At 31.1% G+C, this 72089-nt stretch overlaps 1 protein-coding gene across 1 annotated transcript; it reads right to left on the minus strand.

The window, feature by feature from the left end:
- Positions 1–5485: 5485 nt before the first annotated feature.
- Positions 5486–43881, minus strand: LOC143051791 (tyrosine-protein kinase SYK-like). The gene is made up of 11 exons (XM_076225048.1): positions 43878–43881; positions 40763–40936; positions 29365–29432; positions 27239–27437; positions 19325–19456; positions 18941–19053; positions 17030–17090; positions 16196–16277; positions 15285–15474; positions 14835–14851; positions 5486–5678 (listed from the first exon to the last, which is right to left on the minus strand). Exons 1-11 carry the CDS (start codon positions 43879–43881, stop codon positions 5486–5488), a joined length of 1233 nt encoding a protein of 410 aa, XP_076081163.1.
- Between the last annotated feature and the right edge of the window lie 28208 nt (positions 43882–72089).

Genomic DNA, 72089 nt, shown 5'->3' on the forward strand with positions numbered 1-72089 from the left:
CCAACACAATATGTAGAATATACGCAAATGACAACCAGTACTGAATTACAAGCTCCTGACTTTGAACAGGTACACACCTCCCTAATGCGGCGGGGTATCAACCATCCCTTCACCTTAGACAGTAGTATAACAGTATATTATGAGAACTTATTATAGAATTCAGTTGAAAAAGATAATTAATCGGATGGATAAAAATAAAATGCTATAAAAACAAGTGGACTTGATCGGGTACATGTACATCCCAACAATTAACCATTTCCTTCAAAATTATCATGAATAAATAAATTAAAAAAAAAAAAACCTTACCTGAACATCGAACCTCTCTGCAATATCATTAAGACGGTCTGGATTAACCATCCTCACCATATCTTGATACTCGCTTACTGTCATGGTGAAGCTTTTCCACCCCGCTCTATTTTTCAAGTGAAGATAGGTGTTACCTCCAAAGCTGTTTATAGAGACAAATTTATTTGTCCCAAAGGTTCCACTTACTCTTAAAATTGCGTCTCCATTTGTTACTGTAGTTAAAACGTTCATGGTTGTTGGTTGGTTGGTTGGTTGGTGGTTTTTTTTCTCTCTTTAAATGCGGTTGAGATTACTAACTTTTGGAGTTGTATTTATATTGGTTTGGGAGCACAACTTTTTTGTTGGAATGATTATAATCATTTTCATTGGTGTACTATTATGAGTATTTGGGTTGTTACTTCCTTTCAGGGTGTTGACTATTCAAATCAGAATTTCATTGGTTGATATCTCTACCCAAGCACTTGTAATATGATTTGCTTCATCACACTCAAACTATCCCTCAACAATTTACTTCCTTATTATTATTTTTTTTTTCTTTTTCATACCAGTAAGAATTCAAAGTTTGTTTTTTTTGTTTTTTTTTTTGTTTTTTTTGTTTTTGTTTTTTTTTTAGGTGTGTTTATAGTAGCTACAATGTTTGAAATGTTTTCCATTCATACACACCGATGGATATTTAACCCTACCAATTTATCATTAATAGAATACTGTCAAACATAAATCAGTTAATTGAATAAGATCTCATCATAGGTCGTATACTGTATATATACATGTAGCTCCAATACATGACAAACATCAACTTCCAAACGATTAGAAATTAAAATAGTTATTCTATTTTACTGTTGGAATTATAAAGAAACGTCGGAAGATACTGGTGTCACCTAACGTTACACACTGGAAGACGTTATCCAAAATAAAAACGTTAGAATGCACGTTTTTCATATGGCTTTCTAAAATTAACGGATATTATGAGCGAAATTTATGAACTTTAGATCAATGTTTTCTTAGATAAATTATACTAAGCTTTTTATTAACAAATAAAAAAATAAAAATTGAATTGAAACTATTTGATTAATAAACATTTTAATTACAAAAGCAATCGATTATTTTTAATAAACTACGCACTGCTAACATGGATAATGCACGCATTTATACACTGCAGAATGTCGAGGCGAATGGTCTACGGTATATATAGTATGACAGTGCCATTAATTTCTGCACAAATATATACAATTAACAAAGGAATCAGCGGGAACAATAGCTGTTTTCTTTTCTATGATTTTGTATTGTAGCGGATCGGCCTGTCGATCATTATAAATTCCGGAAAACACTTCATGAAGTTCCGCGAGGAATTATTGCCCCCTCCCATGGATCGGTATTGAGCTATTACTTAAAACATTTGAAGTTTTCTCAACAAACAACAAAAATTACCTGTATTCTGAAACGTCTGTGAAAACTGCAATAATGACAATTGACGTAAATTTTGTATATTTTGTTACATAACGTCAAAATCGTATGTGGGGACATTGTATCGGACATTATAGTTTTATCCGATATCTCGTATTTTAGATTAAATTTATGAGAATTTACTATCAAAATAGAGATAACTTTTTGTACTTTTTTTCCCTTATATTTTATTTTATGTAGCGAACAGTACTGTATTAAATAAATATCACGAAAAAACAGAAAAACGTAACCCTACGTCAATTTGGTTTGGAAGGGACAAATTGTCGGACATTGATATTCGACTCGAATAAAAAGAATTTGTTATTAAAATCCCTGATTATTGCATGAGAAGAAAGTTTGAGCTTTGTACAAAATACTAGTATAATAATTATTTACTTACGATATGGTGATTGCTCTGGTGTCCCCTTTTAATTGGACACTTTAGAAAAAAGACGGCAATTTTTTGTGCATGGGACACATAATTTGTATCATCTAGATCCTTTTTTCTCGAAATTCCGTCCTTTCAAAGAAAAAACCGACATTACATCATCGACCAATTATGTCGTGCTTGTTCTAGACAGACTTTTGTATCGTTTGGTGGAATCTTTTATATGCTTTTTACAATTTTCCGAATTTCCCAAAACTTAAAGTGTAACGCGGGACAAGGAAATAATATTAAAAATTGAAGGTTTAATTGATTTTTACTTAATGAAAAAAGTCTGTTACATATACAAAATAGCAATATTCTGAAAGTAGAATTTGAAAGCTTTAAAATGATATATAACACTTTAGAAGATTACTTTTAATGTTTATTAATTAATGACTTGAATGTGTCTTGTCCGCGATTCCACTAAAATAACACCAGTATCGTGCGACGTTTCATACCAATATAAATATTTCTTGTGAAATGCTATCTATAACCAAAAACAAAACCATAAAGCTGGGACCAGATGCAGCTGACACAGACAGTGATTGTGATAGTGGATCAGATGCTGATCTAGGATCAGCAAAAACCCCATAATCATCTCTGATGATGATGTATTGTCTCAGGATGGTGGACTTGCTGCCAATAAACCATTGAATATTGGTAATTGTGCGGAAATGGGATCTCCAAATAATCCCATCGTAATTTCGGACCTGGAAAGAGGGGAAAGCTCAAATGATGAATTGCCTTCTCAAAATAGAGATCCCAACATTCAATGGATCTCGGATTCTACAAATCATGATAGCTCACCCGGTAAGTGTTTTTCTCAGTAGATAAGCAAAAACCATAGTCAAAGTTTTATCGTGTACACAATTGTGTCCTTTGTTGATAATTATAAGATAATAGCTCAATGATAAAAACACCAAAAAAAAAACCAAAAAAACCCAAGGATTGGATAACATAAACCTTTAACCAAGAAAAGAAATCACTATGACTTTGGACTTGTTCCATAGACCCATCTTTACAATGTATGTTGTTTCCATTAATTTGTGTGAAATGTTGGTTTATGTGATTTTGATTTTACGATGTTTTCTTTTCTTCAGTGACCACCAATTTGTTTCAAATAAACACTTATGTACATTAAGCAGCTATTTCTCAATAATTAGTTTTTGTCATTTTGGTTGATGATTAATAGTAATGTTTTATTTTCTATTATGTCAACTAATTTTCTTTCCCTTGTAGACTCGACAGTAGATGGATATATTTTAGAAAGCATTGGTGGTCAATGAGTTACTTAAAATAAAAGATTACTTCCAATAGATTTTATTTATTCACTATACTATAGTATACAACAACAAAAAAACCAACAACAACAATTATGTGAAATACTTTAATAAGTGTTTTCAAATAATAACTCTCCCTGAGAAAATATCACAAATAGGTTGATGGAATGTTTGTATTTTTGATGATTTCATATACAATTATGTGAAATACTTTAATAAGTGTTTTCAAATAATAACTCTCCCTGAGAAAATATCACAAATAGATTGATGGAATGTTTGTATTTTTGATGATTTCATATATCTTTCTTTAAAAGGTTTAAAATTAAAATTTTAAAAAAAATAATAAAACGCATATCTCATTAGGGGAAAAAAATGATCTTAAATATGTGCTTTTTTTTTACTATATCATAAAACAGAGACTTTACAACTTAAGCCTTAAAGTATCAACAAAACATACTTTTATGAAGAAAAAAAAAAAAAACCAACAACCTCAAAATCAAAGTAAAATGTGGTATATACATACATAAAAGTTGTTTGTAAAAAGAAAATTTAATGAATATCAATATCAAAAAAGTTTGAGTTATCCTACATTCAAACCGAAAAAAAAATAAATATAAAAAATATGTTGATGGTATGTTTTAAAATATGTAAAAAAAATATTTATGATATGATTTCCTGAGTTATTACAAACATGGACTATAAAACTGTTAACACTGGGAATATCATTAAAAAGGGGTTATACAGTTGTAAACAAAAAGAAATGACAGAAGAATTATCACAAAAAAAAAATACTATATACACATATACATAAGGAATGCTGTTTTCATGTAGAAAAGTTAAGTTGAAAGCATTTAAAATGTTATATTTAAAAAAAAGGGGGGGATTAAAATTTCAGTTCCCTTACAAGTTAGATGTTCTTAAAACATTTAGTTTTACTAATATATTGGTTCTACAATTGTATAAAATAAGACAAAAATAAGAAGCTTTGATAAAAAGAAAATGTACTTTGAAATTAATTATTTCAAGGTTTTCCAAACATATACCATTGAGTGCAAAATTGGTTGTTGATTTTGAACTCTTGACATAAAATATAGAACAGTTGTGGTTAAACTATAACAAACTTATAATGCTGATTGAAAATTACATGGATGTTGTCATGAAATAGGAAGATATATAAGTCCACTCCAAACAACTTACATAATAACATAAATTACAACCACCAAGAGCAAACTTATTATGCTTATAGTAAATTACACGGATGTTGTCAACAAGAAGGAAGGTTTATAAGTCTATCCCAAACAACTTACATAGCAAAATAAATTACAACCACCGAGAGCAAACTTATTATGCTTATAGAAAATTACATGGATGTTGTCATGAAGAAAGAAGGTATATAAATCTATCCCAAACAACTTACATAACAAAATAAATCACAACCACCGAGAGCAAAATAGGATGTTGATTTTAAACTTTTATATATATATACTAGTATAACATAAACAAAGTAGGGGTGATCAAAAGATGGACAAGCTTATGGTAATTTACATAAATGTTGTCGCTGTCGCTAAGTATCAAGGTTCATAAGTCCACTCAAAACAATCCGCATAACAATATAATTTATGGTATACAAAAAAATTTATAAAATACAAAATGTATACAACGACTGCTATTAAATGTTATAACAAAAAGTAAGTTTTAAGTTTCCATCTTCATGAATTATAAAACATAATGTATATTATTGCTAACCATTACTTGAAAGAAGTAAAAATACAATTTTTTCTTAATTATTTCAATGTTTTCTTAATGTTAACCACCTAGAGTAAAAATTTAAAATTGTATAGAGCAGTAGTGAACAAAATACATACATTATTAGAGTAATATATATATAAATGTTGACATGCGGTATGGATTTCTTCATTTAAATTAAAATACAGATTAAAAATATAATGACATAATTTAAGTATTGATCAGACACTACAGCAAACAGCTCTTCTACATCTTAACTGATTAATGATTTTAATGTCTAGCTCTAAGATTGTAGTGGTGTCTTTGGTTTTGCCTCCTTGGTTGTTGTTGTTGAATGGGTTGTTGTTGAATGGGTTGTTGATGAACCTGCTGTTGGTTGGCGGGCTGTTGTGGTAAGACTGGTTGTTACATAAGTGGTGGTTGTATAATCACTTGAGGTAAATGTAGTCTGTTGGCAACAAGCTTTAGTAAATAGGCTTAAAAAAAACACACACACATAATGAAAAAATAAATCATATTTCCACTGAAGACATGGACTCATCAAACTCTTGGCTGGTGACATACCCAAAACCTTGCATAGGGGTTTCCAGTGGAGTCACCTCCTGTTCCTCCCTACATAAAGCACGTGGGCAATTTAAAAGATATCTCCTTCCTTTCGTACTTTTCAAACAGCACCTTATAATGAGAACAATTACTGATAATGGAGCACATACTGCAAAATAAGTTTAGAAAATATATAATTTACTTTTTGAAATAAAAAAAAACAACATTTTATTTCTTCTTGTTTGATATTTATAACTTCAGAGAATGAACAGTCTGTATAAGAATCAATCAATTCACCAAATATTTTTTTTAATGCTTTATTGTGTTGTTTAATACATATGGGTAGTATCTAAAATGGTTTGTAGACCTCGGTTTTCACTAAGAAGATACGGATTCATTTTTTTTTTATGTGTGTGTGAAGAAACAAACAATTTCATTTCTTATCTTCTAAATTGGTGGTAAATATATATGGGTGTATGTAGAATTTTAGCTGTTCTGAATTTTTTATATCTGCTTCTCCCATTTTTATTTCTTTGATGTAATAATAAGCAACAAGGTATACATTAATTCATATTTATTGTTAGCTCAACGTAAAACATACATAAGCAGTACAATGTTTAAGAAAGACTTTGAAAGAGTTCTACGTCTAGGAAATAGCTATCACATATTCTGCAGTGGTTTTTGTTTTGTACACACATGTTGGATTTCGTGAAATAGTGAATCATGGTATTTGAATCGTTTGGACTCTTCATCAAGCAAAATATTCAAATATCTACAAAGAGACGAGTTCACTATGTTGGTGGTAGTACCGTTTGTGATTATTTTAATTCCATCTGATGATATGTTTCTGAATTTTCCCTCTTCATAGAGTATTCCTGATAAAATTACAGTCGTACTTGCCATAGAAATAAGAACTATAAACCCAATTAGTTTAACTCTCTGTATAGTAATTTCGGTTGTTGGTACATCTTCCAGTCCAATAGTAGAATTTTGTATTGTTATGGGGATGAAAGTGTTATCAAGTTCATCAACGGATGTTTGCTTAGACGTGAACATTTCTTATTTAGTCATGTGAAAAGAATAAAATATATGTTGATTGTTTGTTGTTTTAAATGCTATTTCTGAATTGATTGATCACATGATATACAACATTTTAAGAAAATGAAATGATTTGGAGTTATCCTTCTTTATACATAATGTGCGGATGACAAGTTCTACTTCATCCGTCATCCCTGGAGGCAATAAACTGTTCAAGCGTGTCGTCCGTTGGAATGTGTGGATGGCATACCAAACATATTTTTGTAAACAGTGTAAAACGATAGGGGGAAATCACATGACATGGGCCAGAGACATCCATTTTCCACTACTCCAATATTTCGTATTGAAATATCTACTTAACTTTCCAGTTAGTACAATTTTTGACATGTTTTTTATAGTTTAAGGTATAAAATAGCATAACGACAATTACTTATTAGTTCATTTCTTTTTAAATATTTGCTTCCCCCTTATAGGTTAGACTTTATGAATAAGTTGTTACACCAACCACGCCTCTTTTGGGGAAATACTCAATACTGTATTTCTAAATTTTTAGTTTTGTTAATGTACTGGTTCCCAAATATGATTTCCACGTTTCATTTCATGGAGACACACATTTGGAAATATATCAATTTAAATAAAGTTGGAATCCGGTCAAATTTTATTTTCAGGAAGAATTAAGCATGGCAAAGGAGGGGTAGTACATAATAGTAATATATGTTTGAACTCTTAGAAGTTCGAGGCATATGCATGTTGAAAATATGCCGCACGGACCTCTGCTTTGACATATGCAAAAAGTAGTGCATGTAAATTAACATTCCAGGATATAATTTTTCACGGAACCTCATTGTGAAAGCATGTTTTAGTACTTTTTTTCATGAGAAATGATTGTTTCTCTGACAAAGTAGGATTATCTAGTTATCGAACCGAATTAAAGCCACAGAGCATTGTCACTCCGTTTTTTTTTATTCATGGTCGTCAAATCTCCAGACAATATAATTATCCTGGAAGTCAAGGTATTAAGAAAAGGATTCGGATGACCAAGACTTATTGTACACTTACCGAATTCAGTTGTTTTTTTTTTTTTATATCTCTGCTAGATCAATTTGTGTGTTAGGATTGCATCCCTGTCATTGTCTTTCTTATATATTTTATATGACACAAAAATAGACTTAAACATGTTAAACGAATTTGATGAAATGCTTAAAAAACTATGTACTGAGGATTTTTTAGAATGACTCTTGATATCATTTAAATAAAATCTTGGATATTTGGGAAAATCGAATTGGAAAAAATGTATTGATTGATAAAGAAATAAGCATTCAATGCTAAGCAATTGGTTAATCAATAAAATGTATCCAGTATGCAGTTATTTGTCTCAATTGAATTGTTTTATATTATCAAGTCAAAACCTCTTATAGCCGACTATACGATATAGGTTTTCTAGTTGTTGAAAGCCATATGCTTGACTATTATTGCCATCATCTAATTTCTCTGAACTGTTCGTGGATAGTTGACTCATTTGCAATCATACCACATCTCTTTATTTTTATATTGAAGATAGAAATAAGCATTGATAAAATGATGTCCTGTTACGAGTAAACTGCGTGTCGTTCATTCGTCTGACGTTATTTTTATGATTGAAAAGTTTTGAAGACTTTTGTTTTGAAAAAAATAGACTTTAGGATTTTGGGTTTTCTCTGTCTATTAGATAACAACTAAGACTCCGCCACTTCATACATTTTTTTGCATGGGAGTTTTGCACAACCAGTAGCTACAGATCTGTACATGTATACTATATCTTGCCGAAAACAAATATACCATGTTGACGTTTTATTTTATTATCACCATTCCACTTTCGAATGTCTGTACCAAGCTGGAATATCCCGCTCTTTCGATGAAACATTCTTTGTTGGATTGTTTATATACCTTTAAGTACATTACAAGTTTTTTTAATTATAATTCGTTGTTTTTGTCTAACATCAATTTTGCGCCATTCTGAAATAAACTCCAATTCACAATGAAATGCAAAATTAATGTAAAGAAAAGACCCTCAACAATAAAGTGCACAGGTAAATGTTAGAAAATCTTGATAGAAATCGTGTACGGAAGCGCTTCATTTAAAAAATGTGCTCATGGTCAACGCTTTTACCTCCTTTAAAATAGCTTAAAGATTCATTCAAATCGTATACCTATATTTATGCTAAGAACAAGAAAATCACAAAAACACAATTTCTATAAAGATTTTCTTTTAATTGCCTTTGTATTATATGGTGGAAGCTCGTGTCTTTATATTAATGATGAATTTCATTGTTAAATGGATGTTAATAGCGCAAGACTGCTGTTATCTAATTAAAATAAAGTATTATAATCAAACATACATGTTATGTTATTATATGAAAGCCACAACAATCCATATGTCTTTCGTCTAGTATGTTTTAGGAAGTAGAACGAACGATGTTAGAAATTCATTTATTATGATGATAATACACAGTTGCATCAAACTCTTAAAACAATTGGTTTGTATTTTATAAATATAAAAATAAATGACTCGCTCCTTTTGAACATATTTTACACAAATATAAAAAAAGTCACACTTGAATCTAATTTACAGGTTGTGTTGTAAAAATATTTCCTTTGGCTCTAAACACTTAAAAAGTCATATTAGCAATTTATATGTTATTATGCACCTCGAACAGTATTTATTATCAAACATGAAAGTGAACTGTTAACATTGCATGAATGACTAATTGTATAGCATCAGCTGTGAACAAAACCTGATTTCACAAGAAAACACAAAAGTACCCAAAATGACAACACAATTGTTACAATAGTTATAAAATTAAACAGATGTATTTTTTTCATCTAAAATGTAACCAATGTTTTTACCATTTATATTTTGACATTTAAACATACACAAAATTAATTGTGGATGAATGGAAAATCAAAAAAGGAATATGATATGCACGGGGTTTCGTTCAATGGTACACATGTGTGTGGTTTACCTCTGTGGTTATATTACCGAAGTTGAGTATTCAACGAAATGTGACAACTAGTATCCAAACATGCCATGACATAGAAAGAACCAAATGTAGTCCGAGTCCGTTCATATCTTTATAAATCAGAGATCACATCAATCACCAGCACATGTTTATAAATATATAGCTAAAGAGAGAATAATACCAATGGTATATAACTCGAATGATTTTCTAATTTTAATTTCTCTTGCAAAGTTGATTTTGTTCGAAAAACATTGTACATCCATGGATAATAACATGTGATCACTAATTTGTATGTTTGGCGAGTTCATTTCAACTCATTAAATTCTACTGAATAAAAAAATATTATAAGATATAAAAAGGTTAGATTTTATATTTTATATAAAATTACCCATTAATCATACAAATATTGGTCAGCTAATACATAGTAATTTTTTATGAACCTTTGAAGCCAGATGCGTAAGATAATATGTACTTTAAGGGTTCATACTCAAATTATGTTTTAAGCAAATATTATTCGATCAGCTTATTTCGGCTAGTTACAAAAAAAATGAATTAAAAAATGTTGTATTAAATATTTGACAAAAATTGTCGGTTATACATGACAAACAGGAAAGAGAAAAATAAATATTTGTCTTTGCAATGAACCGAAAACCAAAATGTCATAAAACATGTCGTCATTATGAAACACGTTTTATTTTATTTTAAACTTCTACATTTTCATGGCTGAAGCACAAACTCAACACTCGATTATTTTTTTTCAGGAAGTGAAATCCACAAATATATACGAACCCGGAACATATTTCTTTTTCCCGAACTACGACAATAAACACCCACGAATGAAAGAACTTTTACAGTACTTATCTTTAATTAAATTATTCGTGAAATATATGTTTTTAAATATCTGCTGTAAAAAGTCAATATAGCAGAAAAATCAGACAATGTATGCATTTTCAAAAATTAAGGTTGGAGTAATCGTTCACATTGCACAAACAATGTTATCTTTTTCCTTCCCTCGAAATTATTTTTACTAAAACAAAAAGGACCAGTTGAAGTGTCCTTTTCTGTTATCTTAAAGCGTTAAAACCCCAACTAATGGTATGCTGCATCTAAGTAAATGGATACTTATCAATTTTCTCATTTTGTACAGATGAGTGCTTTATATATCCTTTCTGATTTTGAATTAAGCTCAACATAAAACTACCAAACTTCACCCCTAACTAGCTCAAAACAATCAAATCTAAAATAACGATATAAAGAGCTATTGTCAATAAGACGTATGGTTCAATAACATTAACGGTACCAATTTTTTCTGCACCAGATGCGCATTTCGACAAATAATGTCTCTTCAGTGATGCTCGTGACCAAAATATGTAAAATCCAAAGCTTATAAAAAGATGTAGAGCTATAATCCAAAAGTTCCAAAAAGTATAGCCAAATCAATAAAAGGGATCAAGTAATTTTATCAAATCACTTACAAAGTTCTAGCAATTGCAGTTAAAAGATAAGCAGCATATTTATATGCATATATTTTAACATTAAAATAATGGAACAATTTTGGTATAATATTATTCCATTATTTTCTAAAACAAATCACTTCTTTAAACTCAAAAGTCTCTGTTGTTGGTATTTCATCTTCTGTACTATTTCTTTAAACGTTGGCCGTTTGGTTTTACTACAAACAAAATAAGAGTACATTTAAAAGTCAACTGTTTCATTTGAGAATCGTCATTCTATTACTCATTATTTTTCGTTCTATATATATTTGAATGAGTTGACAACTGCATTGCTATTTGATGTAGATTTTAAAAATAAGTGCTTGCACCGTCACAACAAAGACTTATTTCATTGACTTAAATTGAAAACACCTACTTTATATACAGTGTACATGGAAATAATGTTCCTGTTGTATAATTTTGTCTATATTATTAATTGATATTTTTTCCAAAAATTAACCATTCAAGAACTTTTCAATTACAATTCAAACGCAATTAAATAGTGCGTCTAATACACACTGATAAGTTACTAAAACCGTGGGAAACAAATCAATTATAACTAGAAAACAAACGAACAACAGGAACACTGACGTGACCACCCTCCCACTAGTATTCATAGAAACGAACTAATTGATAACAACTGTAATATTTTTAACTTGGTACATGACACTTTAAGGAAAAATTGTGGCTTGAACTAATTGGTCTAATAGTTTTATGTATATGTTAAAACATATCGCTGAAGTTCCAAAACTTTTATACATCTTACGTTCAGCATCACATTTTGTTAAGCCTCACCAGTTTTTTTTTTAAACTGTACGATGTGTGCTGTTTGATCTGTCTATTTTAATTAGCAACAACCGTACAAACAAGTATTTTTTAACAGACGACTTATGTAAAACTTATAATGCAATTTTGTTTTGGGTAAGGTTGACCTAAGAAAAAAATAAGCTTGCTAAAAGATCTGATATATTTATACTGTGATATCTAATATACATGTATGACCTCCCAAATAACCTTTCATTATTAAAAGACCATTCTAATTCATACTATTTGATATAAGCTAAATAAGTTTGTTTTTTTAAAGATTGAAGATTACTATTTTTCAATGGCTGCTGGCAAATAATGGTTCTAGTCATAACTCTTCCTTCATCATAAGAATACAACATAAGTACCACACAATTCACTTACTCATATTGCCAGCACTCTAACATAATTTCATAAACTTGTTCATCACAAAACTCTGGCTTCTTCAACCTCATCTTGTCTTCTACCAAAAACTTCATGATCTCATTCCCTTTCAGTGTCTAAGAAAAACAATCAACCAATTTATCTTTGTTTTACTACATTAAAAGAAGTAACCCCTTATTGGAAATTAATATATAATAAAAAAACTGAATTCAAAGATTAATCAAGAACAAAAAAATCTGTTACAAATGACGTTGGAAAACGTTAGTCTATATAAACAGACAAAACGAATGAAAAACAACTGGCAAACTGTTTACTTGGTACTCCGAGCCAGCTTTTATACAGACATTTATAGCATAGATCTACAAAGTATTCATAACAATTCATGTTACAACCTACTCCCCATCTTTCGCCCTTCTTTTATCTCATGATCAGAATGCCTTATATTTTTTAGGTACATACACATCTTTTTGTGCATTGAAACCATCAAACTTTATTTGCCTGACATATATGACAACAGAACTGCGAAAAAAGAAAATTACAGAATCTTCATTGGTGCAGTGGCTGAATTTCAAATGTAGATATGTATCAAAAGAAGCTTATTGTTACGTGAAGTGCAATAATTTACATTTTGCTGACATATTGCTGATAGTTTGGAACACTGACCATGAATTTTACCTACAATTAGTAAAATATAAATCAAGTGGGATCATCTTTAATCTAAGGAACATGGTTAAACTTCATTATGAAGACCAAAATATATCACCTGGGTTGTTTGCCCAATTTTGTCCAAATACTCATCTGACCTTCTAAAATCATAATGATTATTTTTCATTTCCTTGGTTGTATTTGGTTTACCTCCGCTTGTGTTCTGGTTATGCTTTTTCTTTACCAGCTTTACATTTTATTTTAGGTCAGAGTTGAATTTACACGAAAAAGCCACATTCTTTGCATTTGAAAAGGTAGACCAAGTGGCACGGATATGACAGACATGTTGGAAAAGTGGTTCAAAATAATTCAGTACCAAAAGTACACACAAACGTTTATCTTTCAGCAGCTTCAATGACTTTGCTCCATGGAATATTTATAAGGGGTCTTTCTTTTCCACTAATGCATTATATAAGAAAATTTAAGTAAAGATATTCCGTATGACTTAAAATAATACCTTTTGAAATCGAGATGTTGTTTGGTCTGACAGCCAGTCGACAAGGTGACATTTATCATATCGTAGGCCTACATTGTAGTTTGACTTTCTTGCAACTCAGCTTAATATATCATGGCATTAAACGTAACTTTACCACTTACCTTGTAAGGTTTATCTCCATATGAAGTTACTTCCCACAGGGTAACACCATAGCTCCATACATCAGATTTTGCGTCAAACTTCCAAAAATAGACACATTCCGGAGCATACCACTTTAAGGGCCATTTACCAGCTTCCCGATCCTGTACACGATATATAATATCGTAAAATATTAATAGATAGATAAAACGACATAATATTTCAAACTTACAGAAATGAGCCATATGTAGAAAGCGAAACTAAACCATCTTCGTTATCATTTCTCGATAATATAATTATATGTCAACATAGTACATCTAAGCCTCAATGTTACAATTGTATTTAACACTAGAACATACCCGTGATATCGCGGGTCCGTGACTGAATTAAAGTATATAACTATGCGTATTATCTGATAAAGTCATGCCAATTATAAGATGCACAGTTTTCTCTGCTTTCAAAATCTTTCTCTTTGAACCCGTCGACCTGGAACTTTTCAATTATTGGTAAAGGGCCTGGAATGGAGTATTTTCTAACCAACAGCATTGTCCTATACTAGGTATAAATAAAGTTGAATTCCTTGATTCGCTGTTTTACGTCATGCGACTAACAAATTAAAAGCTGTACCTATACGCCTTAACTTAAATCCAGATTTTTAGTCTTCGTGTTGTCATCTTAAAAAGTCATACATTCAAATACTACAATAGGGAACAATGTGACAATGATTGAATTTAGTTGTGTCAACCCTGTGGTTATGATCCGTGTATATAGCAAAATCCTTCTACACCGTATGGTGGTGCGCCTGTCAGATGCGGAACGTACAGATAAGGTAATAGGTGACAGGTGAATATACTTTTGGTACCGGTATCGGATTCGACCAGGAACTTATTGACAATAATAAGCTCCGCTTACTTTTATTTGTAGGCATCTTATTATCCAATAGATCAAATTGTTAAGAAAGAATTATATTATTTGAACTTTTGGTACCTTAAAAATCAATGCAGATAACTCATATAGGGTATAGGTCATTCGAACTTGTGTCCGTGACAGTCTTAGTAGATTTCTACACTATACAGCATCGTTTTTACTCACTATTTATCAACTGGTAACTGAATTCAGAAAGACTTTAAATATCACTGAAGTTTGAAACATTGGTTCAGATTAGTCATCCTTTTAAATCCTATATCAGTTTATATGACTGTATGCCATTTGTTATTTACTAATGAACTGTTAATTTTATATTTAGTAAAATTTGAAATATTTAACATGTGACCATGACGAATATTCAGTCTTAAATTATAATTACATATGCAATATTGGATGGCTCAATGCTAATTTGTTTGACTATCTGTGGATAAAGAAAATAAAAATCGACAAGTTCTTTTCCCGAAAATTATTATATTGGATATGTTTTATCAATTGTGATTATTTTTATTTCAAGGACTTTCCCATAATAACAAATAAATTAAAGAAAATACAAATTGAAATAAGTTAAAAGAATTCCTCAATAATAATTATATGCTATTATAATTTCATATTTACCTTGTAATAATCGTTTCCAATATTGAATGCTTTGGACATACCAAAGTCACTTATTTTGGCTGAGCTTTTGGACACCAATAAAACATTTCTGGCAGCTAAGTCTCGATGAACGTAATTTTTAGAATGAAGATAAGCCATGCCCTGTGCTACCTGCCACATTAAATGGACAACTGCTGACTGTTTCATTTCCCTGTAATTGTTTTACTAGATTTACTAAATAAAGATGTCAGAAATTCACATTATGATCATTTTCATTTTTGATTATTTCTGTCGTTCTGTTTTTCTTTATCTACTAGTTGAACATTTGCATTTATGTGGGTTTTTCTTTCAAATTGATATGCTAATACACGAATGTTTGTTTGGAAATAAATTGAATTGAAATGGTGTTATTAATACTCCTGTAAATTACTGTACTAGGGGGCATAATGTTTTGAAATAGTGGGAACGTCAACTGTCATTCAATGTCAATGTAAAGCAATAAATAAAGGCAACAGTAGTATATCCCTGTTTGAAAAAATAAACATATCCGGGTTACAAACCAAACCTGAGGGAAACGCATCAAGTATAAGAGGAGAACTACGACACAACAGAAACACAACAGTAAAATGTAACATGCACCTGAACTAACTATAATATAACAATGTTGAATAAATCTTTTTACTTTCATTCTATGAAAAGTAATAAATCTTTTTATTTTCATTCAAATCAAAGCAATAAATCCTGTCATTGTAAATCACGCAATAAATCTTTGATTTCTAAAATGCCTCAAATTGACAAGGATTGATCAAAATTTATAAACTTCAAAATTATAAACAACTAAATTATCTCTTGTTTCTTTATCGGCTGGTTTGTCTTGGTTAACTACATATATCTGTCTATGAATAAACAAAACTTCCTTCTACTTTACTTACTTGTTTTTAGCTAAAAATGAATTTAAAGGTCCACAAGGACATAGTTCTAACACTAACATTATACAATCCGCTCTACATAGACCTAAAATGATTAATATATACATTTAATTCCAATATCAAATAATTGTTTCCAATTAGGAAACTTTCTTAGAGGCAGCAAATCAAAAATAGTCAATCGTTGCAAAAAAAAACATCAAATATCTTAGAAATCTTTTTATTTTTAAGTGTAAAAAGCTTCGTACTTTTAAGTAGCAAATGTTTTGTTACAACGATAATTACCCAACGATAAAATAATCACGAAATATATAAGTCTAACTTCAATCCTTGCCTAAGAAGGAGATATCTGTATTGTATTTTAAGCTTGGCCTTCGTTAAACTTAGGTTTTACTGTCGCAAATTGAGTTTACCTAGCGATACAGTTATCTCCATTATAATGTCACAAATAAAAATAAATTCCATTTTATAAAACTTTGATCTTAAAAATGTCAAGAATTGAAAAGTCCGCGAAACTGTTGCGTCTTCTTTAGCATCCTAACTATGTGACGTCATGTGTAAACACTGCATGTCAAACATCGATACTAAACGTATTTTTACTTTTCGTACGCTTCAGAATGGTTTCAATATTAACAAAAAGAAGATTTTAATGCTTAAAATGTCACTTTCTTGCATATCTTTTGCGAAATTACATACTTAACAAAAATTGGTATTCAAAATGGTGGCTTTCTAAGTTACGGAATGGTAGAACGTGAATCTAGCCCTTCAAAAATATTTGTCAACGTACAATTAAAATTATCGTTACGAACGAATTGCATTAGAATTATAATTTCTTCTCACCTATCATTCGGACAATTCTTTGGTGAGATAAATTTTTCATCACATCTGCTTCTTTTAACATCTGCAAAATTGAATTTCCATTCATTTAAGAAAAACAATTAATTTTAAGAGTTCATCAACTTGGGACCCATTATATTTGTTTTGAGTATACAAGGTCAAATGCTAGTTTTATAATCAAAGGGTTTTCTACAGGGATCATACAAACTTAAAATTACTAATTAAACATAAAAATGTAGTAATAGTCGGATGAACCATGCCACACAGTTATGTTAACCTAAAAAAAAAAAGTAACAAAGTTATGAAATGCATCATCTTATGATAATAACAAGCTTTACTAATCATCTTTATACTTGTTTGGCTTTTTAATTATTTTGATCTGAGCGTCACTGATGAATCTTATGTAAACGAGAGTATGTCTGGCGAATCAAACTATAAGCCTGTTTACTTTGGTTTTTCTGGTTTCTGGTACATGAAAATATTTTCACTTTGAATGTTCAAGTAGGAATAGGAACTCACTTCGATATTTTCTGTTCAAGGCTAAAAAAATTGGAATTAATTTACTTGAATGTTCATGTGTTAAACATTGCATTTTAACAATCCTCTAGTCATTAATTTTTCTTAACATAGATATAGTGTTTCCATATTAGACACAGGTGTATGTTTTACAGTAACATTGATACTGGATATCAAGTTGTTCAAATATGCTTTCAATTTATACCGTAGTCCCACTAGGCCACATTCGCACTACGATCTGTGAAAAGGAAATGAAAATTTTGACATCCTGCATATCGCAGTTAGGTCGTAGTACGGTCGTGGTGAAGTCTTCATGATCGTGATGAGCATGGCCAACTTTGAACATGTTCAAAACAATCGTGCTGCGGTCGTTGCGAACTCAGGTCATAGTAGAATCGTAGTGAGAGCGTAGTTAGGTGGTGGTAAGATCGCAAAGGTCGCTGTACCATCGTAGCGACAGCTACTCGAAAGCGCGATTCTAGTCGGGGAGAATGGGATAAGATCCCACAGTGGCTTTACTTCGACCTCATTACGACCATCACGTTATTACTGCGACTAAAACACATTTCCATGACGACAATACATTTTTTTGTACCTCGTGTATACCACGCTTATACTACGCTGTTCAAGACCATAGTACGATTTTTGTACGCCCATGCCGTCCTCATCAAGCTGTTCATTATCCGATCATCATACTCATTTTCATTGTCATATAAAATTTATAAAAGCTCTCTAGCTTTTGTTTGTCTGAATGTATAAGTTGGACCTCTTGTCCTTTATCGCCAACGGCTCAATCATGTGAGTCATTCCTACCATCGTTCACTAACGAAACGTCATTTCATATTGATGGAACAGCAAAAATTTGTGATTCAGGTTGGATTGGTCCTTCCGACATATATATATCTTCTGTATCAAGATTCGTGATTATCATATCTCCCTCTGCCTCTTCCCTTACACTAACGTAGATTTTAAATAGCATGACTGCGTTGTTGACGAAAAACTGTACGTATCAATAAAAAATAGAAGAAATGATACAGTATATATATGAAACATGATACTGACGTTGATGTAAGATCGCGGTATGAACGTGTAATGATCGTTTTATTGTCGTGGTAAGAGATCGTATTTCAATCGGATAAGTCGTGGTATGGTCGAAGTGAGGACGTGATGAACGTAGAAAGATCGTAATGCTCGTAGTAAGATCGCAGAATAAGCGTGGTGAGAACGTAGTTTAATCGTAGTGGGTTCGTTGTAGAAGCGTACTGCGATCTCATCACGATCTGATTTTATTTTAGATTGCGGTAAGCGTGGTGCAATTGTGGTGTAGTGGGAATGGGGCTTTAGATTGTTACATAATTATTCTCTCTCTGATATTAGTTATTTAGATACAAATATTACCTCCTCTTCTGCTGACTTGTCATCTCTTTTCAGTTTCTTTACAGCCACAGGAATTCTTCCTTTTCCTTTTAGTGTACAAGAACCCTTCTGTACAGATCCGAACTGTCCAGATCCTGTTTAGACATTTAAATAGAAATATTTGAAATTCATATATAAGCAGTATAATTGATCTTATCCCTTATGTTATCTTTATAGAAATGTAACGTATCTTTCTTTAACAAATTGTAGCCTTTGTAGCGCATACACCTTTATTTTTGTCTCAATTTGATAATATTTGGCACTAGTCGTTACTGAAGCCAAAATCAAGCAAACAAATGTAAGATTATTGTTTAATATAATTCTTTAACTTCGTCTTATTGTCTTCCATGGTTTCATAATTATTACCAAGTTCTTCGTCCAGTTCAAGCTGCGATTGTCTAATGCTAAAAGTCTTCGCGGTTCTCGGGAGGTTATCATAAATATTTTCTAATTGTGAACTTTCCATATCAATTTCAATTGTTCTATAATGTTGATCATCTACAAAAGAACACATAACTTTAAATGATTGCATTATGATTCATAATTGAAAACATCAAGTACATAAAAATGATTCCAAGAAATCACAATATGTCTTTATGCTCAATGTCAATTTTTTTAAATATAATATTAATCAAAGCTACATTTTGCAAGTAGCTGTTTTACATTATATCATAGTGTGGATCTTATAGCTTAATTTAGGAATCTGTCGTAAATGAAACTAGTGTGAGGTAAATCTAAAAAATTGCTGCACTACAATGGCGCTTTAAAACGTTTAAACCCGATGCATTTGTATGCACCTGTTTTAATTCAGGACACTTTTGTACAGATATTGTTGTTTGTTGGTGAGATTGATTGGTATTTCACGCTTTCCGTTTTTATATAGATTATACCGTTGATTTTTTTATGTTTGAATTGTTTTAGGATAGACATGTTAAGGCCGTTCATTGGCTTGGTGTTAAAATGTATGTGTGAGCCAGGACCCCGTATTGCTGGCCGTACTTTGACCTATAATTATTTACCTTTTTACCTATTGACACTTGGATGGAGAGTTAAATCATTGTTTTTCACTAAAAAGCCGTATTAGTTCATGATTACATTAAATTCATTTATCGTACGCCTGAACTAACCTGACGTATCGTTTAGTATAATAGGCCGGTGACCAAAGTCGGAATTATGAAATTTTAATCGTGAACAATGTATACGGCTATACCATATATCATTGGATTCGGAGATATGTGTACTTTGAGATTCTTCTGGTCGTCAAAAGAAAATATGGTGCAGTTTTTCAAAAATCTTGATCAAAGGAAAAACAAAATGGAATATCTAAATCCAATTTAAATACACCTTTTACAGTAGTATGATTGAAAACTTGAATCTATTTTCTTCCTTTTTCAATTTTTCATAAAAAAATAGTGGAAACCCATCATTAAACATAATTTCCAAACATACGTATGTGACTATATAAAAAGGGGGGTAGTTTGCAGTTTAAAATTATGTATTTTGTCGAGTAATTAGAACAAATTCCGTCAAACCTTTACAAAATTTATAAAAAATTATGAACAAATATGTATTTATTGATATAACCGTTTAGTATACATCAATGAAAGTGAAACCCTAAGTTGTTGGCCTTATACGATGAATTTGGTACATGCACCAAAAACTATTTCAATACATACTTATAATTGAGTTTTTACAATGTCATGACGATTTCTATAAAATAAATTTGTATTAATAGGGTTATAAATCATTTTAAGATAAACTAACAACTTTAAAAGGATATGTTTTTTGATAGAAGAGTCTTTTATTCGTTTGGGAATGGATAAAGTTTCGGGTTTTCAATCCCAAACTAAGTTACGCAAGATAATATTGTTTCTTCTATGCAGGATAGATTAACATATCACTACATATACGTAACTTTAATCAGTAATTCAGACCTCAAAACACTTTTGTAATGTGGGAACGTTATTACGACTTTCTGACCCCTGGCTAGAATACATATGTTCGTAAGTGGAAGGTTTAGCAAACCTCGAATGTCAGTATTGGTCCACAGTGGTTAAAGATCACGACACAATTCTTAAAGACCAAACAGCCTATTGTTTATGCGCATCAAATAACGCAACTTGGTAGTGACATAAAAGCTCTATGATGTTGTTTCTAGCAATGAAAAAAAGTCAAACTATAACGTCCTTTTTCGCGTTTTTCACGGATTCCAACATGGTGTACGCTTAAAAATACGTCTCCCAAGAAAAGAGGAATTAAGCGTCGCGCTAATATCTTGTGGAAATTTAACACAAATGGACACAAAAGATACTACACTATATGTAACCTTCGTTCTAATAAATATAATAAAAAATATTTTTTTATCTCAAATTTTTTCATTTGCGCCGATCTGCATTTAATTTGTTTTTTTATTCTTTAACTTGCATAGGTTTTATTATTTGTTTGCGCCGATTGTGTACAGGTTAATTAGATAGGTGTTAGTTATCTTTATGCCCCGTTTATGGTCATTATGTTTTCTGGTCTGTGCGTCCGTTCGTTCTTCCGTCTGTCCCGCTTCAGGTTAAAGTTTTTGGTCAAGGTAGTTTTTGATGAAGTTGAAGTCCTTTCAACTTAAAACTTAGTACACATGTTCCTTATGATATGATCCTTCTACTTTTAATTTCATATGTTATCCTGTTGGAGAAATCTTACTTTGTAGTTTTAAACGGAAAGTTATTTCTAAATCAATTTTTGAATTGAATTTTTTTTTTGTATTTTATACATATTTACTGTATCGTTTATTCAAAACACGTGAGGTAGTTATAACTGGGATTGTATTTTATGATAGATGTATAACGATTTAGAATCAAAAACTTTAATTCATATATTATACCTATAATTTTAATTTCCTTATATCTTAAATATAATTCAGAAATAATGAATCCATAAACTTGATGGAATGATTTTTAAACGTTCGTCTTAGTCGGGGAAATAATGGTATAAAGAAGTCCGTCCATGCTTTTGTATGTCCGTCTGTCAACCTTAGCGAATGAGTTCGTTACGGCAAACTTCTGAAATTGACGCGAAAAAAAACCACACATCTAATCTGGTATAGTCAAATACTCTGTAAGTTAGCCAGTGCCATCTTTCTTTTCTTTTTTTTTCTTTTCAATATTTTTTCTAATGAGGGGCAGAGGACAAAAACAGACTTTCCTAACAGAAGCGGCATGAAAGGTTATTTCAAACTATTTTCCATTCCGACGGATGGTGTTTATGAAGGTTAATATTGTGTGGCAACAACATCATTATATCTGGTACTGATACATTCATTTAATCTCTTGTATTACCGGATAAAAAAGTAGGTGAATATAGTTGTTAAATTCTTGGAAATTTAATTGTGGGTTTTAAACGTCCAATTTGCGGGGTTTTTTTCTCAGATAGTGCGCCAGCAAGGAAAATATGTTCTATGACGTCAGATGCAATTTCTGAAGAAAGACACTTCTTTTCTTAAAAAACGAAAGAGAAAAAAACATGTACATTACTCATAACTTTTTTGAAAGGTCGGTGACATACACTTTTTTTGTTTTATTTTCAAGAGTACACATGGTACTTACCTTCTTGAATTTTTTATGAAGAAATCACTGGTAGATATTTTTTAATACTGGAAACGTTTTTCATTTTTCAATTTTATTTTTGGCGGGAATGAAATAAAGCATATTTTTAAAGATCAAAACAATATGAGTTTTTAACTCTTTAACTTGTAATTGATAGAGACCAATCTACTGTTTAACGTGAAATAAGAATTAAGCTTGTAGATGTGATATAAAGGATTTTTTGAGACTTTAGATAACAAGCAAATATTATTTTAATATTCGGGAAAACACGAAACTGAGGATGCTATAGTGACAAAACTAAGTCGGTGACCCCCAATTTTTTTCATCATATTTTGTGCCTCAAATCATGAAATACCTTCACACAAAATTTTAAGGAAAAATCACTGGTAGAAATGAATAGGCTGTTTGGTCTTTAAGCCACGAATCCTATAATAATATTGCGAATATGAATGTAAAACTTCGGACATTTAACGTGTTGTGCATTGCAATAGAGTGGTGTTTAAATGTTTGTGTACCACATATAGCGAGCTTTTATACAGCATCATTGGACATCAATTTCAAACATTAAGTCATTGCAAAATACATTTTGGCCATATCAATCTATAAATGGGGCACATAAAACAACTGAAACATCAGTGCACCTCTAGGACAAGTGTCAAAAGACCCCCGTATTGAAAGAAACTTCATGACTATGCTGCTTGCAACTCAAAATATCTTCAAACAAAACATGCAAAAGTAAAAAAAACCCATCTCTGAGCCGCATCGACAGTATACACTAGCCATGATCAAATTACTGTAGTCTGCGGAATGTTTCTGATTGTCGAGGTCGTTATGCTCTAAAGTCGGTTTTGTATAATTGATTTGATATCTGAACTAGGGGTAGCCTTTATATCGCATTGCTGATGGTAAAAACATTCCATGAGTGTTCTTCAGAATACAATTTGAATCCCCGTCAAGGTTTTTAGTGGCTGTATGACAAATTAGAATTAAACAGCCTTTACTTAAATGTTCTGTTTTAGAAAAAGAAATTCCTTGTCTTGGTTGTAGGTTCTTTTACAATAGATGCAACCATATGAAAGAATGTCGAAAGATACTAGAGGGACATGAAAAGTCATAGGTCGAAAATAAACTGACAACGCCATGGCCAAAATAAAGGAAATCAACCAGAGACAAACAATAGTACACATAGCACAACCGTTGATAGTCATATTTTGATTTCTTGACTTGAGCCGTCAGTTATTTTGTCTGTATGTCTCAAAGAAACATCAGAGGTTTGCCGATGTTTATGTTTTTAAACAAAGCTAGTGGAATCAATAAATTTCAAAAAGAGTTAAGTTCAGTTGTGTCAACAACATTTAACCCGTGAAATGCAAATCAAAAGTATTAATATGTTACAAACAGGAATTGAACACAAAACAATTGCAAATTGTCAGATCTGATCTGATACTTGGTATCTAAACATTTTAAACCATAAAAAGATGTTGCTTGCAGTTGGGTCTCGAATGAACTTAAAGGTAACATTATTCGTGATATGGTGATATAACAACTTAGTTTGTGTCTATTTCAGTCGCCAGATCTTCTTCATAATTAAATTCATGTCACCAAATTTAATTTCCACGTTCGAAACTAAGGTGTCACAATCGATAAAGAATCTGCTAAACCTTCCAGGGTCACACTAGATAACCTCTGGTTTTCAGTATGTTTCGTTTTGATCTTTGGTGGTCTATGTAGAGTTTTGCAGAATTGTGTTTGTCATTTACCTCGTTCTTCGACTTTTACCAAGCCGTTTTGATATTACCGTCGACTCATATGTTTGAATATTCCTTTAGAGTCTGCGACCTGTTTTAAGTAGTTAGGGCTACACTCCTGTTCATGAAGTCTGTATTGACTCAACATGAAGGAGCATAAGGTATCATTTGAAATATGTGCACATTTAGCGATGGCGCAGAGGAGTTCAGGCGTATGATAAATGAATTTCCTGTATTCATGAGCTAATACGGCTTTTTAGTGAATAACAATGATTTAACTATCCATCCAAGTGTCAATAGGTTAAAAGGTAAATAATTATAGGTCAAAGTACGGCAAGCAATACGGGCCCTGGCTCACACATACATTTTAACATGGGGAAATTGACAATTGATCAGTTAAAATCTCCCTATAAAGTTTGTCAAAGATTTTTGTTTGTAGTCGTCAATCTGTCTCAATATCAAAGAAAAGGTCAAGACATGAAGCAAAAATTCTAGTTTCTGTAGTTTTCATTTTCACAAGCAACATGGGAAATGTAATTACTGACTGACTGACTGTGTGGGTAAAAGAGCAGTGCGAACTGTTAATACTACTATGTTATGTAGAATTATCCATCATTCGTATCCACTTTTATTATAAACAATTTTCAAGCGAAAAGAATGAACTATAGATGTACATCTATGAATGAAGTAAAGTCATAATCATCCGCGCAATTTCTGGTAAACATCATCATTACAACGATCAACTGTGGCCAAATACATAAATTTACTGTAAGTGGTAAACAAAATCCATTATTCCACTTCCACATTTAAGAAAATTACACTATTTAAGGGTTTAAAATGAATGTTTGTTTCTTTGAAATATTAAAACCAAGTTTCAACGGACTTTCTAGTTTTGTTATCTTTGGTGGGTTTTGTCGAATCCCTCTTTCTTAAATAATCAACTTAAAAACTTATTTTGCCTCTTATATAAATAAAATCATATCAACACAACCTTAAAAAAGAATTACGGACACCCAAATAATTCAACGAAACAATAAAACATCAACAAAAACAAGTGATATCAACTTACAGGAAAACTATGCATTCAGTCCAATCAAGGACGGGACACAACTATCCGGAATTTTTAAAGATAATGATTGAAAAGCAGAGATTTTTGAAAGTTTAAAAAATATCGTTTTAAACTATCTTACCTCATAAAAACATTTGTACATGAAAAGAAAAATTGCAGTTGTATTACTTTATAGTAGATACATGTACGATATAATCCATTCATCAGAGCTTCATTCTATAATGTTGGAATCAGGTAAAACACAAAATGTTTCCGTTAACAATAGTTTTTATCTTCATAATTTGCATACATCATTATGTCTGATGTTTGAGTAAATCAAAAACCGAAAGATATTCGAGGGCAGCTTTTGAATTAATAGCAAAACTTCAAGCCACTAATGATTTGCATTTGAAGTCAAAATTGCTGACTTAAAGCTTAAACAAAAAAAACCTGCACCATACGACTTTTTGACGAATTCAAGTAAAATCATTTTTCTAGAACTGTGCCATTTTTTTTTGCCGTGTACCATGAAGTGAAATTTGAATCTTTCAATAGTCGACTTTTTCCTATTCTGTCACCGCACTATAAAATAACTCTGTACCATAATTTGTAATCTACGATAGCAAAACAAATTAAAGTTCATGTTCCGTGTTTTGTTGCTATTTTGATAAATACCACAGCCTTTCTGAGTTGAACTTTTAATTATTATCTCGTTTGAATATTAGTATCAATTACCAGAACACTGATGATTTTTAAAATTGCAAGAATGGTTTAAATGCAAGATTTCCAAAGTTTTTTATTATTGCTTAACAAAATGAACTACATTAGCACTGATTAAGTATTTGAAGGAGAAATAATGCATTTCATCAATATGGATACAACTCATCTGGACTGAGAACAGAAAAGTTCAAATATGAATGTCTGTACTTCCTTTATGTTTTGGTTTATTCTTAATATAAAAATCATTCAACAAAAGGGTTACAAAACAATGTATAAACTTTCTATTTCTGTTCTGTATTTGAATGCTATAAACAAATAATACATTTTCGTGAAAGAAAAAGTTTTTCGACATTAGCTGTTATGTAAACTTTCAAACTTACTGTCTAGATAATTGATAAATATTGAAAATTTTAACAAATTGAAGACTCTTTCTTTAAAGTATAGATGAATCTGTAAAAAAGCCGTTAACAAGAGATATCCTTGACACAAAATGAGTTTCTAAGCCTAGCTTGATCTTGTTTCTTCGTCCCTTAATGGACTTCTGACCTGGCCGTTGTCATATTTGTATTTGTGCATTTGAGTTAAGAGACGTCTTACATTAAAGGGAATTTACACCTTGAATGACAGGGTTGATCGATGATTATGCGCTACTCGTGCTATTTTTTGGGTTGAAAAACATCGAACTTAAATTATGACACGTTTTTCCTTATTGGCCAGTCAAATAATGTCTATTTAATGTAAGATATAATAATATGGTTTGTATGATTTTACCCTATTCCTTAACTGTGAACTGTTTATCATTTTAATAAACTATTCCCTACTCACAAATGTATTTTTGACTTCAGTTGGTTTATATTATTGTTACACATGTTACACGATTTGAATATTTTAAAATTTCATAACAAAATAGATTTGTTCTATAAATTGTGGCCAAAAAAAATACCATTATTTTGTCAGAATACACTTATTTGTATGTGTTCGCATAAAACAATACTTATCGGTTGTTCAATAATACAACACTTTGCATTTTGCATTTCAAAATTAGTATTATAAATATAAACATATGATAAAAGAATAATTCTTTATATAAACCATTTCTAAAATAACAGATCTTGAAATAATTTTTTTTATCATATATAGTATAAATTCGTTAGCTACTAAATAGCTGTACCTGGTTGTTCCCAGTTTCCACCTGTCCAATTTGCCCTTTCTGCACCAGTAGGTAGTGGAGGTGGGGATCTTCCTTTGATACCGGATGTAGTCCGTGAAGGAGAAGGTTGTGGTGCTGACTCTCCATGAGGAGAAAGGGACAAAGATCGATCTTGATTACTGTTAGACCTAGAGTGCAAGCTATTAGCAGTAGGAGAAGTCTAAAATTAAAGTAAAAGTTTGTATATGTTCTGCAAGACCATCTGAAATTTTTTTAAAGCATAAACTGACTCTTATCATACTTATCAGTCTTGTTAGATGTTGCAAATATCTTAAACAAAACATAACGGTATTTGTTAACACTTTGACATATGTTATGATGATCATTGATCATTAAGTATGCATTGTGGAATTTGATAAAAGAACAGAGTTCCAATGTCCCCCGCGTTGTATTTATTTTATATTTCCAAGGGGCAAATCTCTTTAAAAAAAGTCGATCTTTTACCATTATATAACTTGTCCGAGATACAAATATATTGCTGATGTAAACCTATAGTAGAAATTTTATAAAATTATGGCAAGATTTGTACCAATGGGAGCACAAACGATGCCATTTGTCATACATTTAATATACTCAAGGGTCATATCTCTTTTAAAAAATGTCGATATTCCACCATATTAGAACTTGTTCTAGATAATGCTGATATTAACCTATAGTATAAGTTTTATAAAATTTGGCAAGAATTGTACCCGCGAGAGCGCTAACGAGGCCATTTTCCATAAATGTTATATTTCCAAGGGCATAACATTTTAAAACTAGATGTGTCTAGCGACATGAACGACACCGTTTGAAAAAGTTGAAAAATCTACAATATGATATTTAACTCATTATGGTTAGCCTACATACCGAAAATCAGCCCAATATCTGAAAGCATTTTGAAAAAAGGTCCGTACAATTGTGATTTTCAAAAATTTATCAAAGTCCATAGCCCGTAATTTCGGCAAAAATTAGTCGAGCAGAACAAAACTTAAACTTGATCTGTAACTCATCTTGGTTAACTCACATGCCAAAAATCATCCCAATATCTGAAAGCGTTTAGAAAAAATCCGTATAACGGTGATTTTGAACAATTTATCAAAGTCCAAAGCCGGTAATTTCGGCACAAATTTACGGAGCAGAACTAAACTTAAACTCGATCTGTAACTCATCATGGTTAACTAACATACTAAAATTAGCCCAATATCTGAAGGCGTTTAGAAAAAAATCCGTATAATGGTTTATTGCAGAATATCGGAATGACGGGATTTCGGAATTACAGGTTTACGGACAAGGGTAAAACTATATGGCACAGAAAACTTCGTTGCAGGGCCATAAAAAAAGTCGATCGCCCATCATTATAAAACTTGTCCGAGATAAAGTATAAGGTTTTTTTTAAATCTGGCAAGAATTGTACCCCTGAGAGCTTTAAAAAAAAGACGGACGACGGACTAACGGACGGACGATGGACTAAAGGACGGACGAATGGACAGACGGAAAGACGGACAGATTGACGTACACAATACAGACGGGTAGATGGACGGACGCCCTGTATTTCCAAGTACCCCGCAACGCATTACGCGGGGGACAACAATACTGATATAGAAATACAACATTTGAACAACATCTTTAAACAATTTATTTTCCACCCAGGATTTTATAAGTAAACAACTATTTAAAGACATTTCAGTTTAAGAAAATGACAAATAAAAACAATGTTACTACTTTAATTGTATGTTTTTTGTTTATTAAAAGAAAGAAAGGTCAAGTATCTTTCCAATGCAAATCAGTGTAACCTTACTATTCCAATGCTATATGTTTTTAAGTCTGATTTTTTTCTGAAATATGTTTACCTCCCGTAAAATAGGAAATTTGTGGAATACACCTAAATTTCCCCAACAAATTAAGATGAATTGCGAATTTCCCTATTTGATGACTCTTAATTAATTTATTTGCGAAAATCTCGAATTCCTAAAACGTGATCGTTGAGATAATCCAGAATTAAGCTAAAAAACACTATGAAAAATAATGAAATTGGTTACTGCGTGATACATATCATCATGTTCAGCTATTTGTTTTATTTCGCCTGTGTCTTTAAGGTGATTAGTTACCTCATCTGCATCTGATGTAATGACAGCATATGCATATTCGTCTCCATTAGTAGGCTCACTTTTCTCATCTATTAATAATATTTTAACATTCACATGACTGTTGTTTAGCTAATGTTTCAGTTGTTTTGTATATTGTCTTTCTAATATCATCAAGTCATAACAAAATTGACAAAAGGAATGAAGAATGAAGCAAACTAAGTGAGTCAAAATCTGGAATTAACTTTTGAACAAAATCGAATTGATACTAGTGGTAAAAATACTGGCAGTTTACAAAAATAACAGGATAACTGATATATTAAATTAGTTGCCATACTGCTCGTTTTCAGTTAGAAAAGAGAGTTTTTAGATACTGATGAACAGCTAATATCTGATGAAATTTAAACAAATAATATAACGTCAAATATAAAGTAGTGCTTGTCGACAACCAAACTTTATTAGAATTATAAACCAAATATATGATTATTCCTCAATAAAGATGAACAAAAAAATGTCATGCTCTGTGGGTTATAAAAAGTCAAAAATGAATTAAGTAAGAACTAACAGGCACTACACTAACAAGGTACATACTTATTGCCAGACTAAATACTTATGGTATCATATTTCAGAACAATATATGAATCAAAATATGAATTGACAAATAAATATGATTACAGCTATTTTACTGTGTACATTTTGCATATTATTTTACTTTTTGAATATATTTCTTTGTAGTTTGTGAAAAGAGAAAATAATTTTGTAATATATATCTGAAATCGTTACTTAAACTTACGAAATGTAGTCTTCTGACTTGATTTTGATTTGTTTGAATATTTGTCTCTTGTTGAGTTTGATCTGCGTCTGCCAATACATAATATCACATTTCAACATGTTTATGCATAATTTAAGCACAACACTATTTTTCCTAAAAAGTTTGATATTGTGGTAATTCTGATATATTTGAGTTACGCTGAAATTTTAAAGTTATTCTATTGTTTGAATTGTTCGTTTGAAATACTTATTTAAGAAAATCTAGTCAAAAGCAGTTCGACTTCCTAGATCAATCGGCCACCGAGCCTCCTTAAGTGTATATATAAATGTTTAATAAAAATAATAGTAGTGATTATATTTTCTGCTCATGATATGAAATTAACAAAATAATGTAACCAGTAAAATTTATTTAGGTCTTATGTCTAAAACCTGAAAAAGAAACACGTTTAAAAGCTGATACAGAACCAACAGTATAATCAGAATTGGAAAACTAATCACAGCTATGCATCAGGCATTACTTCTTGTCATACTTATTGTCATATGACATGTATGATGTAATAAAACTTATCATTATTGCAAATTTTATAAACAAACATCGGTAATAGTCCATGTTTTCATTCCATGACCGAAGCACTGAGCAACTAGACTGCTGATACTGCATACTCAAACTTCAACAATATGAATCGTAAGGTATTATGTAAAATTGTCAGTTACAAGAGCCAACCGCAATGATATGTTGTTTTTTGTTCATCTAAAACATATTCTTGCTTTTGTTTGCTTGTTATGAAAAATTATTCGACTTAGAACAGTTGGCCGAGTGATAATATAATATGTATGTATATTTGCAATGCACATTACCTTGACTTTACAATTATTTTGATTTATATTTCACAAATGGGCAGGTTTCCTTGAAGAGGGGTAAAATAAGTATCCAAAGCAATTCTGTTTTAAAAATGGAACTTTCCATGAATAATGAACTTACTTATAAATAACAAACACTGCTATGATTATTAAAATAACTACAATGATAGCACCTATGATTCCACCTGCTACATTAGATTCTTCCTGGTTATCAGATTTTACTGAAACATATTCTGAGATTAAACAATTATGATATGTAGATTAATGCCAAATTTGATATTCATCTTTCGATTCTAATTACTAATGATACTATACACATTTTGGGATTTAAAAAGGTCGTATGTATAATCAATGGTTAAAAGCATATTACTATTATCGTTTTGTCATTAATCAATCATGAACATATTTTCTTTACAATAACAATGTGTTAAATTTGTAAGATTAGTTATCGAAGGTACCAGGCTTATAATGTGATACGCTAGACGGTGCGTTCCGTCTACATAAGACTCATCAGTTACACTTAGATAAAAATAGTTAAACAAGTAGAAAGTTGAAGAGCTTTGACAACCCTAAATAAAAAAATTGCAAAACACGGTTAAGGTAATCTATGCCTGGGGTAAGAAAATTCTCGAAATTTGAAAAGTTATACTTTTACAAACAATAAATTTATGAAAATGACCATAACATTTATATTCTAAATATCTAGATGTATAGTTCTATATACAAAATTATACATAAGCTATTTTCCCACCTTGTGTACAATCGAATCCTTTCCACCCTCTAATACATCCACCAGTGCATTTCCCAGTCGTATGATCACAGGATGGCGTTAGACAATTTGTTGAACAATTTAGAAGACACTCCTTTCCATAAAAACCAGAACTGCAAGCTGTAAAATCAAGGTATTAGTGAAATTACAATATGTTAGTCATCTGTGCTATTTATTTTCTGATATATATACATATTAATGGTATCTCCTTATGTACCAGTTCCTTGAGTGATCTAGGGAACAGAAACATTTCAACTGGATATGAATATACATGGTATATAGGGACATCGTCTGAATGAGATAATATAAAGGTGCATCGTCTGAGTGGGATAATATAAAGGTGCATCGTCTGTGTGAGATAATATAAAGTTGCATCGTCTGAGTAAGATACATGTAAAAGACAAATGTTAATTATTTGTTTTTTACTTTTGCCATATCAATAATTATGTTAAATTTGGTTAATGTAGTGATCACAATATCATTGTTCTCCTATCTACGAACTTATAAAGATTATCTCCCTTCTTGTGACATTGACTAACTTCAGTTAACCTTAACATCTTTTGTATTTTAGTTATCAACTTGTCAAATGGTTGCATAAGTTGATATAAAAAGTAATATATTTGATATTCGATACCCTCTACACATTTTTCACCAATCCAACCATTTGAACAGCCAGATATGCAGCATCCGGTTTCAAGGTCGCACGGTCCATAACATTTTTCTGGACATGACTTTTCACAGAGTTTACCATACTTTTTAGACGGACAACCTTTAAACAAAATACTCCGATATACAATGGTTTTATATGACATCATTATTTTGTTGTTTTTCTTTAAATTTTGCATAATAAGACACCACATTTAGATGAAGACAAATCCAACTACAAAAAGCATAATTACGTTTAGATTAATAAGTGCCGGTAAAACTACTAGAAAAAAAATCATAGTCCTTTATTTTTATTAGGATTACCTTTATATTTTGATAAACTGTATTTTTGATTGAAAAGACTATTTAGTAAAGCTTTAATGTATATAACATATTGGTTAAATTATAGATTACGGCTTTTCATGGGATAGTGCAGTATCTTATTGTTTCTATTGTTTATCAAATTCATAGAGTAGAATTTATAAATATATACAAAAAAATCCAATTTTTCTCACTTATATTTTAACCTACATATTTGATTATTTTTGTAAAGTCTAAGAATGAAATATCAAAAAGTGTTACCGGTGTCTTAAAATTAATGTCATTTAATCGTAGTCACTATCATGTCCTATTTTCCTGATTTTCCTATACTACTGAAGTTTTTACATGTTATGAACCTCTAGTATATAATTTAGTTGTATCATCTCCAAGTATCATGACTAGTTATCAATTATAACGGAATTAATGCTAGTAGATACTAACCTTGTATATGTGAACATTTTTGTTTGGCAAATATTTATCGGTATGTTATTTCTACCTAATTCATTTTAATCATTTGAGATTTATAAACTCCGTTTCGAATTAAATACATGTACTCACCAACGATTCCAATTTCACAAATTTCGAGTTCCACAAATCCACCTTTTATAGATGGCATATATGTCAAGTATCTAAAGGCGGAATTAGTGATGATATTGTTTGGCAAATGTAGTCCTCGATATAAAACATTTCCTTTTTCCGGGTCACGACTAGAGTTCGAAGCGTAAATTGTATGTGCCATGCCTTTAAACGGACTGTTCACTGGAAACATAATATATGCTTTTAACATGAACAAGATTGATATTGATACGTAGCTTTTTTTATTATAGATTATCATGATTATTGAACGTCACTAGGAATATTTTCCAAAATAAAATAAACATTGTATATTTAATATTATCCTATACTTAAGACTAAATAACATATAATTTTTACTGTATGATAAAAGCATTAAATCAACGTAAATTACATATTTTTCGAATTGGTGCTTAGCGGGCTGATATGAAAAGTTTATCACATGCTTCGAGTGTTATCACGTGCCTTTCCGTAACGTTATCGCATGGCATTCCGGTGATACTCGGCAAATTCCGGAATATATACCTCAATGCTAAATTTTCACTAAAAACACTTACAAAGTAGTGTACAATCTCAATTTTATTAACGAAACAATTATTTGGATACTGAAAGAAAATTTTTGTAAGATAATAATAAAAAAAAAAAAATCAAATTATTAAATAAATGCGTTTTTTAAAAGTTTCAAACATAAATTAGAAAGTTACGTTAAAAAAGTTTACCTTTTCAAGCAGTGTTCATTATGTATATTTTTGAATCGTTTCTTTTGTCGTTTCGTCCATTTTAAAATGTTTTTTTTTGTTGAGGCATCTGATAGAAAGATTTCATATCGAATGTACTAAATTTGGGATCCGACGTCCGTGAACTTTTCACTCTCTGAACTTCTATTTGGGAACCACGTAAAAGGATCAATATATGAATCTGTTATTTTTCTCCATGGTTGAAGCATATGATAAAAAGATCATAACATGTCCTTTTTCATATCGCATGTATTATCAGCCCTCGGTCAATTTCAGCCCTCGAGCCATGCGGCTCTTGGGCTGATATTGAACCTAGGGATGATAATACATGCGATATGAAAAATGCAATGTAATAATCTGATATTCTTTCTTTGTGTTAAAATTTCTTATCCGAATCAATAAGAAATAATGCTGGTGATCTTTTACATTTTGCAAATTATGCCGCTGTCTATATATCATTTCTTATTCTTGTACAACTGCCTAACATTATTTGTTTTATTACAAATTAATGTAATGATGCAGTGACAAATCGTAACTTAGCGTTTATTTTGAAACAGCGAATTCGAGATAGGGTCGTTAAACTTAAATGAACATTTTGCTTCCAATTGAATCAAAATACATAGAGATAAGAAGATGTAGTACGATTCCCAACGTGACAAATATAAACCAGAGACAAAATACCGTTCAACCATAGGTTACCGTTTGTTCTTTAATAATAAACACAATTCACACTATAATATAAGCAATTAAAGTTCCCGACATGAAAAATGCAAATCAAACAAGAGAACCACAATCATTTACTTTGTTTTTCTTATTTAAAACTAAGTTTTATTAACATATTTACATTTTTTAATAGATCCATCAAATTCTGGTACGTTATCCCGGCCTCGTTATCATTAGTATAGACCTTTTATTATGGTTGATTATATTAGTATACAAACCTTTTGCACTAGTGCATTATTTAAGGAAATTTTCCAAAACATTTGTTTTGAAAGGATTACAAATATGCAGTTATCTTTTTCTGTTGTGAATATTTGTTTGAAATTCAAATGTGTTTTACAAAATATATCTACAGTAAAATCGGCTGTTTATCAGATCATTCAGTTGAAGGTAATTTTCATTTTCTATGTTTTCTTATTTTATACTAGATTCATTTATCTTGAATAACAATAAACAACAACAAAAATGGACGAATAATATAGTACAAATAATAACCATGATGACACAACAATTATAAAACTACTGTTGACGGTTGTACAGTCAATTCTCTAATCACAATTGATAAACAATTTACGTTTATATACATAAACAGGTAGTCATATATGTGCAATGTTTGAAGAACATTACAGTACATTCAGTTCATTAAATTGCTTTAATAGTCTGCAAATTTTATACCCTAAAAAGTTTCTTATTTCAATAAAATCTCTGATCTCTTGTATTAATATTTTGAATGGTTGTATATCTTTTTTTCATTTGTCAGACATATAGTATACTGTATAGTATATGGTGTAACTGATAATAGTTAAAGGTAAATTGAGTTCATAGTACTCTTAACCATGTATTGTATATCCAAAAGCTGTTGTTATATTACTATGCTTTTCAGATTAATTACATGTTTTCCAATATTTCATTTCTCAAGAATTTGTTGTACTTTTTTCCAGAAAAGTTTGAGAAAGAAATGTTCATAATTCTCTATTTGTTTACAGAGTAAGAAAGTATCTGTTTCTGTTATATGCCATTGTTTTAATAATTTAGTACAGGGAGGTATATAATGAAGTAGTTTCCATATAAATATTTTATATCTATCATCATCTAAAAATGTAAAAATGAAGTTTAATGTTTCATATGCTAGATTAGTATTTTCTAGTGTAAAATATGATTTCCATTTTAGAAAACGGTGTTTGCATTTCCCTTGTTTCAAGTAAGAAATTATAAATGACATGGTTATTTAATTCAATAGGTTTTTCGTTGATGATGTTAATATTTTCTTTTTTATCCTGCAATTGGGTGTTCTACTATACATATACAGCCCTACATATATCGCTATGCTGTATCTGTATACTATACAGATATCGCTTAAAAGCTCCGCCCACTGACGGACTGAGTATTGTATGAACCTGCGTGACCTAAAAATGTGTATTGTATTCCAATTACGTATCAATTGCGAATTAACGATTACTTTTATACGTTCAGTTTGTTTTCAAACATTTCTTTAGAGCAATAAGAATCACACTAATTTTCTGATAACATACACACATAAACAGCAGTCTTTAAAGTTTGCTACGATGACATTTACCGATTTTAAAACTTGAATGTGTATGATTGTGTAACAAAACCAACCCATGTCAATTTCAGCATGCATGTTTAATGAATGCCGAGTCTGAAGCGTAGGACAACTCGTACACTGTTTTGAATTGGACAATGTTTTGTTATTTGTTTTTACTGTTGAAATTAGTTTTTATGTTAAAATAGATAACTAATCACCTTGAGCGATGTATTATTGTTGACCATTCGAGATTCTTTTTTTGCGAACCCTTCTTCAGTTGAATGTGTGATTAATGTATCGTATTACTACACGGGCCTCAAGGGATATCAAATCCAAAATAAATGCAAAACATGTGTTTTGTGTCTTTCAAAACACAAATAATATACAGAATTAATTGCAGGATAAAGACAATAAATGTTTCGTGTCTTTAAATATAAACTGTATTTGTACTCGGCTCGAAACAGGTGTAATAGCTCGCTAAAAGCTCGCATACACCTTGTTTCCTAGCCTCGTACAAATACAGCTGATATTTAAAGACACTAAACAGTTATTTTTCATATATCTATATTGACTTGAGTATGTTTAGATGGTGAGTTTTTGATGATATTGGTCCACAGTTTTGTAATAGCTTTCCTCAGTTTTGTTAGCTCAGCTATCCAGTTTTTTTTATTTTTTAGTTTACTTAGTATGATGTCTGAGGATATATTTCCATCTTTATCTAATAAATCATTTATAACCAGAATGTTGCTTTGTATCCAGTTTTTAAACAGTAAACATTTATTGTTGATGTTAATGTATTTATTGCCTCATATTATTTGTTTCCTCGTTTCCCAAAACATGGTAGCCTTTTGTTTAGTTTTTTCTTTTGCTTTTATCCAGGTCTTTATTAACTGCAGATAAAACTCTGGGATTTGTTTTATAATATGTTTTTTCAACAATATTTATATTGTCTATATTCATCTTGAATATTAAAAAATTATCTCTTCAAATATCCAGAAAATATTTTGGAATTATCTTCCAAGTTGGTTCAACATTTTTTTCAAACAATAATTGTTTTATCCATTTGAGTTGAATTGTTGATATATACGTATCTATACGAATCATTTTTAATCCTCCTTCAGTACAATTTTGTGACAAAGTATCTCTTTAAATCATATCTCTTTTCCCATTCCAGATATAGTTATATATCATAGTTTTAGTGTTTTGTATAAAATCTTTTGTTAATATATCATATTGCTTGCTATATATGTTATATTTGGAAGTAATAGCGACTTCACTACAGTTATTCTTCCTAGCATGCTTAGCTTTGTTTTTGACCACAAGTTTATATTTTTTTCAATTTTATAAGCTTGTTTTTGACTATTAAGTTTTTGACAGTTTTCTTTATTATAGCCAAAATAAATGCCCAAACTTTTTATAGGTTCTTTCGTCCAATTGATTCTTTCGAATTTATATTTAGTATGTTTAAGTCTGCGTAGCCATTTACATTTACTTTGTATCAGGTTGTTTCAAATATTATTTTTAATAATTTTTCATCATCTCTGTTCATTAAGCTGAAGATTTTTGTAAAAACCAAATGCTTAAATCTTTTTTTTAAAAAAACATGTCACCATGGTCACTTTGCTACAATGTAATTAAAAGCAAATCATTGAATAAACTCCAATGTCTCTGGTAGACAAATAAATACATATTCATAATACATGTATAAGATAATTTAAACATATAACAAATTATTTCAATTAAGAAATAATTTCTTTATGTCATGCTCTATGATCATTTTAACATGGCATGGGTAGGCATTATAATTGTCGATATTTACTGAGCGTTAGCGAGGTGTAAAATATGGTCAAATATAAAGCCTTTCCGTCTTACAATGAACATATAGCATGACATAAATGAATTATTTTGATTCTAATAGGAAAACACAGTATTTCTATAGGTCGAAGCGTATCAAAATATATAAGAAATGTTTGGCTGTTTCCGTTGCCTTCCCCTGACTTATGTACTTGGGATTTTCCTACTTAAGGGCATACGATACAGTTTTGATCCCGTATTTACATTTTGATGAAAATTTGCATATGGGCTATTTTTTACATGATTAACTCAAATATGTAATACAAAATATACCTTCATGTGCTACTTTTTGAATAAATTGAGGTTGAAATTTCAGATATTTCCTCAAAATACGGATTTGTGGACGTATTTTTCCTTTCGATAGAAATACATAACTTTTTTGTTTAAAAGATAAACACGATATGTTTTTTGTTAAATTATTTGTAATTTATGTGTTATGTAAATGTTGCATAAATTTGTACATTTTATTTTTACAAATAACTCAAATTTATCAAATGATCATGAAAGTAGGGAAAAAAAAACGTCATTTATTGCTGTCAATAATCAAATTTTATAAAAAATGCACTATTTACGTTTTCATGAAAATTGGTATACATAATCATCTTACGTAATCAAACCAAATGTCATTTTAAAAAAGAGGGGTCCATAAACTTTTTTTTCAATTAAAATCAGTTTGAATGATAAAAATCAACCGAAAACTGTATCTTTTCCCGATAAGTCACCGTTTGACGTCGCGAAAATAACAATTTACGTTAGAAACGTCATTACCTCACCTGTTACTATATCGTATGCCCTTAATAACTTTTAACACTAATAGCAGAATTGATATTATGTTGTTTTCAATAAAAGTTTATATTATTAGCTGAAATGTATACTTCATTAGGATAAAAAAGAAAATAACGAAAATAATAACTATAAGATTGTGCGCATGTGTCAAACATTGTTTGTACTAATTAGAACACGACATTGTTTACAAAAAGTAATACGGACGTCTTAATAGAACAAACTAATACAATTTCTGTATTTTGAATGACATTTATTGCTCAAATACCTTTTAAGCAAATTCGGAATCTATTCATTTTTCGCTAAAAACGTCAAAAAATATACTTTTAATAGAATAGAAGAAAATTAATCGCATCCAAACTAAGACTTAAACCAAATATTCTTATCGTATGTTGTGTAAATTCGATATGATCTATTTGGTTCAACGCTGTCACACGGTGAACCTCATGGGTCCGTTGTAGCCCAGTGAAATTAATGCGGGCATCATAGCGTTAGGTCTTCTTTTATTATTGTTATTGTATTTCATTGTTTAATTTGAATTTTGTATAAAAAAATAGACACAAAAAAAATCCAGTGGTGGACAAATTTATATATGGTTTGCAACTCCATTTACCGATTTACTCCCCCCCCCCCCCTCGTACATATGGGGTAGAAGCACACCAAATAACTAATAGTGTTTGGCTAAAACAGTATTGTTTATGCATCATTTAGATATAAAACATTAATTTCCTTTATCTCATCAAAGAAATCTAATTGCCCTATTTCATTAAGCTTTCAGAAGAGGTACAGTTGTTATTAACAGAACAAGAACATATGTGATGATATCGGGTAACGATACTATTAACACTTTAAAAATTATAATATAACATATATTAAAGTATTGAAAATTGGCCACCATTAATAAAGGCAGAGAAAAAGAAAAAGATGAATATGTTTAAAGACTAAGGCTTTATGATGAACCAGTGGTTGTGCTTTTCCTAGTTTATGACAGAACAGTTATGGGTTTTACTAAATTTGTTTGTCACGTGCACGTTTGTACACTCGGAGAATTTAGAGGTTGGTAGAATATGAAGGATTTATTTTAAATGTTAATGACTGTATTTAACAAATGATCTTTATATGATTTTCCGGGTGTTTATTGTATTTGGTTGCAGTCTCATTGACATATGATATGCCACAGAAGGACAATTCAGATTTAATAAAAACAACTTTCGAAATTGAAAGATTTTCGTATTGACAAGCGTCATCATACATTACCTGTATATTTTCATTTCACATGCAAGAAAAAGCCAAACGTGACGGTTGTCCCTTCTACTAATTTCACCTTTCATGCTTGATTAATAGATAATTGAGTGCTGTGTGGTTGACTGTTATATTTCATAAATTTATTCTAATTTATTATCGTCATTTTCCTTTAACTACACACGGATAGATATCAAGTATTACATGTTCTCATCATGCTTGCTTTGCTTTTTCTGGGTTTGGCATTTCTATAGCCAAGACCATATCAAACGTAGTTAATAATGCTTATCAATGATTATAATATAGACATTTGAATGTATTGAAGTTCTTTATTACGCCAGAATTAGCATTGTCCAACGTGTTTCAGCATGCTATAATTAAAATGAGTATCAAACGATACTTTTCCTGAAAAACACCAGTCAAATCGAAAACTCCATGCTCATTATCAAACAGTGTAATGTATAATGATATGTTTAGATCTTGTATCGCAAAAACATATGATGACAACTCAGTAATATTTAGCAATTAATAATTTCATAAATTTTGATTTCTATTTGATTTAAAAAGTCAAATTCATATACCGGTCACCTATAAACATACCTCTGCCTGTAAGATAAATTTCTTTTGTAATTCTGATTTCTTTCATGTCCACCTGAATTCGTATGTTCGCTCCTTGTGTTTTAAAACACGATCTGTTATTCCCATCATTTGCTAGATTAGCCGACTTTGTGACACTTGAAATTTGTGAGACTAAAGCATCAGTTGCAGTATTATCTACAACAAAGAAGTATCATATTGCTTAGACGAAATAACTAAGCGGTATGTGTATCAAATCCATTTCTTCTTTCATTGTTGTTGTGAAAATAAATGCTAGAGGTAAGAAAACTATAACGGAATATTTCTGTCTAATAGCTTCTAACAATTTTAAATTTAAAACCGCAATGCTTGAAAAAGAACAGTTACTGTTTAGCACCGTTGTTTAATTTGCATCAATATATTTCTTTGATTCAATATACCTACATAACCTTTTTCAGAAAACCATTGGAAGGTATGTACAAAAAGTACATACAACTGAGAGCAGAATAAAAAAAGGAAAAAACCAATTTTCCTCTTTTTTCACTCTTATTTCTGACAAGTGCAATTAGAGGTCAAATTTGGACAAGAACGTGATAAATTTATTCTATAACTCATGTTTTTGAGAAAAATCATAAAAAACAAAGACAATCTGATATATTAGTATTTATTTGTTACATTTCAAAATTAATTTATATTGAATTATACACTTTGCTGTCCATTTGAAGTGAACTTTCTGTAAATGATGCAACAAAGAGAATAAATGTATTCTCAATGCATTGTGCTTTCTGTATATGATGATTTATAAAATAAGTTTATTCTATAGAGCCTTAATATCTATTATTAGTTAGAGAAAAACATAGAATAAATTTATTCTACATTCAATGTCATTTATGATTATAATGATATTTAAAATAAATTTATTTTGAAAAAGTCCAGTAATCTGTATGGTGAAGCTGAGACACAGAATAAATTTATTCTACATTTAACGTCATTCATGATTATTATAATATATAAAATAAATTTATTTCGAAGTAAAGTTATATGTATGGTGAGGCTGTAACACAGAATAAATTTATTCTAGATTCAATGCGATTTTGGATGATAATAATATACTAGTCAACAAAAGAAACGATACAAGACTTTTTTTTCAAATTAAAGATAAAGTTTTCCGTTCATTGGACCAATATTGAAGGTAGTAATATTTAATCATTATGGAAATATAAATGCGTTTAAAAAAAATATTTTTTTGCTTTCGTGACGTTTTTTCGCGATTTTTTTTTTTTTTTTTTTTTACAAAATTTACATTAAACGACAATTTTAAAAACAGAAGTTCCAATTAATGATGCCAACCTCTCATTTAAAAGTAAAGACAATGTTTGCCATCAATTTGTATTTAAAAATCATACAGTTTCTTTGTTTTTTTGTTAAGCAAAGTTCGGCACCACGAGAAATCGTTAAAATGTATACATTATCAACTGATTTACCATAGACAGTATGTGTAAAGTGATATTCAAAAAGCGGTAAAAATCTTAAAACTAATCCGAAAGGTTCCAAATTTACTGTGTGTTGTTTTCATATCTAAAGCATTGATTTGAGACGAAAATAAAAAAACATTTTTTTGCATTTTTTGAGATTTCAAAAAACACTTTTTTTTCAAAAAATTGAAAAAAACAATATTTCAGCCCATTAATTACAACATGAACATAACTTGATTAGCATATTAAATATTTTTAAACAAACTTGAAATTTTATTTTGTACTTAGAAAATTATCTGTCTATTTTTTATTCAACTTTCCGCAAAACTAATTTGCACCCTATGATCGTTTACACGGAATTTAGATACTTTCCGACAAGTTTTGATTTTCATTATCAAATGTGCATACATTGCAAATGAAAGCTTTTTAAAATAGTATATCTCATTTTGTTTTATATTTAATACTTTTTGATAAATTTTATTTCAAAGTCGTGTATCGTTTCTTCTGTTGACTAGTATATATAAAATAAATTTATTTTGAAGTAAATTTATCTATATGGTGAGGCTGAGACACTGAATAAATTTATTCTACATTCAATGTTATTTATGATTATAATAATATATAAAATTAATTTATTTTGAAGTAAAGTTATCTGTATGGTGAGGCTGAGACACAGAATAGATTTATTCTACATTCAATATGAATTTTGTTTTATATGAAAATATAACAAATAAAGTTATTACGAAAGTACAGTTGAGACACAGCATAAATGTATTCTGCATTCAAATTCCTTTAAGATTATAATGATATACAATGAGGGGGGATAGGAGGGGAGCAAATCCCGACATCCCGAAATCCGAAAAAAAGGATTGCCGGATCCCGAAAGGGTCAATCCCTAATTCCCGAGCTTAAAAACACCCGATCCCGGAGTCCCGATAAAGGTCCTATCCCCCCTCTACAATGTATATGAAAAAAACTTTATTCTGAAAATCCTTTGAAAATATCTTTTTTGCAACACTAGATGCTTTGATAATTGTGAATTTTGATAATATTAAAAATATTTCATGATGAAATTAAAACAATGTAAAAGAAAATTTCAACGGTCTCGTTTATTACAGTCAAACTGATACAATAAATTGCTTCGCCAAGCCAAGCTGGATACGACCGCAGAGGAAACCCTAAACAGTTTGGGCAAAAATGGACACAATATTCGTACATGATACAGGTCTGAATTTGGATTGTAATTAAATATATGACGCATAATAGGTTTCTGACACAGAATAACTTTAGTCAAAGAACTTAGAATTGGTTGTATGATTTGAATTTAAATAAATTAATTTTTTTTGCTTTTGTGCAATACACTATGCTGTTGCGAATTGCCTACCCCCCCTAAAAAAATGTACCCCCATTTTTTTGGCTTTTGTGCAATACACTATGGTGTTGCTATTTGAACACCCCCCCCCCCCCCCAAAAAAAAATAAAATATACCCCTCCCCCTTTTTTTTGGCAAAATGATATTTTAAATTTTCTTTTTTAATTTCTAAAATCTGTAATGAGTAAAAATTACCCCCCCCCCCATTTCTTTTTTCACCCACCACCTCTTTCAAATTTCCCTCAAGATATCAATTGGTCATAATCCCAATGAAATTTGCAATAATTATTACCCATTTAAAAACAATATAACAGTCTTAGAATAGAAAATGACATAGTACATAATCATTGCTAAAATTAATTTTCCTAAATCAGCATGTTTAAAATAGTAACTTCTAAAAATAAATTGACAGCTAATCATCTCAAGACAATACAACATTTCTTTATACATACTTTAAAAGCAGTATAGGAAGGTAATTAAAACTTAACATTGTACTAATGTAATTGTCCATTAACCATGAAACCTTTGTTTTCGCCTGTTTTGCCCCTAATTCCTTAACGGTTTGAGCCATAACCACCAAAAGCCACTTTAAGCCATTCCTTTGTGGTATGGAAACATGTGGTATAATTTCACAGAGATCCATACACGTCAAGTTATTGTCTGGAAACTAAAATAAATGCTTATTTATGCCCCCTTTTGGTCCCTTATTAAACTGTTTTTTGTGGTTTTAAACTTTGTGTTTAAATTTCATAGATTTCAATTTACTTATACTAAAGTTATTGTCCGGAAATTAAATTCTTCGGACGACGCTGACGACGACGTGATACCAATATACGACCGCAAAAGTTTTTGCGGTCATATAAAAAATAAATGAATTATTATACCTTTTTTTCTCTGTCAGTTTCAATATTATTTAATAATCCATAATTATTGCAATTATGATTACATTTTGTATGTCCAGTTTATCTTATCACAAATATTCTAGTGGAGCAGTTCAGAATGCATCTTAAACATTGCTACATGGTCAAAAATCAATTTCCTTATCGTTTCGATTTATCACGTGATGGCATACAAACAGTTCAAAACTCTATACTATTAAACGAGAAGACCTCATTTTGTGTGTCGCTTCTTTTCCTTCCACAATAAATTAATCATCATGACTCTGTGTTCTTTAGGTAACATGCATAGTCGCATTTGTCATCCATTCTTATAATTATTCAGATTGAGTTATTTTGGGAGAAAAACGACAAAATAGGTGTCCGGATATTGTTTCCGTTATCAGACTGACTTTTAGTCATAGATAAGACTTCCTGGTTAAAACATGCACAAGAACAACCAATCGTATGATAGATTACAAAAATGAAAAATAAATAAGCCAATTAGAGCGTTCTCCATATCATGGTTTTTAGATCACAAGAACCACAACTATTATACAGAGACAATTATGTTTTCGCGTTTATCCACCTGTAAACTACGTTTATACTACTATAATATACAGAGACTCTCTGTATTCTGTCTACTTTTTTCTGAAATATTTACTATCTAAGGGATCATACCAGTTGCATATATATATTGAAATAAGTAAAACATGTGGAAACAATATGTGTCTGCCACATCGGCACTATCATTTACTATGTTTAGTGGACCGTGAAATGGCGAAAAATCTCTAATTTGGCATTAAATTAGAGGGAACATATTTACTAAGTTTCGAGTTGGTTGGACTTCAACTTCATAAAAAACGACCTCGACAAAACGTTAACCTGTTTTTTAAGCTCAGGATTTCGGTATTGATCTTTACGGGATGGGGGAATATTTATTATTCTAATTTCGGGATGTCGGGATATGAATTTCGTTAAAATACGCATCTCGGGATTTCATGTTTTCAAGCCCGGGACTTCGGGATAAAGGCCCCTCAGACCACCCCTCCAAAAAATGCACTGTAGCAAAAGGGAAGAATAATTGTGGTATAAGGCAAGAAACACGAAAAATAATTGAATTTGACAGAAAGGAAACACATAACGGACTTTGGAAAAAAGGGAGAGGGCTTTTGATACCTTATATGAAATTCTCTAGTCATAATATCATTTACAAAAATTCATCCTACAACAGTTTACAAGCTATATATGCCCGCGATTTTGCGGGTGTGTTCTAGTACATCTAATAGAGATAGGAAGATGTGGTGTGAGTGCCAATGAGACAACTCTCCATCCAAATAACAATTTATAAAAGTAAACCATTATAGGTCAATGTACGGCCTTCAACACGGAGCCTTGGCTCACACCGAACAAAAAGCTGTAAAGGACCCCAAAATTACTAGAGTAAAACCATTCAAACTGGTAATCTCTATAAAAAACGAGAAACGAGAAACACGTATAAATTACATAAACAAACGACAACTACTGTACATCAGATTCCTGACTAAGGACAGGTGCAAACATTTGCAGCGGGATTAAACGTTTTAATGGTACTAAACCTTCTTCCTTTTTCTTAAACAATAGCATAACATCAAAACATAGAAACAAACATTCAAGACCAAAAAGCAAACAAACAAGTCCAAACAAAGGCATGTCAAGACACCACCGCGAAATATTTAACCCTTCGAAAAAAAATAACTTTTGAATAAAAACGGTTTTAATAATATCTATAGGTAAATGAAAAATAACTTTGCCGTTTTAGGTATACTACTTATGTGCATAAAATTCTTCCAATAATTAGGGATATCAAGAAAGTTCTGTCATATCAATACATAATTCAACACTAGATACAAATTGGGGTGAATATCAACAATAAAACTATACAATAAGAGCTAGCTAAAACTTCCCTGTACAGATACTAAGTCTTTTTTGTTTGCTTATATAATCCTGAACATTTTTTTCAATGTTTTGTCACTGGTCATCTGTTAGAATAATTTAGGGGGTTTTTTTTACACAAGAGACAAGCTTCGTTATAATGCATCTGGTACTCATCGTTTAGTATTCTGATCTTTTAATGATATAGTTGGAATTTTTCATCTCAAACTCTTCTTAACTTTTCGAACAATTATCTTTGTAAATGTCAACTTTTTATCTTCTAATAATCCCAATACATGTTTCCATTATTCCGTTCAACCAAAGCTATCTGAAAGTTCAAATAAAAAAATACAGTTCATATAAAAAAATAAATGGAAAATGTGTCTATGGGCTACAAATTCCCCCGCTCGTAAATATGCACGTGTCAACTTCCACATTCAGATACAGGAGTTACCGTAAGTTAATCCCTTTATTAATTGTATACAAATTCAACAATTACTGTTCAAGTGCATAGTAAAGCCATCTTTATCTTACTGTATCCAGAGGCAATAGATGTAAGAAGATGTGGTATAGGTGCCAATGAGACAACTCTCCATTCAAGTCACAATTTATCAAAGTAAACCATTATAGGTTAAAGTACGGACTTCAACACGGAACAAGACTATTATTAACTACAATAAAGAGAGTGAATAATATAATACATGTATAAGCAAAATAGATATCATAAGAAAGATTAAAAGAAAGACAGACAATTTCTTCATCAAAGATTATAAATTTTGGTATGATAACTAAAAATATTAACGAAATGACTATTTGGATGTAATTATTTAAATCGTATACCCAAGCATGCTAAAAGGAAAACATTTCATATTTGAAATTGTTTTATATTTGTCGTTATTTCTTTCAGATCAGGCCTATACAGAAGCAAGAAAAAGGACAATTTTTAGCACGTACATCTACAGGGACATGTTTAAAAACAGATTTATTTTCAATTTGAAAAAAAACAGTTGAACTTTTACTATTTCTAAACTGTTTATTTAACATTGATATGTTGATATTTTGCTGCACAGTATTTCTTTCATCTTACTATACAGTCCCAAATAATAAAATCAGCTGAAGAAATTGATATTACATCCCAACTTCAAATAAAATACATTTTTATGAATGCAACATGTAAATACATATGAAAGATAGACATATATAGGGACACATTTGTTTAAGACCTAGATGCATTTTCAAGGTAAATGTATTATGTGAATATATTAAATATTATCATATACAAGGCTGGTATAAAATAAATTTATTCTATGTAGCCTAAACTAGTCATACAGATCAAACTAGTCATACAGATCTATACAGACCAGTGTATTTTTTCCTAAACAAATTCTATATATTTTTATAACCAGAATAAATTTATTCTGTGTCTCAACCTTAACATAATTACTGTACTATCAAAATAAATTTATTTTATATATCATAATACTTTTTACTCACATTGAATGTAGAATAAATTTATTCTGTGTCTCCGCCTTAATATAATTACTACTTTCAGAATAATTTTTTTACATATTATTAAACAAGACAAAAATCATATTGAATGTAGAATAAATTTATTCTGTGTCTCAACCTCACCGTACAGATTACTTTACTTTCAAAATAAATTTATTTTATATATTATTATAATCATAAATAATATTGAATGTGAAATAAATTTATTCTGTGTGGCAGCCTCACTATACAGATTACAGGACTTTCAAAATAAATTTATTTTAGATATTCAAAATAAATTTATTTTAAATGTTATTATAATCATAAATGACATAAAATGTAGAATAGTTTTATTCTATGATTTTCTCCACTTATATTAAACATTAAGGCTCTATATAATAATTTTTTTTTTATAAATGATCATAAAAATTATACAGAAAGCACCATGCATTTAGAATAAATTTATTCTCTATGTTGCATCCTTTACAGAGAGTTGACTTAAAATGGACAGCAAAGTGTAGAATTCAGTATAAATCTATTTTGAAATGTAACAAATAAATTCTAATATAACAGAATTGTCTTGTTTTACATGTTTTTTCTCTCAAATACATGGGTTATGGAATAAATTTATTACGTTCTGACCCAAATTTGGCCTCTAATTGCACTTGTCAGAAATTAGAGTGAAAAAAGTGGAAAATTGGTTTTTTCCTTTTTTATTCTGCTCTCGGTTATACATTTTTTAATAAAATATAACATGAATCATGATTGCACGTGCACATGATATGTCTTTATTCTGCAATCGGGTGTTCTACTATACAGATACAGCCCTACAGATATTGTTTTGCTCTATCTGTATACTATATACAGATATCGCTTTAAAGCTCCGCTCACTGCCGGACTGAGTATGAACCTGTATGACATCAGAATGTGTATTGCAGTCGCATTCCAATGACGTATCAATTGCGAATTAACGATTACTTTTATACGTTCTGTTTGTTTTCAACCATTTCTTTAGAGCAATAAGAAGCACGCCAGTTTTCTGATAGCATACACACTTGAACAGCAGTCTTTTCTACGATGACAACTATCGATTTCAAAGCTTGAATGTGTATGATTGTGTAACAAAAACAACCATGTCAATTTCAGCATGCATGTTTAGTGAATGTCGAGTCTGAAGCGTAGGTCAACTCGTACACTCCTGTACAATGTTTTGTTATTTGTTTTTACTGTTGAAATTAGTTGTTATGTTAAAATAGAGAATTATTCACCTTGAGTGATGTATTATTGTTGACCATTCGAGATTGTTTATTTGCTTACCCGTCTTCAGCTGAATGTGTGATTATTGTATCGTATTACTACACGGGCCTCAATGGATTTCAAATCGAAAATAAATGCAAAACATGTGATTTTGTGTCTTCCAAAACACAAATAATATACAGAATTAATTGCAGGATAAAGACAATTACTGTTTAGTGTCTTTGAATATCAGCTGTATTTGTACTCGGCTCCAAACAGGTGTAGTAGCTCGCTAAAAGCTCGCATACATCTTGTTTCCTTGCCTCGTACAAATACAGCTGATATCAAAGACACTAAACAGTTATTGTATATATCTAGCTGACTGTGATAATAACATTCAAGATATTTCCATTAATTTAATGACTGCAATACATATTGTCATATTTTGATAAAATGTATATGTAAAAATACCTACACTTGTTGCAAAATGTTCCCGTTCGTCTTTCCTTACAACCGTGTGTACAAACGGCAGTGTTTTTATCGCAAATATCAATCAAACAGTGTTTAGTGTTACATCCCCATATGCACGAACCATTCCCAGGATAGCAATGCTGATCTATACATCTTTTTGAACAGGAACTAGCGCAATTAATTCCCCAAAAGTTTTTCTGACAACCTGAGATATTGGGAAAAAAGGAAAATATTAAGTGATTAAACACAAATGAAACAAGTTATTTTACGTTGAATGTTGCCAAAAACGTTAACATAAAAACTGTATGCAACTGACACCATATCAATTATTCAAATAAAAAGGTTCTAACAAGAAATTAAATATAGGCATTAACAAATGCTTAATACAGTGCATTTGATTTAAGAATTTGAAATTTCAGTTCCACCCATATTATTCATCAATGGCCTACGATTCTTATAATAAAGGCATTAATACAAAACGTTTGACGTTGAACATAACGAAAAATCAATCACTTTGATTAAAATACAGATCCCGTGACCAACCTTTTCTTACAAAGATCTGACAGCGCCACGTCTTACTCTCAGATATAGAAATATGTTCTATCATTTCATTATTTTGGAGAGAAAAAAATACAAAAGTAAGATGTAACTTACCATTGATGGAAACGTAACATAAATCAATAACGCTTCCTCCTTCGCGGATTGATGCATCTCCTATATCGTCATAGTAAATAACATATTTTCCAAGTTGGTTGCAGGAAATAGTCTGATTGATATTTGGATCACCGTCTACGGTATCTCCGTTACAAAGATAACCAGAAGGAGGAATGGTTGATGTATTGGTTATATACAATTTAAATCCTTTCATCCGATTTGCAACTGCAATTAATTTAGTACTATCTTATAAGTCCTGTCTGAGAGTTTTCCGATGGTGTATTTTTTTGTGATATCAAGATTAAGCGTGATTTTCAAATTCTTGTCTTTTTCATTATCAAACATGATACTTATACTTAATTTCTGAGTGAAGAGATCAGAAAATATTTGCTATTAAATGAATGACTTATGTGTCAGCTTTTATTTAATATCGAAATTAAATTTCATTTGAACCTACACATTTAGTGAATTTGAAGCATTTTAACTACATGTGACATCAACCGTAGTCGATTCTGATACACAACAAATAAATAGTGGAACAACCAATGCTTACAAAGTTTTAAAATATCTAAGTTTGATAGAATAATCAAATACACTATTACAAGACTTTCTATAATACTCATCATATACATTGAGCAGATTTACTATTCAATATCCACCTCAATAAGTCATGTAGCGCTACCATTTCGTAATTTACCCTGACCTTTGAATTGCTGTGCATTTCACAATGAATTAAATACGTGTTTTCCCATTTTTTTTATATAATAAAATTGAGAATGGAAATGGGGAATGTGTCAAAGAGACAACAACCCGACCATAGAAAAAAAAACAACAGCAGAAGGTCACAAACAGTTCTTTAATGTAGCGAGCAATTCCCGCACCCGGAGGCGTCCTTCAGCTGGCCCCTTAACAAATATATACTAGTTCAGTGATAATGAACGCCATACTAATTTCCAAACTGTACACAAGAAACTAAAATTGAAATAATACAAGACTAACAACGGCCAGAGGCTCCTGACTTGGGACAGGCGCAAAAATGCAGCGGGGTTAAACATGTTTGTGAGATCTAAACCCTTCCCCTATACCTCTAGCTAATGTAGAAAAGTAAACGCATAACAATACGCACATTAAAATTCAGTTCAAGAGGAGATGTAACCAAAGAAAATAAACAAAATGACAATAATACATAAATGACAACAGACTACTAGCAGTTAACTCACATGCCAGCTCTAGACTTCAATTAAACTGACTGAAAGATTATGATTTCATCATATGAACATCAGGCACAATCCTTCCCGTTAGACGTTTAATATCATTACATCAATAACATATATGAGACGAACATAACCCGTGTCATGCCAACAGCTGGTTTTTGAATAAATGTGTTTAGTTCCGATGCAAAGAAGTGAATCAATATTAACGCCAAAATATGCAATCTTTAATGACCTGACAACAGTATCGTAACTATATCCCTTCTTAATAAGTTTATTCAAAGGTTTTGTTAGTTTCTGAGGTGAATACTGACACCTTTGTGCTTTATAAAGAATATTTCCAGAAAAAATTGGATGTGAAATACCTGAACGTATAAGAAGTCTGCATGTTGAGCTATATTTACGAATGATGTCCTTATACCGATGATAAAATTTAGTAAATGTTTTGACTAGTTTGTGATATCGAAAACCCTGGAGTAATAATTTTTCACTAATACATAAATTTCCCTCGTTAAAATCTAAAAAATTGTTACATACACGAGCGAATCGTACAAGTTTAGATAGAAAAACACCGTAAGAGTGTGACAAGGGAACGTCACCATCTAAAAATGGATCATAGTTAACGATAGGAAATGAAAAATCATCTCTTTTATCATAAATTTTAGTATTTAGATATATGTGTATCAATGTGTGTGTCTAGGTGTATGATTAAGTACAGATGATAAGGTTTAAAAACATTTGAGGTTTTTTTTCTGGTTTAGTTTTTCGAATAGACTAATTTTTGAACCACTTTGGAACACATACTCATAAATCCGGAATAATATGGGCAGTGCTTTTTCATTAAATTTGAACAAGCAAACCATTGCGTGTCATATTAAATCACCTTTTGTTATAATACGCTCCATGAAATTGCCATTAGACTGGTTCAAATGTCAGTTTATTTTGAGGGCAAAAGTCATTAAACGAACTAAACAATTAAAGCAATGAAAACTAATATACTAACTACATGTAATATTAATTTGACTATTTTTTTATTGCAAGGGCCTGTAACACAGTGTGCATTTGGAGAGAATACGCATGACATTTGTGTTCTTCTTAATTTTTCTTATTTCAGAGTATTCGTTTAAAGTATGAAACAACTGTTGTCTACACATGTGCATCCTTTCAACAAATATCTTGAGGGAGCAAGCATAAATTGTACTAGAATTCATAAGTTATCCACGTAAATATTCGTTATGCACTGGAGTAGGTTTGAAAACTCTTTCATACTAGCTAAAGACGATAAAAGCGCCCCAGTCCAATACTTTTTGAATGCATTACAGTGGATTCATTAATATTCGTTAGATATCAATTTTCGTGGATTTCGTTAACCACAAATTTCAATGTTCACTGAACGGTAAATTTTCCGTTGCCTTGTATGTAGACTTTGTCAAAAACACGTAATTGAATATCCACGAAAGTGTCAGTTTTCTTTTGGTTTTGTGAGTCTTTGTTTACTCTTTGGTTTTGATTGTTATTGTCTTCCTCAATCCACGAAAATTGGTTCCAACAAAAAGCTTAAGTGCGATTCCGAACAGATGGAAAAGTATAATAGAAGCTAGTTCATAACTGGAAATTATTGAAAATAAATTAATTGATAAAGTTAAAAAGGAACCAAAATCTTGTAAATTTGTCTATACATTATTTTTGGAGGATAATAAAGTGATATCATTATCTCTCCGTGAAAAATGGGAAAGAGATTTAAATATGCAGATTGAAGATTGGAATGCTATTTATTCCATGCCCTTCATAATAACCAGAAATTATTTTTTACATAACTTTCAACTTAAGATTGTTCATAGGATTCTACCATGTAATTCATTTTTATTGAAATGTAAATTAAAAGAAACTGAACTATGTACATTTTGTTCAGAAATTAAAGAAATATTATTCACATATTTTGGGAATGTTATGTATCGCAAAACGTCTGGCTATCCGTCATAGATTGGATTAAAAATGATGGAATTCTCCTGCCTTTCAGTGCAAAAGAAGTCATTTTAGGTGAGTCGGAGGATTTTGTCAACAGTTAAATAGTAAATAATATTTTGTTGTTATTCAAATATTTTATATGCAAATGTAGATGTAAGAACATGTCCCCACAAAATATGGTGGAATAGAATATTGAAAGTATTGGATTAATATAGAAAAATACTCTGTATGTTTCCTAACCCCTGTACAAAAAGTAAAAATGGATCAGAAATGGAATTTGTTAGAAGTAGCTTTTATTTAATAAATAACAAAATCATTTGTAATATTTATAGTTATATCTGATTATATCCTTTTGACTTAATTGAGCTTTCAACGATTACTTTAGTTTTTATAATGTGCATCGAATACTTTCGTATGTAATTTTACATGTTTCATGAAAAATAAAATAATTACAAAAAAAGAAAGCAAATGAATCCACAGTATACTCAATAACAATAGAAAAGCAAAACCCCAAAAGCACAGAAAAAGCATATCTAGTTTAGTAAGTTGCATAGCTAAAATATCCATTCCTTCACAATATCACACATTAGGAGTCATTGTCATCAGTTATAATGCCTACTTGCGAAAGGATCGTAGGTGTTCTACTTCCTCTCAGGTTGAACATGTTGAATGGCAATATAAATTTTTTCTTCATTTTCTCTAAAATGAACTATTATTTTTATGTCGGTTTATGTAATTTATTAAGGAAACAAGTATACATGCATTTATTTCATTTCAGTAATTTTGCTTGTACAATGGTGATGCTTAATATTAAAATATCGTTAAACAGGTAACACAGTAATATCTTTGAATATTGATTTCCTTTGATTTTGTATTTTGTTTACAGTTACGAAAATTAACAGTCTTATCCAGTCTATATCATAACAGAAATTCCAAAGATACCATAGAAATATTTTAACTCATAAGCCGAAAAGAAATTGAAAATGCCATGGCGTAAAAAAACGAAAAATACAAACACCAGTTCAGTAAAAACAACACGAATAAATAAAGACTGAGGAACACGTATCCCACAAACACAACTTTTTGCATGGATTTTTTTCAAGTTTTTCTTGACTGTTTTTAAGTTCTTTAAACGCCTGAAACCGTTTGGTGTACCCTGATTGATACCTTCCTGATTTGTACATATATTACATGTACGCCAACCGACATCTTTGCCCTTGAATCTGCAATATTGATAAATATTAAAATTCCAAAACCTACTGCAAAATATACTTGTTAAGTGTATATATATATATGAGTAGATGATCATTTCTGTCCACTAAAAAGAATACTTCGTGTATTGTATCAGAGATCCTTGTTTAATTCCTACGACAAGGACACACCTCCCGAAACGAAAGCTTATTTTTTATAAGCTAGAGTTAGAGGAGGGGATAAGGTCTCTGCGCAATGCTAGGCGGTGTTGTCGTAGAAGTTAGAAATAAAAAGTACAGGTTTCAGCCCCGGCACCGGGGAGGAAGTTACGAATCAGGGGTGGTGTTCTCGAAAGTATCCTAAGTTTCGTCCTAAGACACATCTTAGACCAATTTTAGGATGGACTTAGGACCAGTTTAGGACACTCTTAAGTTGTGTCTCGAAGCTATATCAGACGAATCGTATATTAGGACGTCCTAAACATATCCTAAGTCGAAATTTTAAATCGTTAAAGTAATTTTTTGATAAAACATTTATTCATGACGAAATTATTTAATAAAATTTTATAATAACATGTATAGAATTAAATGCATAATTACCAATGTAATTATATCAAAAAGGATTGTAATTTAAACTGGAAAAAAAAATTGTTTTGAAATGAGAATTACATTTGTAGTGTAATCGTATCGTGAAACACGAAGTTCAAAGTTTAAAATCATGCACAATTTCTTTATATACGAGTTAATAGCCGATGATGCGATTCATTTCATGTTCATTTTCACGTAAAATAATGAGCAAAAAGCGAAATTCAAACTTTATTATGCTAGAATGAAGATAGGATGATCTTAAGACACCTTATTGGGTGACTTAAAGTTAGGACGGAAAATGAGATATATTATAAGTTAAGAGAGCTTCGAGAACACGACTTAGGACAAAGACCTGTCATAAGATAGACTTAGGACACGTCCTAATCCTAAGATAGCTTCGAGAACACCACCCCAGATATACTCTAGCATCGTTAGGTTGATTTCTAGGCACTTTACACATATTCTAACGCCTGGTATTTCTGAATCATAAGAAATCCGATAGACAAGGTATAATTTGCAGTTGTCACTACACATAGGCAGAGATATACATGAATTAATTTACAGTGATTGTATGCTTTTAAAAATAGATTAGCATCCTGTAATTATACTGAAGAGATGAAAAGATGATCATTTCTGTACACTAAAAAGAATACTTCGTGTATTGTATTGTTTAATTCCTACGACAAGGTAACACCTCCCGAAACGAAAGCTTATTTTTTTTGTAAGCTAGAGTTAGATGAGGGGATAAGGTCTCTGCGAAATGCTAGGCGGTGTTGTCGTAGAAGTTAGAAATAAAAAGTAAAGGTTCAAGCCCCGGCACCGGGGAGGAAGTTACGAATCAAATCTTCTCTAACATTGTTAGGTTGATTTTCTAGGCACTGTATATATATATATATATATATATATATATATATATATATATATATATATATATATATATATATATATATATATATATATATATATATATATATATATATATATATATATATTGCACGATTCAAGATTTTTGCTGAGAGAATCCTGGAGATACAATCCTTAGTGTACAGTGTATTGTCTTGCGAGCTTTTTAAGAAGTTAGAATTTAACTGTTGAGAGAATCGTAATACACGAGTTATAGGTGGTGGATTATGTTTCTCTAATGATTTTTATCCTTCCTTGGATGATCGCCTTTTTCATGACGTCACAATAAGAAAATGAAACGTCATGATTAAATTTCAACCAATCATTTGCTGAGAAAAGATACTTCATTAGTGATTATAAAAGGTGAAAATAGCACAGAAACGAGAGAAACGAAATTCCATTGCTCATTTAAATGACTGTCATTTCTTTTTTAATTTTAAACTATTCAAAACAATGACAAGTTTTGAACAACATATCAAAAAGAAATAAACTGCCTATCCTGTTACTATTTTTCCAAATTTTTAATAAATAAAGGAGACGTCTTTGTTCTTGTTTTTCATGGAAAACAAGAAATTTGCAAGAGCATTGTTGTATTGATAGATTGTTTATCAATTATCCATGTTAATGGAAAATACCTCTAAAATTGATTTTCCGAGATTCCTTATATTTAATTTCTTATTTCCTATTCTAATAAACCCAAAATATTGTATACATGTGTCCGTGTTATCTTGGTAGCAGGAGCTGACGTTTACAATTCAACGCGAAATTTAGTAATAATCGTTTTACATATAATTTTACCTAAAGCAATTACATTGTTTGTTTTGTGTATTCTAAAATCATAACGTTGTTGTTACATTTAAATGTCTTCATATAAATTTAGATTTCATAATGTTAAAAATGATATATTTATACTATTTGACGGAACATAGTAACATTCGAGACTTAAACAGGATACCTCACAAAATTCTATATTTATGAATAATGATGTTGTTATAACAGTGATATTTTATTACATTAGTTGTCTTAATTTAATAATAAAAAAATGAAAAAGAATTACACTTCCCTATACGAATAATATTGTTTTTGTTAATACATGTTTGCTAAAAAATGGACATGGGTACCCATGTATGATCTTCATTATTCAATGAGGAGGTAAGAAAAAGCCGCTTTTTTAGGACACTTGGAAATGAAAATCAAAAAGTATGATAGAACAAAAAATATGCAATGTTTACCGAAATTTTGGAATATCTGTCAGATTTTTAGAGTCCTCTAGTTTTATCTATTTAAATGCTTCAACAATTTTTGCCAGTTAACCCCCATATTTCTTTTTTTCTTTAATCTTTAACATGTACATGTATAATTATAAGCCATCTGTAAAAGTCTTATAAAATCTGTGTTATTTTTCAATAGTTTTTGAGAACATAAACCTGTTAATTATAAAGGTATGAAAAATCAAGAGAGAATATTTTCCCGCCAAAATTCCCCTTTTACATGTAACAAAATGGTAAAATGGGTGAAACAATTGACCTTCAATTGTACTCATAGAGCTCGATCTCTTTACCAATTAAAACAACTGACACATCAATCACGCCAATTGTCTAAAACATTATCAAAAAGTAGAGAGAACAAAGATGTTGTGTGAACAATGGAACACCGTTAGTCCAATATTAAAAGACAACACCATTAAATATGGAAACAACAAAAAGATAAACAACAATTACAACAGAAAACCATGGAGAGAGTAGCAAGGACCATGAGAAAACTTGGGTGTTGAAGAAGGATAAAACAGTTTCTGCTTCACTAGTGGCATCCGCTGTGTAAATCAGCCAAAATAAATTTGACGATAAATTGCAATTGATTATGTCACAATCGTGAAAAGCGGACGGGAGTTCAATTAAGACACGAAGGCATCTGCTATACGAACCATGAATAATGAACGTACTTCAGCACGGTTATTTCAGCACAGTCAATCAAATTCTTATGATGCTAAATGAATATATACGAACAAGGCGAACACACTCTCTTATCTGTCAACAAAAACCGAAAATGAGTATAAGTTAGGAATTTCGTGGTTTTCTGGAAAAAAGGGGAAAAAATTAGAAATATAAGAAAAAGTAAAAAGCATGTAAGAAAAGCAAAAGCAACAAACAATCCTTAAAAAGCTAGATTAAAAGTCAGATGTTCGGAAAGGTTAGGCGTTCGTTCTTAACTTATATCAGTCATAGTGTTTACAATTATTTGAAGTACAACTCTTTTCATTACTCGTAATTTTCATGGTATAAATGATATATAAGAAGGCTGGATTGTGCCTAATACAAGTAAAAATGTAGATGATGTCAAGGGTTATCGTTGACAAAAAAATAATTAATAACGTTTATCAAGACCAAGAGCCTTAAAACATTTGAAAAGTTTACTTTAATCTTAACCTTACTTGGTATTACCGATACGTTCTTAAAGTTGTTTGAATACATAATTAGCAGGGATTATCTGTATTTCTAGCTTTATGACGGTCGATGCCTTCGATAAAAGGACATAAATATGAAAGATGCAGCCATTCCTTATAAACAACATGCATTGGCATTTACAGTGTCACATTTGGAGTTAAGATAATTATCTCTAATTTCAAATTTGAAATGTTCATGTATTGAACTTCAAATTTTGAAATTCAGTTTTTCTTCTGATATTTAATTCACCTTACTTCTCCACATATATACAACGTTATCAAAAGGGGATTGAAAATGAATAATAGTGATATTTTGTATTGTCATGGAATAAATGGCCAAAAGCCCTTGACCAAATCTGATGCAAAGGTATAGGGAGACATTTTACACGGAACAAAACCTCTGTCTTGACTACAAGTTTAAGAATAAATGATGTGCAAAATGATGATATATCTTCAGCCACAACACCAAACTAATGATTTTCTTATTGTAAACGTACAATCTTTTCTGTAGTATATCTTGATATCTGTGATGAATGCTGATTCGTACAAAATGTTGAACATCCACCATGCTGGGGTAAGAAAAGGATTTGTGTGTGTACATTTTTGTGGACCAAATTCGTTTGATATAGGTGGTTCTATTGCAGTTTCTGGTCCCCAGATATCTTTATTATATCGGGAGCTTTGATTCGCCTTACCAAATGGTGTTAGGTTCTCTGAAAATAAAGGTTTGATAATTAATGGAAAACCTTTTCCCCGGTATTGTTTTGATTTATATCTCTCTTGACAATCAAATAATCAATTTTAAGGTACAAAATTTGAAGCCTGGTATCTGTAATGATTTTTCTTATACTGACGATCTTCTGATACAATCTCCTTGAATTTTGAAATTCCTTGTATAATTGAATGGAGAAATTATTTTTACAGCACGTAACCAGTTCATATACGATACATTAACATTATAACACCGAACAGGAAGGAAATCAATCGAAAAACTTAAATAAAATATTTATATTTTTAGTTTGTCGACTACTGCAAAACATGGAGAGGAAGAAAAGTTAATACAATCCTCTAATTAACTCTTCGAGGGGTCCGTATGTGGTCTGTTGTATGGCCAAAATTCTGATACATTTACTCTTTTTTTTTCTATTAGCGACCTTAATGCTAAGATTTTCATATCTGTCGACCCAGCATATAGAACATGTTGTATTTCCAAATATTGTATCATATGGCAGTTGTTTTTGCACTTGTTCTATTGATTGATAGCGTTTGATTTTGTCGTTTTTTATGGATTACCCCTTTCTGAATTTGCCTTAGAGTTCGGTAAATAAATTCATCATAGATACCAGGATTGAAATTTTATATATACGCCAGACGTGCGTTTCGTCTAAAAAAAAAGGCTCATCAGTAACGCTTGAAAAAAAAAGTTAAAACGGCCACATAAAGTAATAAGTTGAAGATTATTGAGGACCAAAACTTTTTAAAAGTTTTGCCAAATAAAGCTAAGGGAAGTATTTTTGTAACACTTTAATTTACTAACTTACTTTTTAAAACGGTTATTGGTCTAACAAATCTTAGATTTGCACTTCGTGTTATTTTGTTTATTCCTTTTTTTTTTCTTTTTTTTTTCAAACTGATGAGTCATGCACTTTCAAACTGATTTTTAAAAATGCTCTGTTTTAACTTCAACTTCACAGTGTCGGAACTGTACGGTTTTCTAATAATTTGGTCATTCGGGAGACTGTCAAGCGGGGCTCCGACATTTGCAAAATAACAAGTTGCTCGATGGAAACTTTAATGAACTCTTATGTTACTATACAACGTTTCTGCTTCAAATTTTGATAGCTAAAACATTATTTATGTAAATATGAACCAATAAAATAATAAGAAAGATATATGCATCCAAACATTTTCCTTAGAATAGTTGAGGTCCATGTAAAACGATAAAAATTGTCACACAACAGCGATAAAAAATGTCAAATAAACATCGAAAAATCAATGTTTGCTACCTAACTTTTCACATGTACCTTTTCTGATATAAAGTCTTACCTGTCTGAAAGTTTCAAAGCCATTGTCCCAGTAGAAATCCAAATATATTCATTTTCTACATGTCGAATATTTTTTATTGACTGTACAATCGCTTGTACGTTTACTGTTCAATCACTCAGAGCCTTCTTGTACAATCACTTAGAGCTTTCCTGTAGAATTGCTTGGCCAAATTTATTAGATACATTGCATATGCATTGCATTGCTAGTCATTTTGACAAATAAGATTCCATCAAGGAACCCTTTTAATATGACTATATCAGAGACAAAAACAAAATGTGTACAATAGATATAAAAAAGGAGATTTGGTATGAATGCCAAAGAGACAACTCTCCACAAGAGACCAAAATGACACAGAAATTACCAACTATAGGTCACAGTACGGCCGTCAACAATGAGCAACGCCCATACCGCATAGTCAGCTATAAAAGGCCCCAAAATAACAATGTAAAACGAGAAAACTAGCGGCTTATTTATGTACAAAAAATGAACGGAAAAAAAATATGTAACACATAAACAAGCAACCACTGAATAAGTACAAAGACAAAATGAAAAGGACAGTACAAAATGTGTTAAGAATCTAATCTAAAATAAAAAAAAAATAAAAATAATCCTCGTACAAAACAAATATTTATGTATACCGAAAAGGTGACTAGATGCTCTCGAAGGGTAATTAGCATATTTTGAATTTACTTAATATATAATTTACCAGCAATTTAAAAAAAATATATATATTTGAACAATACAATAAAGAATTTTCAATTACAGGATCGGGATATTGTAACTTGATAAAGGAATTCGAATGTGGAATGGTTGTAGCTAACCACGGATCCAAGAAAAGACACATATAGGTCAATACACATGATATTAAAATAAGAAGATGTGGTATAATTTCAAATGAGATGTCTGTTTATTATAAGCTATAGCTACAGGTAGGAAACCCTCCAGTAAAATTAAATTTTATCAAGGATGCGAGAAGACTTATTATCTGAAAGACAGAGAAAACACAAATCCGTCAACATGATTTTTTTTTTATATCAATATCACGGTTCAGGAACTTTTCAATATTCCCAACTATAGCATCCGACGAACGAACGAAACATTTTTTTTTTTAGTGAGAACAACATTTTATCAAACCATATTTATTTCTTCAATATAAAAATAAGGGTTGTGATATGATTGTCAAAGTTCAAGAAATAAATGGATTTAAGCAATTATAGTCGGCTATGAAAGGTCCCGACATGAAAAATAAGATTCAATACATTCGAAAACTGACGGCCCTAATTCATAATAAAACAATTTACCAAAAAGGTATATGACAGACATGAACCAACACCTGAACTACGGGCTCTTAACTTGAAACAGGTACACAGAATTTGGTAGGGTTAAAACTGTCTGTTTGCGCTCATTTCTCCCCAAAACTAGCACAGCACAAGACTAAACTAAAGAAAATCAGTTGAATGATCGAACCATCATTTAATACTATCATTGACGATATCAGATCAGGTGCGGATCCCGCCTTTCTGCAAAAGGGTGATTTAAACCAGGGAACACCACAAAATAAAATAAAAATCGAAAACAAAATGGGTTTCAACCACCAAAACTCCCTCTCCCCGCATACCGGATCCGCTAATGCAGGCTGCATCCATTCAAATAAAAGCCTCAAACATCAGTAACACTTTTGAGTGTGTAATTTAGGTTTAAAAAAAATTGATAACAATACCAAATAACTTACTGTTATTAAATCGTAACATAAAAAGAAGAGAAAAATCATGCCAGACATCTATTGCATTGGATTGCAGTGGTTTTAATAAATATTTATATGACAAAAGTATCATGGAAAACATAAACTGATCATGAATGTGGCAAAATAGATAGTAGTAAGCATTATCTACTTGAAAGTTATAATTAGTCATATTCCACTAGAAACTATTACAGCAAAATGCAAAGAGTGTGTAGGTAAAGGTAATACCTTTGCCTAGCTTGCTTGCTAGCTGTTCCGTGAAGTCATAACAAGGTAAAGTAGATTACCCTCCTTTTAGAGTAAATTGAAATTGAGAAAGGATATGGGGAATGTGTCAAAGCGACACCAACCCGACAATAGAGCAGACAACAGCCGAAGGCCACCAATGGGTCTTCAATGTAGCGAGAAACTCCCGCACCCGTAGGCGTTCTTCAGCTTGCCCCTTAAAAAAATATGTATACTAGGACAGTGATAATGGACGTCATACTAAACTCCGAATTATACACAAGAAACTAAAATTGAAAATCATACAGGTCTAACAAAGGCTAGTTGGCAAAACGATGAAAAGAAAAGCTCCAAGCGATTGTACAGGAAGTCTCCGAGTGATTGTACAGTAAACTTACAAGCGACTGTACAGTCAATGAAAATATCCGACATGTAGAAAATGAATATATTTGGATTTCTACTGGGACAATGGCTTTGAAACTTTCCGGCAGGTAAGACTATATATCAGAAAAGGTACATGAGAAAATTGAGGTAGCAAACTTTGATTTTTCGATGTTTATTTGACATTTTTTATCGCTGTTGTGTGACAATTTTGATCGTTTTACACGGAGCTCCACCATTCTAAGGAAAACGTTTGGATGCATATATCCTTCTTATTATTTTATTGGTTCATATTTACATAAAAAATGTTTTAGCTACCAAAACTTGAAGCAGAAACGTTATGTAGTAACATAAGAGTTCATCAAAGTTTCCATCAAGCAACTTGTTATTTTGAAAATGTCGGAGCCCCGCTTGACAGTCTCCCGAATGACCAAATTAGTATAAAACCGTACAGTTCCGTTCCCACACTGTGATGTTGTTTCACCATGCATATTAGGGTACTACGATTGGGCGTTCACAAACATGTCAAACCTCGCAATATCCCTAAGCCAAGAACTTCTATCCAAGTGGTTGTCGTATAGTGCTGTCTGTCGTGTATGTGATGGAGTATAAATTAAGACACCAATAGTTTACATATGTTTACTTATCTTCAAATCTCACAAATTGATTTAGAAGAGACAAATCTGAAAGGAATGCACCAACTCTAAAAAGAGTGAGACCGAGTCATCGATGTGTTACGCGTCTCCTGCTATACATACATCACACGCCATGCGAATCTACTGACAGTGTAAATGCAACACTCTACACAACCGGTATCTAACGAATAAAATTGCAAACACATGTTTCAATTGAGTTGAGATTCGTGATGGCGACCGTAAAACTAATGTAATGTCTTAATTTTCACTTATTTGTTGTATTGTCTTATGAACATAAACTACATCTCATTCTTTATTTGTACTAAACACGAAAAAACACCAAATGTCTTGTGCAAGCTACTGGAAAGCCATAAACTGTATTACATATCTATAATACTAAAATTACGAGGTCCAATTTGTCAGCCGTCATCACGTAAAAACGACGAATCACAGAATTCAACTTTATATATAACTAATATAGTACAAAGGTGTAGATTAAAAATTACACCACTCCAGGCCCTTTTGTTTTCCACGTAATTAATATTGCCAATAATGAAGAAGTTCCGGGTCGAGTCCGCTACCGATACCAATAGTATATTCACCTGTTACTTATTACCTTATCTGTACGTTCCGCATCTGACAGGCGCACCACCAAACGTTGTATTCAGGATTAATATGCTATATACACGGGTCATAACCACAGGGTTGACACTACTAAATTGTCAAATTGTTACCTATTATAGTATTTTAATCAGTAAGACTTTCTAAGATAACAATACGAATACTAAAAATCTGGACTAAAAATAAGGCGTATAGGTACAGTTTTCAATTTGTTAGTGGGCATGACGTAAAACAGCGAGGCAAAGAATTCAACTTTACTTATAACTTATATAGGACAATGCTGTTGATTAAAAAATACTCCATTCCAGGACCTTTTGTTTTCCAAATAATTAATATTACCAATAATTGATAAGTTCCAGTTCGACGGGTTCAAACAGAAAGACTTGAAAGCAGATAAAAACTGTGTATCTTATAATCGGCATGACTTAAACAGATGACAATACTAATACTAAAATAAAGCTTGCGCATAGTTATATACTTTAATTCAATCACGGACCCGTGATATCACGGGTGTGTTCTAGTAAGTATATAAGTTTTCTTCAAAAGATTTATGTAACTCGATTCCCAATTATTAACCTCTCAGAATTCAATTCATAATACCGGTACTTTTGTAGATCGATGCTAAGCGATTGTTTACCAAACAACTAATCAAACGAATTTCAAGACGTCGCAAACGTCCTTGATGATTAAAAGTGTTTTGCATTTTAAAAAACCAAAATTTACTAAAAACAATATTTTGTAAGATTTGAAAGAGGCGAAAATGTACAGCCCGTAACAGAGAAGTGATCGAATTGATGTTTCTTTACCGTCAAAATTAGCTACGTTATCGACAAACTTAATTGAGGAGTGACCGAACTATTGGTACTTTAACGTTAAAAAGATTGACAATGCTGACAAACTTTCATGTGTCGATAATCAAGTTTAATACCGATAATATTGAAAATAATTCTAATAATATGAAACAAAATATGTCCATGCACCATTTCGATTGGGCGAAAAGTAGTCATTTCTTCAAAGTCGGAACAGAAAAAAAAGATTTATGGAAGGACGTCTTGATAGTATTATTTCCGTTACAATTTTACCCAAAACTAAAAGAAATATACTGGTAAACAATTAAAAAAGTGTTTGATAGGGATGAAGTCCTTTATTTTTTCGGACTATCAATAACTTTGAAATGTTTTCTCATATGTATACACAAAAGGCAGGGCCGTAACTACCTATGAGGCAGGGGAGGCAACTGCCTCCCCTGAATTTTCTACACCAATTTTTTTTTTTGAAGTAATAAAATGTTTTATTGACAATATGTCCACAAAGAATTTGAATTCATAGCATAAGGGACGACATCAAAAGTTCAATGTAGGATAAACAAATTTAATTCACATAGTTTTTTCACTGACATCCCCTCCCCCCTCCCACACACACCTTTTAACTTAATTTGGGAAAAATTGATTTACCAATAGGGTTTCGTGTGGCCGTCCGTCTGTTATTCAGGATTTGTACGAGAACACATATTAAACTTTGCTTTTCGATAATTTTGAATAAAACATAACTGTTCACATTTATTTAGGGACTCAATTAAGCATAGGAAGTTCCCTTTGTATTGTGAATCTTTAATAATATATATCGGAAATTCGTTACCAGCTGAATCAGCAGTTGGATTATTGTTTTAACGTTTCCCGATCATACGAGAACATTATGGTCAATGCCTTAGTAGTTAAATATAACAGGGGTTTTCGTCGTTCCTGTTATATTTAGAACTCGGGGGGAAAGACACTGGATAAAGTCAACAAAACTAAGTTAAGCTTTACGATGGTTTATATATAACTTCTTCAATAGTGCAAAACATCAATTACAATAAAAGTTCAACGGTAAATGTTCCGGAAAGATACAACAAATGGTAATTCCAATAAATGTTCTATACTAAACACAATGAATGTCACTGTAAATGCACGGCGTCCGTACAGCTTGACCGCTGGTATCCAACTGACCATTTACATAGAAACAATATTAAATGTATTACGTAATCTTACTTAATCATAACTACATGTAATAATGAAATTTGTCACGTAGTACTATAAACGAATAATACAATTAAAAACATATATACGATAACCAGAAATAGACAATGCTAGGATTAAAATGGATTAACTTTTTAACATGTAAGCTGACAATTTTGAGAACAATAGTATCTTGCTTTTAGATAAAGTTTGAATGTCCAGAAAATAAAACAAAGCGAAAAATATCGCTGTCACAAATTCCCTCCAACTGAAATAAGACTCTGTCCCAGAGTCTAATAAAAATATTGTCTTCTTCTTCCACGGGATGGGTTTCTTCCACGGGATGGATCATGGTTTACATTTTGTCCTTTGTTTTGAATCGGCCTTCACATAAACGGATTTTGAATTTTGCAGTCACAAGAGTCATTCCTTAAAGCGTTTATTTCCGTTTCTAATTTCCTGCAACTAGTGGTTAAATCTTTTATCTTCTTTTGGTTTGCTAGTTCTGATACGTCCAGGCCTGATATTTTGATGTACAGCGTTCTATTTGCTCTCTCCAATTTATCGTTTTCAAGATTCCGAATTTCTATTTCTCGGGATAATTCTGTGCTTTTTGAAATTGTTTTCTGGAGCTTCAATTTTAATGTTCTATTCTCTTGCTTAAGACAATCGATTTCCTGTCTGAGCGATTTTCTGTTTTCTTTCAATTGTTCTTTTACCAAATCAACGACTGATTCAAGTTTCACTTTTTCTTTCAAAATTTTGGTTTGACTTCTTTGAAGTAAATTAACCTGGAAATATAGAATCGAGTTTGCCCGTGTTGCTTTACGAAATTCTGCATCGTCCAAGTTGAAGAAAGGAAAATTTTCACACGTTTTACGTTGAATAAATAAGGAAAGTCTTTCAAAATCTCTGTTTAGCTTTTTCTTAGATCTTATTCTAATTTCTGTACATTGTTTATAAAAATGTCCTGTTTGTCCACAGCGGAAACATCTCACTGTTTTATCTATATTTGAGTTGGTGACACGATGAAAATCCGAGCGTATTGGATAATTACCGTTTTCTACGAAACATGGCTGATTGTTCATATTGCAGTCCTTCCGAAGTTCAGGTGGACACCACCTATTTAATCTTTGTTTCAATTTGTAATCCATTGTACAGTGGTAGAGCGTAGGTATGATCTTGTGTACAGTTTGTCTAATAAGTTTGAAACTAAGCAAACTGCCCGGGTCCTCCACCAATTTATAACAGGGGTTTTCGTCGTTCCTGTTATATTTAGAACTCGGGGGGAAAGACACTGGATAAAGTCAACAAAACTAAGTTAAGCTTTACGATGGTTTATATATAACTTCTTCAATAGTGCAAAACATCAATTACAATAAAAGTTCAACGGTAAATGTTCCGGAAAGATACAACAAATGGTAATTCCAATAAATGTTCTATACTAAACACAATGAATGTCACTGTAAATGCACGGCGTCCGTACAGCTTGACCGCTGGTATCCAACTGACCATTTACATAGAAACAATATTAAATGTATTACGTAATCTTACTTAATCATAACTACATGTAATAATGAAATTTGTCACGTAATACTATAAACGAATAATACAATTAAAAACATATATACGATAACCAGAAATAGACAATGCTAGGATTAAAATGGATTAACTTTTTAACATGTAAGCTGACAATTTTGAGAACAATAGTATCTTGCTTTTAGATAAAGTTTGAATGTCCAGAAAATAAAACAAAGCGAAAAATATCGCTGTCACAAATTCCCTCCAACTGAAATAAGACTCTGTCCCAGAGTCTAATAAAAATATTGTCTTCTTCTTCCACGGGATGGGTTTCTTCCACGGGATGGATCATGGTTTACATTTTGTCCTTTGTTTTGAATCGGCCTTGACATAAACGGATTTTGAATTTTGCAGTCACAAGAGTCATTCCTTAAAGCGTTTATTTCCGTTTCTAATTTCCTGCAACTAGTGGTTAAATCTTTTATCTTCTTTTGGTTTGCTAGTTCTGATACGTCCAGGCCTGATATTTTGATGTACAGCGTTCTATTTGCTCTCTCCAATTTATCGTTTTCAAGATTCCGAATTTCTATTTCTCGGGATAATTCTGTGCTTTTTGAAATTGTTTTCTGGAGCTTCAATTTTAATGTTCTATTCTCTTGCTTAAGACAATCGATTTCCTGTCTGAGCGATTTTCTGTTTTCTTTCAATTGTTCTTTTACCAAATCAACGACTGATTCAAGTTTCACTTTTTCTTTCAAAATTTTGGTTTGACTTCTTTGAAGTAAATTAACCTGGAAATATAGAATCGAGTTTGCCCGTGTTGCTTTACGAAATTCTGCATCGTCCAAGTTGAAGAAAGGAAAATTTTCACACGTTTTACGTTGAATAAATAAGGAAAGTCTTTCAAAATCTCTGTTTAGCTTTTTCTTAGATCTTATTCTAATTTCTGTACATTGTTTATAAAAATGTCCTGTTTGTCCACAGCGGAAACATCTCACTGTTTTATCTATATTTGAGTTGGTGACACGATGAAAATCCGAGCGTATTGGATAATTACCGTTTTCTACGAAACATGGCTGATTGTTCATATTGTAGTCCTTCCGAAGTTCAGGTGGACACCACCTATTTAATCTTTGTTTCAATTTGTAATCCATTGTACAGTGGTAGAGCGTAGGTATGATCTTGTGTACAGTTTGTCTAATAAGTTTGAAACTAAGCAAACTGCCCGGGTCCTCCACCAATTTATAACAGGGGTTTTCGTCGTTCCTGTTATATTTAGAACTCGGGGGGAAAGACACTGGATAAAGTCAACAAAACTAAGTTAAGCTTTACGATGGTTTATATATAACTTCTTCAATAGTGCAAAACATCAATTACAATAAAAGTTCAACGGTAAATGTTCCGGAAAGATACAACAAATGGTAATTCCAATAAATGTTCTATACTAAACACAATGAATGTCACTGTAAATGCACGGCGTCCGTACAGCTTGACCGCTGGTATCCAACTGACCATTTACATAGAAACAATATTAAATGTATTACGTAATCTTACTTAATCATAACTACATGTAATAATGAAATTTGTCACGTAATACTATAAACGAATAATACAATTAAAAACATATATACGATAACCAGAAATAGACAATGCTAGGATTAAAATGGATTAACTTTTTAACATGTAAGCTGACAATTTTGAGAACAATAGTATCTTGCTTTTAGATAAAGTTTGAATGTCCAGAAAATAAAACAAAGCGAAAAATATCGCTGTCACATAAACACGAATAATAATTGTTTGCATAAAAATTGCTTCCAGGATCAAGCAATACTGATGTTTCTTAAAGTAGGAAATCGAATGAAAAAGGGTCCTGATGAAGGTAAATCCAGAAAAGCATGTCGGACGCAATAACTTATTAAACGTGTTTTTTTTCTCCATTTTTTTAGCCATTTTCATTCGGCGGCCCCCAAACCCCTGCCTCCCCTGAATTCGAACCCTAGTTACGGCCCTGAAAGGGAGGACCGGCATTTGTACTTTTGTGAGAATATGTCTTCGTCCGTTTCACATGCCAAACTTTTTTCTAGTACAGGTTAAACGGGAAAATTTTGTTGAGATTTTTTTTATATGACAAAATAACGCGCAAAACTATTTCTTGCAATGGCACACACAGAGAATATTTTTGTTAGTAAAAATCAGTAAAAACATTTTCTCCAAAATATACCATGGCCAGGACCTAACAGTTTTTAGCAGTGTACAAATGAAAATCGTCCGGAAAACTGCGCTTGCTGTCATTTTGAGGGATCATGCAACATTTCACCTATTACCCATAAACAACATAGATTCTCAATTACTAAAAAAAAGTTCTAAAAGATAATTTCAAATCAGAGTAAACATATTAACTTCCTTATATCCAGTCAAATTTGTCTATAGGTTACACAAAGCTGGTTCTTAAAACGTTTGTATCAGGGAAAACATTTTTCTTTGACTTTTAAAACATGTAGGGGAAACGGATTTCCTAACCATTCACATACAATATTCCGTATTTCAGATTTTTTGTTCGATAACGTAAATTATACTTTTTTTTATGATTACGTGAACTTGTGCCATTTATTTTTGCTGGTCTTTAGGAAGACAATTTACAATTGTGCAGTGAACGGAGGCACTTATACATAACCTTATAATTCTGTTTGGAAACAAAAATAAATTCCCAATATATAAAAATACATGTATATTCATACATGTATTATATGTCGTGTACATGATTGGTCGCATCAACTGTTTCTACAGCTAAGATCAGTTACTTGTAACATGATCTCGTCGATTCGCACGACGAAGCCATGGTTTATGACAGAACACACATTCTAGATTATGTATTTTTGTTTCCGTCAGTTCGAAAATATTTGATCATTTCAACTTCTTTGTATTTCATAATATGTGTCATGAACAAAGACATATGTCCGATTGAATAATGATTTCCTCGTAACAACTGAAATTTCGGAGATCCCGTATTTGATCCTTTACCGTTAAAATGAAAATGATAATGACAGCGGTTGATTATAAAAAAAATGTTTTACTGTGTATAAAATAGCTACTAATTGCTAGAGAGGTAATAAAGTCGTCTGCACAGTTTCATGGTTTTAATACAACTGATAAACTAATACAAGTTACACACATGATAAGACGCGATTATAACGGTCTGCATCTGTTAAAGTAATTAAGTTCTGTAGTGACCTTAGATAAACAATTTCAATACATTACATCTCTCCCTTTCTAGATTTAATCTTTATCAGTCAGTAGAATAATAAAATGAAATAAAATTAATGAATTGTGAAATTAGCCATAAAATTAATTTTCTTTAATACATTAACGATGTCCATAAAACAGCGGTGTAATAATGTCCAAATGTTGTATACACAGTTCTCAGTGCGGTAAACATAGCAATTAATATCATGAATGAATGAATGAATCACAACTGAATTAATGTGTAAAATTCTTTGGTAATATCAGTCTAAATAGTACTAAAGACATCATACGATACGCAGAAAATTAAAACTTATTCACTTGATCATAAATACTAAGCGTGATGCCTAGTTAAATGTGAGCTCAGGATTATTATGCCTGTTCACTAGCTACACATTACTTTACATAACATGACTTTACATAATCATTTAAGTACGCCGGTGCTTTGTTTATTCTTCCTGACGTCCTGAGTTGTGTTGCTGGTTCTTCTCCTTTTTTTTTCTTCATTTACAATTGTCAGTGGTATTTTAACTTGCTTATAAAACGAAGAATTTCGAGTGATCGTATGTCCATTATCTCTTTTAGCTGTTAACATTGTACCATTCCTTTCAACTATTTTGTATGGATTAGAGTTATACGGAGTTGAAAGTTTGTTTTGTTTGTCTTGCTTGACCAATACAGTGTCACCAATTTGTAAATTTGACGGTTCGGCATTTCTTCTTGTATCTGCATAGTCCTTCATTTTATCCTTTTTCCTCTGGTCAGTTTCTCGAATTTCTTTGTCGTCATATTTTTGTGTTAAAGTTGGTAATTTGGTTTTGATATTTCTCCCAAATAAAAGTTTTGCTGGTGAAACTTCCGTTGTGGCGTGTTTTGTCGCTCTATAATTACGGAGGAATGTAAACATTTCCTGTTTCCAATTTTGATGTTGCGTGTGTGCTGCTCTGATTGATTTTCCAATGCTTCGCATAAATCGTTCGCACTCTGCATTGCTCTGAGGCCATAATGGTGTTATTTTTCTATGCGTAAATCCCATATATGTCGCAAAGTCTCTGAATTCTTTTCCTTGCCACGGGCTTCCATTATCGGTTTTTACTATATTCGGTATTCCAAATGTTGAAAATACTTTGTCAAGTAGTGGTATAACTGCTTTTGC

This window comes from Mytilus galloprovincialis, chromosome 1, assembly GCF_965363235.1.
Source record: "Mytilus galloprovincialis chromosome 1, xbMytGall1.hap1.1, whole genome shotgun sequence".
NCBI lineage: Eukaryota > Metazoa > Mollusca > Bivalvia > Mytilida > Mytilidae > Mytilus > Mytilus galloprovincialis.

Excerpts from the sequence above, each read along its gene's own strand:
- LOC143051791 (XM_076225048.1), bottom strand. Across the intron at positions 29,433-40,762 it reads AATTTATCTTACAGGCAGAG|ATGAGAAAAGTGAGCCTACT; the intron begins GTATGTTTATAG and ends TATTATTAATAG. Across the intron at positions 19,457-27,238 it reads TGGAAACTGGGAACAACCAG|ATGATCAACATTATAGAACA; the intron begins GTACAGCTATTT and ends GTTCTTTTGTAG.